The sequence below is a fragment of the Scardinius erythrophthalmus genome (assembly GCF_964197995.2).
Source record: "Scardinius erythrophthalmus genome assembly, chromosome: 11".
Taxonomy (NCBI): domain Eukaryota; kingdom Metazoa; phylum Chordata; class Actinopteri; order Cypriniformes; family Leuciscidae; genus Scardinius; species Scardinius erythrophthalmus.
This window is the reverse complement of record NC_138231.1, coordinates 29,124,326-29,196,414: the sequence shown is the minus strand read 5'-3', so window position 1 is coordinate 29,196,414 and position 72,089 is coordinate 29,124,326. Positions and strand designations below refer to the sequence as shown.

At 37.4% G+C, this 72,089-nt stretch overlaps 5 protein-coding genes across 5 annotated transcripts in view; 1 reads left to right on the top strand and 4 right to left on the bottom strand.

Moving 5' to 3' along the window:
• Positions 1-13,935: 13,935 nt before the first annotated feature.
• On the bottom strand, positions 13,936-22,596 carry brms1lb (BRMS1 like transcriptional repressor b). Its single transcript, XM_081378522.1, has 10 exons — positions 22,290-22,596; positions 22,119-22,209; positions 21,908-22,035; positions 20,262-20,341; positions 18,922-19,018; positions 18,741-18,830; positions 18,568-18,632; positions 18,439-18,478; positions 18,161-18,287; positions 13,936-15,546 (listed from the first exon to the last, which is right to left on the bottom strand). The coding sequence occupies exons 1-10, from the start codon at positions 22,423-22,425 to the stop codon at positions 15,429-15,431; spliced, it is 972 nt and encodes a 323-aa protein (XP_081234648.1). The 5' UTR covers positions 22,426-22,596; the 3' UTR covers positions 13,936-15,428.
• Positions 22,597-32,224: 9,628 nt separating this feature from the next.
• Positions 32,225-34,676, top strand: nfkbiaa (nuclear factor of kappa light polypeptide gene enhancer in B-cells inhibitor, alpha a). The gene is made up of 6 exons (XM_081378323.1): positions 32,225-32,597; positions 33,197-33,302; positions 33,396-33,603; positions 33,687-33,775; positions 33,891-34,148; positions 34,262-34,676. Exons 1-6 carry the CDS (start codon positions 32,356-32,358, stop codon positions 34,292-34,294), a joined length of 936 nt encoding a protein of 311 aa, XP_081234449.1. The 5' UTR covers positions 32,225-32,355; the 3' UTR covers positions 34,295-34,676.
• A 1,484-nt stretch (positions 34,677-36,160) lies between these two features.
• On the bottom strand, positions 36,161-43,092 carry psma6b (proteasome 20S subunit alpha 6b). The gene is made up of 7 exons (XM_081378586.1): positions 42,899-43,092; positions 41,948-42,042; positions 41,649-41,730; positions 41,415-41,570; positions 38,943-39,121; positions 36,537-36,631; positions 36,161-36,332 (listed from the first exon to the last, which is right to left on the bottom strand). Exons 1-7 carry the CDS (start codon positions 42,972-42,974, stop codon positions 36,275-36,277), a joined length of 741 nt encoding a protein of 246 aa, XP_081234712.1. The 5' UTR covers positions 42,975-43,092; the 3' UTR covers positions 36,161-36,274.
• Positions 43,093-60,805: 17,713 nt separating this feature from the next.
• Positions 60,806-64,770, bottom strand: LOC308698403 (protein FAM177A1). The gene is made up of 5 exons (XM_081378439.1): positions 64,654-64,770; positions 63,869-64,051; positions 62,940-63,006; positions 61,753-61,850; positions 60,806-61,666 (listed from the first exon to the last, which is right to left on the bottom strand). Exons 1-5 carry the CDS (start codon positions 64,720-64,722, stop codon positions 61,463-61,465), a joined length of 621 nt encoding a protein of 206 aa, XP_081234565.1. The 5' UTR covers positions 64,723-64,770; the 3' UTR covers positions 60,806-61,462.
• A 3,668-nt stretch (positions 64,771-68,438) lies between these two features.
• LOC308698537 (uncharacterized protein) overlaps positions 68,439-72,089 on the bottom strand; it is a 13,431-nt gene continuing 9,780 nt past the window's right edge. Inside the window, exons 6-11 of the mRNA XM_081378665.1 lie at positions 71,977-72,081; positions 71,698-71,891; positions 71,519-71,609; positions 70,017-70,640; positions 69,324-69,401; positions 68,439-69,072 (exon numbers count right to left, since the gene is read on the bottom strand). Of these exons, the coding sequence (XP_081234791.1) occupies positions 69,068-69,072; positions 69,324-69,401; positions 70,017-70,640; positions 71,519-71,609; positions 71,698-71,891; positions 71,977-72,081 (1,097 nt within the window). The 3' untranslated portion in view covers positions 68,439-69,067. The remainder of the gene's footprint in view (positions 69,073-69,323; positions 69,402-70,016; positions 70,641-71,518; positions 71,610-71,697; positions 71,892-71,976; positions 72,082-72,089) is intronic.

Sequence of the window (72,089 nt, the reverse complement as noted above, 5' to 3'; positions counted from 1 at the left end):
CTGAGCTGGGATCCTCCTGCCAGGGATTTCCTCACTCTGATGTACATCCCCCCCATCCCGCGCTGTAATCTTGGATTTATGCCACCTGAGCCGGGGAATGCTGGGACACAACGCGGTTCTGCATAACTGACTGCAGAATTAGCATTTGGTTATTAGTGGGAGTGACGGCCAGAGCGGTGAATGCTTTGCAGTGGCGATAAAATGCTAATGTTAAGCAGCGCTCACGTGACATTGTGAGTGAAATGGAGCAGCAAGATATTGCTGTTTATGATGTGGGAGACGGCCAGATGCAATTTCCTACATGTATAGTTATAATCCTGCGGTAACGCAATCAAACCCGAGGGGAATGAAGTATATCAATTTATGTTCACGTCCTGCAGTCTAATTAAACTGAGCGGATTGTGTGAGTCTTTCCGAGAGCTTTTTATAGGCTTCACAAGAGATTGGCCCATTTTCCTGCCAGTTCCTCTGCTATTGATGGCGTCTGCAGATCTCTGGAGCACTGAGGCATACGGAGCTGACGCTGCCTTTTGATGGAGAGACGACCTGACGCATTTTCTGCAGTGCGAATGTTCTTGTGTCTTAATGACTAAAGGGGATATTTAGACAATGAGTAAACAATGCTGAATGTTCTAATGTTTACTGTTGAGAGATTAAGTTACTTGTTTAAGCTCAGCGATAACCCTACAATTGTGTCCCATGACTTTTTAAGCATTTGAGGTTTAAATCCCAATTTTGTTGTAGGAACTATTGGATGTGTCAGATAAATTATTACCGAGTTAACCTAGCATGAAAAGTAACTTTTACCATTTTGAATTCATTGTAGAATTGAATTAACTGTAGTAAACTCATTTTAATGATTAACCCTGTGCACTTGTAGTGTACATGCAAGACTTCAGATGCAAAAGCCTCTAAATGCTATCTGAAATTTTCAAGCTCATATATTTAAGTTCAGTAATTTCACTTTAATGACTTTTAATACTTTTAATGACTTTAATTTCACTTTTAATAGGTAATTTTCATTGCGATTAAAGTGAAATAAGTGAACATAAACATACAAGCTTGATAAAAATGATCATTCTAGAAGGAAATTTCAGATGGCACTTAGAGGCTTTTGCATCTGAAGTCTTCACATCAAAAAAACATTTGAAACATTTGTTGTGTTGAGATATTCCAATTACTTTTGTTTGATTTGTTCATTGCAAACAGCTGAAAGTCTGTACATTTTGCCAATAAATCTGATTTGCAATGGGGGTTGAATATTTTTGACTGCACCTGTAAATAACATTGCACACATGTCTCGAGTTTGTGTGTGACGATGGGAGTTGTCTCACGCCGGAAAGTTATCTCGACAGACGTGTCCAACGGAGGTTGGGGAGCGCTTTTCGAGGGCAGGCCGGTCTATGGCCGCTGGTCAGACCAGGAGTGTCGCCTTCATATAAACTGTCTAGAGATGCTGGCGGTCGAGAATGCGCTCAAGCACTTCCTCCCATACCTGCAAGGCCACCATGTACTGGTCCGCACAGACAACATGTCAGTGGTAGCCTATGTGAACCGCCAGGGCGGTCTCAGATCCAAAATGCTCTGCACCCTGGCGGAACGCCTCCTAGTGTGGGCTCAGCACTCACTGCGCTCACTGAGAGCCGCGCACGTGCCGGGTCGCCTGAACGATGGTCCAGACAGACTGTCCAGGGACAATGTTCCCCCGGGAGAGTGGTCCTTGCATCCCCAAACAGTCCAGTTACTGTGGCGCCGTTTCGGCAGAGCAAAAGTCGACCTCTTTGCGTCACAAGACAACGCGCAATGCCCAAAGTTCTTTTCAAAGAACGAGGACGCGCTGGCCCAGAACTGGCCCAGCGGCCCGCTTTACGCTTTTCCCCCGGTCTCCCTGCTGCCGCAGGTTATCGAGAGATTCAGGGAAGCGCGCCACACGGTGCTCCTCATAGCCCCGTATTGGGAGAATCAAACATGGTTCCCGGATCTAATACGGCTGGCGGACACAGCCCCCTGGCCGTTACTGGTGAGGAGAGACCTTCTCTCTCAAGCCCACGGCTTGATTTTGCACCCCCATCCAGAGCGCTGGTCTCTGCATGCGTGGGTCATCAACGGTTACCCGTTGACTTGCCCCTCTACGAGGCGGCTCTATGCTTCAAAATGGTCTGTGTTTAGTAAATGGTGCACCGCCAAAGGGCTGGATCCACTAACATGTTGGGTATCGCAGGTGCTGTGCTTCCTCCAAGAGCTGTTGGACGCGGACAGGTCCCCCTCCACGCTCAAAGTTTATGTTGCGGCCATCTCAGCTTTTGCCGACTCGGCGCTGGGTCGGCCGAGTTCATCATCCGCTTCCTCAGGGGAGCGAGGAGATTGAACCCGCCGCGACCCCCGTCGGTTCCTATTTGGGATCTTTCCCTGGTCTTAGAGGCCATGAAAGCGCATCCCTTTGAACCCATGGAAACAGTGGATATGAAATATCTCACGCTAAAAACCGTTTTTCTGATAGCACTGTCGTCAGTTAAACGCGTGGGTGACCTTCACGCGCTGTCAGTTAACGCTGCATGCCTCGAGTTTGGACCTAATGACTCTAAAGTCATCCTCAAACCGAGACACGGTTATGTCCCCAAAAGTCTGGGCACACCGTTCAGAGCGCAGGTCATTTCTCTCTCCGCTTTGCTGTCATCCGGCAGCGAGATCGATGGTAAACTCCTTTGCCCTGTCAGAGCGCTTAGGAATTATACTACACGCTCCGCCGCTGTCAGGCGCTCGGAGCAGCTTTTCGTTTCGTTTGGTGGGCGCACCAAAGGTCTCGCCGCCTCGAAACACAGCCTGTCCAGGTGGATAGTGGACGCGATTGCAGCCGCTTATGCGTCTAAAAATCTGCAGTGCCCACTGGGTATCAGAGCCCACTCCACCAGAGGCATGGCCTCTTCATGGGCTTGGTCTAGCGGAATTTCCATTCATGACATTTGTACAGCGGCAGGCTGGGCCTCCCCCTCTACATTTGTGAGATTTTACAATCTGGAAGTTCCTGCCCTGCAGGCTAAACTCTTATCTGTCTGAGTCCCGCGTAGCCAGCCCACTCTGTGTGCAGACTACTGCTGTGTGATTTAGCTCTCCTGGTTGAGCTCAATTCTGGGGTTGTTAGTCAGACCGGCCACGCCGCTCTGAGCCCCTTATGTGTGTGCTTATGTACTGCGCTAGCCATTCTTGGCCGCCCGGTTCCCTGTTATAGTGTTCCCCGGGTTTCTCCCTGGGACTCATTCAGTGGATGCGGGGCGCGCACGGCGTTGACAAGGGAAGTTCCCGTAGCGTAAGCTTCTTACGCAATACGAGAGAACCTCTCGTAAGAGAACGTACTCGGTTACCTAACGTAACCTCTGTTCTCTCTAGAGAGGGAACGAGTATTGCGTAACCCGCCATGCTCGCGCCACAAGCTCACTCGCTTCAGCGACAAAAACCAGAGAATAGCAGCCTCTGAACCTTCTTTTATAAGCTAAGCCACGCCTCCTCACACGGGCTGTGACGCGTGAGCGCGCCCAGCGCGCTCATTGGGCGTGACGTCACGCTAAGGTTTCAGCGATAGGCTGCTGCAGTTGCCGCAGAGCAGCCAATGAGCACGCGACTTCGCTTGCTCTAGGTCTGCTTGCTGCCGCACTGCGTTGACAAGATATTAAATTAAGGATAATTTTTTGGCTTCATATCTCGAGAAAAGATGAATTTACCCGTAGCGTAAGCTTCTTACGCAATACTCGTTCCCTCTCTAGAGAGAACAGAGGTTACGTTAGGTAACCGAGTACGTTTTCCTGGGCTGCGTTCAGCCCCGACAAAACGTTGCACAACGTTTTTTAAACAGAAACGGTGATGCGTTGAACACACTGTTCTGATGACGCAAGCGTTGCAACTATGGCAGCTGAGAAGGCCATTCTTTGTGTTCTTTGTGAAGAATTTTCGGAGCCTGATGAAGTCGGTATAAATATGTGTTTAATACTACAAAATATGCCCGATGTTACAGTTACTGCACTTGCCGCCCAGAACAAAAGAGAACATCCCAATCGAGTGAAGGGATTGCTGAAACTGAAATGGAAGCACACATCTTACCTAATTCAGACTAAAACACTTCTATTTAGCCTCACATACTGACTTTATTTGTAGTTCATACTGTTTTAATACCCTGTATTTTCTTTCTTATTTTTAGGAAAAGCACTTAGTTTATTTTTATACCAAATGTCATAGCCTACACTTGCAATGAAGCTAAAAATATAAACAACTACATTATTATGTTGATATCCTATATTTTTACAATAAAACTTACGACAAACATGTCTTAATATCCTCAGTTGTTGCGTATACCGAGCTGCATCGAACACATTTGAACCCATTGTGCGAGTTCACTTTAATACCTCGTGCTTTATATACATGTTGCTGCTGATTGGACTGCAGTTCTGACACACCCACCAAACAAGAGAAAACGTATCCCAAACCCCGTTGCACACCGTTTCCAGAAAACATGACGTTCAACCCGGAAACCGTAGCAAAACGCTGCGCACCGTTTTGAACTTGAACGGCACCCTGGTCTGTTCTATTTGGTCTTGCCTCTAGTTTGTTAATTGGTTCCATTCTCTCAGTTTCCCTTCCTGTTTGTCTCCATGGTTATATATTAATTAAAGTCCTCAGTTCAGTTGTGTCTAGTTAGTTTCTCCCTTTTTTTGCTCTGTGTATTTAAGCACTCTATCTCAGGCCCCGTCCACACTACTGCGTTTTCGTTTAAAAACGGAGACCTTTTGCTACGTTTGCACCTCCCGTCCACACTAAAACGGCAAAAACAGAGACCCAAAACGGAGAAGTTTAGAAACGCTGCCTACCCGTTTTTCGTTTTGAATCTCCGGAGGGCGTTTTAGTGTGGAGGGGCCAAAACGGAGGACTTTAGAAACGATGACGCAGAGGCTCACGCTCAGCTCTATGATTGGGTGTCATCAGTCATGGAGTACACAGGTAATATTCAGTAAACTTCACCCGCTGGAACAGTTTCTTACAGTAATAAACTGCCGCGTCTCAGGCGCGGCTCGCGCGGTAAACTAGAAATAGAACCGACGCCTATTTTTCATGCGACACGTGTTAGAAGCGTTTCCAGGCAAAATAGAATAGGAAAAGATGTTTATATGTAATTTTGACACAAATACATATTAATAAATGACATTTTGATGTTTGAAAGCATCATCTAGTTCCCTGTCCTGCATTGTTTATCGTCTATGTGTTAAGCTATGTGCTATTTAGCCTCACCCCAAATTTTGGCAACAGGGTTGCAATGCAAGCTCAATAATAATAATAAAGACTAGACAATTCTCCTGTGGCTAACAATTTTCTTTTTTCTGAAGGTTAAGCAGCTCCATGACCAATTGTAAAGCAAAAAGTATTAATTTTCTAAATCTTTTCAGAGTTTCAGGCCCTATTTTGTGACCTATTCATGGAAAATACCTTTGACATTATATTCCATTGTGGAAACAATGAGGACACACACACTTTGAAAGGCAAATTCTTCTGCATGGCTAAGGCAAATGGAATGACTTAATTTCCACATGAAAAAGTGGAAACTAAAGCTAAGTTGGACGATTATATTGCAGAAAACCTTCACCTTAAGTGTGCTGAAACTGGCAAGTTACTTAAGCCCTATTCGGACGGGACTAGTTTTCTAACCTACGTTTGAGTTACAGTTTTTATCACTCGACGTCTGTGACAGATTCGGATGGGACTAACATCTCAGTGTTTATTACATAGGTCGAGTGTGTGTTTTCTAGACGCGGACGTTACGGAAGGTCATGTGCTGTGCTTGCGTGCATGATGTATATGTCTCAAGTTTATATTTATTGATACAATTTTTATATATTAACCCTGTTTAAGTAAACTTCACTTGTTTATAGTGAATTAACTGTGGTAAACTTATTTTAATTTCTCTTTCTGGGAATTTGACTTTCCATTACTACATTCTACAGCATTTATATTCTCTAACATCACAGTGCGATTCAGAGCTGAAGTGTTGCAACTAAATCTCTCCTGCATCCTGATAACTTGCAAAGGAGTAGCAAAGATATTTGACTTTCAGACAAAGTGGAATGGAAATGTAAAGCCACCCTTTTTGTTCTAGACCTTTGTTTTCGTGCTCAGCTCCTCATTTCAGTAGCTTTGAAACCCCTCTGTTCTCGAAAGCACCTGAACATGCTCTCCGGCTTATAAATAAAAGAAGCCGATGTAGCGGTGGGGCAAGCAACCGAGGGAAAACCCGAGCTAGCAGACTGTAACACACACCACAGTCTAATATTTCTGCTATAGTGCGCTAGTCAGATTTCCTTCAGCCATTCGTCTTTCAAAGTTTACGAGCTAAAATAGATAAGTGACACTGTTCTGTGCTAGCCTGGTATTGGGGCTAATAACCGAATGGCCTCATCAACTAATGAGTCATTGGATCCCATAAGATAAGTTTATAGGTTGCCGGTTGATGCAATCTACTCAATAATGCAGAATTCAGACCTTTAAGCTACAGACGTGTACATTTGAAGAGCTATATTTACAGTGAGTGTACGCTGTATCCCACCTGAGACCACTGAGATAGAAATGAGTGACTCATCTGCTGCTCTTTGACTCTCCGTGTAACATTCACTTGATCTGGAGGCTGCATGTTTAGTATGGAAATGGAGAGGCTAAAATTAATATGTTCAACTGCGTCTAGCAATGTGTCATTTCAGAGCAGTGGTCAAGCTTGTGTTTTCAATGTGAGTGCAGGTGAGAAAGTCTCTGCATTTGCTGCTCAAGAAACTGAATAAAGAATAGCCTATGCTATATATGAAAGTCATATTTCATATCAACACATATTTCTTGATGTGTACCTGAGGGTTTTGAAAAATTTGTATGGCATTTTCAAGAAATGGTTTTGTGCTGTAACCATCAAGAAAAAATTACAAACTGTCCTTACACTTCGAATACATGCAAGGGTGCTTTTTCTCTCAAGGTATTTTATATTATTAATTCATAAATGATGTTTAGGAGGGTTGTACCACTTTTTTTTTGTACCACCATTTTACTGATTTTGAGGATAAGGCTTTTCAAATATAAACATTTTAAAATGTATTTTACTAAAAAATCTTATTAGACTATTTTATTAAAATGTATGCACGATTATGTCCATTTAATAAGGCTTTCTTTTCAAAAAGGGAGTTTGTTTAATGATGCCACCCAAAATTATATCAAAATTAATTTTAATTCAGAAATACTTTAGATGCAACTTCTGTGGCACCTCTGCAGTGCAAAGATGGATTTTGTAAGTGATGTAGTGTCTTATTCTAATTGTAATTGATTAAATATAAGATGTTTCTCAGGTAGTAAATGTTGATGTTTTAGATGAATTTAAGTAATGCTGGTCTGGTGTTGGTCTTTACTCAGTCTCGCCCCACCTTGGTCTTGTCTTGGTCTCAACCCCTCAAAGTCTTGGTCTTGGTCTCAACACACACTGGTCTTGACTTGTCTCGCCCTGCCCAGGTCTTGTCTTAGTCTCAACACTTTCTCCTGGTCTGAACACACACTGGTTTCGGTCTTGACTCAGTCTCGCCCGGCCTTGGTCTTGTCTTGGTCTCAACACCTTAAAGTTTTTATCTTGTTTTGGTCTTAACCCCTCAAAGTCTTGGCTTCAAAACAAACTCATGGTCTCAACACCTCAAAGTCTTGTTCTTGTCTTGGTCTTAACCCCTCAAAGTCTTGGCCTCAAAACAAACTGTAGTCTTGGTCTCAACACCACAAAGTCTTGTCTTGGTCTTCACCCTCAAAGTCTTGTTCTTGTCTTGGTCTTCACCCTCAAAGTCTTGGTCTCAAAACAAACTGTAGGCATGGTCTCAACACCTCAAAGTCTTGGTCTTGTCTTGGTCTCAGCCCTCAAAGTCTTGGTCTCAACACACTAGTCTTGATCTCGTCTTGGTCTCAACACTTCAAAGTCTTGGTCTCAACACTTCAAAGTCTTGGTCTCAACACTTCAAAGTCTTGGTCTCAACACTTCAAAGTCTTGGTCTCAACACACACTGTTCTTGGTCTTGTCTTGGTCTCAACACCTCAAAGTCTTGGTCTCAACAAACACTGGTCTTGGTCTTGACTCGGTCTCACCATGCCTTGGTCTTGGTCTCAACACCTCAAAGTCTTTGTCTTGTCTTGGTCTTAATCACCTCAAAGTCTTGGTCTCAACACACACAGGTCTTGGCCTTGACTTGTCTCGCCATGCCTTGGTCTCGTCTTGGTCTCAACACCGACAAGTCTTGTAATAATCCTAATAGTCATAATCCTAAACTACTTCTATATAAACCAACGCTAAATAAACAACAGAAAAATGCATCCTTAAGTCATATTAAACCCCTAGAGTTGATTTATTTCATTCACAATGTTTACTATATGCTAATACCACCAATTCCATATGATTCCCAGAGGCAAAAGTTACAATAATGTACACCTACATTCACCAGCATATCAAAGCAGCCTCATTTCACCATTTTGTTTGAACTATGAAGACTGTTTTAGACAGCTTTTTTGAATGTATGCTTCATTTCATGAACACATCAATTTGATAAATATAATATAGATTGGTGGGGGAAATTCTGAGCCCATAAATAGCCTTTCCAAACTAAGGCATGCATTAAGTTCCTGGAATATAGAGATATTTCATTCCATTCAATTCAGCGTTATGCTTTTACACGACAATATGTGTCTTCCTGTGAGCCTAACATGGCCTAAAAATGGATTCCGCAAGCATTGCTGCATTCACACCAGTTTCACTCTCTCTAAGCATTTCCCATTCAAAAAAGGGATGTGGAGTTCTTCCTCTATTCAACTGCAGGTTTGAGTAAACACAAAGCTCTGATCCAGCCTGTCTTTGAGCGTGTGCTTCTCGGCGGCAGACTGTGGGCTTCCTCCTGCCCCGGAGGCCAGCCAACACTCAAACAACCAGGTGAAGAAGGAGTTAGCGAGGGATGAGTTTCCTTTATTTCTTGCTTCTTTTCTGTCAGGCTTACGTAAGAGTCTGAGGCACATGCAGGAATGTGCTGATGCTGCCGGAGGCTTCAGTGGGCTGTATGGGATGGGGGTGGGTGCTGGAACAGTATAAACAGTTAAACCCCCGGGGTTTTTTTTTCCATTTCTATAGAGATAAACAGTAATAAGGCAGAGTAAAAATATATTACAAAAATGTTAGACATATACAGTGGGGTCCAAAAGTCATGCTGAATATTTGGGATATATATTATCTAAATTTAACCTAGATATAAACAGAATCTTTTAGGATTAACCAAAAAAAGTTATGACATAAAGTGAATAATAAATAGTCTGCACTAATTCTAGGTCACTAATCAAAAGTATTAAAGTAGAGAAAATCTAAATGAAAGTATTTTACCATATTTTTTGTAAGATTCATTCTGTGAAGCTGTGAAAACTTAATTACACTTTATTTGAAGGTGTAGTTGTTACAGTATAATTATATTTAAGTACTGAGAAATAACATGTACTTACTATAGGGTTAGTTAGTTAGTCTGAGAGCTCCGACTTGTACCATGTGACCGCGGTACCACCTGACCGCTTTAGATCCATTTAGGTGTTGATAGTGTTGAACGAAACACATAATTCCCAGTCTAAGGACGTGAACATCTCCAAGTATAATGTCATGTGTTGCAGCAACAGCCAGATTTTTCTAATGAACGCTCAGCTTGCACAACCTTGAGGGTGTTTTTTGTTTGTTGCTGCACTAATTAGTTTGCCAACAAGGAAGCAACACTTTAAGGGCCAGTTGTTTTTTACAGTCAAAAAGAAACGACTGAACAACAACAACAAACTACCGGAGAAGGCAACACCAATAGATGCCCTGGTCACATTTACCGTGGCAGCCATTTCAATAGGAAACTGAGTGATCAGGAGTTTCGCGTGAAGGCGAAGATGTTTCCCATGCAGATATCGCTGTGCCGACCAACAGAAAGTTGCTTGGTTATGAAAGTGATTTCTATTTGAGCAGTGCTTTATACATCTCTGCTTTATTAGCAATGGAAAAGGAACCTTTTTGCCCGTAAAATTTTGGCTACATTTTGTTAATGTGACCGCACCTTTAGAGATACTAACGTAGAGTTTAGAGAGTGTTAAAGGCCTGTTCACACCGGGACGAATTTCGCGCGCGACATTCGCAGACGTTTAACGCCTCGTAACTAAACAAAGGGCGCCAATGTGAGTGTGCACACCGACGGGAAAAACGCCACGCGTAAAAGCGTCATTTTTTAAAAAACGCCTCGGGTTCGCATAATATGGTAAGTACTTTGGGTAATTCTTTTTGTGTGTGTGTGTGTTTGTTTACTTCCCTGGTTTGCTCTCTGTTCCAAAAGGTTTGTCAGCAGTATATCTTTATCAGCAGACTGGGGGACTGTCCAAGCGGCGTGGGGTGTACTGTGCCTTCCCTCTGGCAAGATACAGTTTCAACATTTTCAACAAGTTTTATATTCACGGGCCATGGCTCAGCTTATCCGGCCTGACTGTTTGACCCTGGGTCGAACTGGAGATTAAATGTTAATTAACTCTCTATTTTGGTATCCCAATGCAGCCTGGCTGAACATTTCAAGCCTTTTGGAACAGACAAGGCCGTTTATGAATATTCAATGTGCTGTGCCAGTAAGGGGCAAAGCAGGAATGTCTGAAATCATCTTGAACTTTTTTTGCCAGAGAAACCAACCCAGCAGGATGGAAAATGCTAACCGTTTGACTGACAGGTCTTTTCAGACATACACAATTTGATACATTCATAACCTTGTGGGAACTCTCAACATGCATTGTTCTTAATATAAGGTAATTATTATTACCATTTCCTAACCTTGGGGTGTTCAATCTCGAGCTGTGTTCGACTGACAGGGTCCCTACCTACGCTCCGAGCACGTGATATATGTTGAAGACAAAATGCGTTCAATTGGAACAATCTGCAACATGTTCGCTCCCTTCAGACTGGAATCTCTGAAATCTCACTTAAGATGGCAGAATTTTTTTCAGGGCACTTACGGTTGAATGTAATGTATCTTTGAGATCTACATTCTTGCCATCGAGTTCCAAAACACTTTCCTGTATCTTATTGTGACTTGAAGACCTTGATTAGCAGGTTCAGGTTAGAGTGGAACTTCAGGAAGGAAGTTTGACCTTACAATAAACCTTTTGATATAGTATAATGTCCATTTTTAAAACATTTAAAAAAAAAGTATACTTTATATATGAATATGTATATACACACACACACACACACACACACTTTTTGTTACATGAACCGCAACATTGCTCTCTCTGCATTTTCTTCATGAGGAAGTGACTCCCGTGTAGATTGTCATCTCTAGTTTAAGTCTGGTTAACATTTCTCATAAAAGATTCTCACCCACATTTCCCTCCTGGATTGCTTGCTTTGCATTTGCCCTTGAAGATGTGATGTGTTTAAATGAAGCTGGAACAGACGCAAATGATCTCACTGAGGTCAGGCTGGCAGTATTAGCAAATAGAATTAATGAACAAATATATACCTGCATTCACTGGACAATAATGCCTGAAAATTTGCAAATAATCAATGACATTTTCAGGGCAAGGTAGCAAAACAGGGCAAAGAAGTCAGCAAAACACATCCAAAATGAAACTGAACATGCAAGTGCTTGATCTCACAAAAAAAGTGTCAGTTTTCAAAGTCAAACCACCTGAGGTCCCATGAGCTGTATGCATATTTTTTCTCTTCCGGTTGGAACACAAATAAAAAATGGTCAGTCTGGGTCAAGTACACTAAAAGATTATATGATCAATAAGTTATGACAACATGTTTTTACAAGCCTTTTTTTTAATGTTATACAAGATTCAACTAATTTCAACTAAAGTCAGTCTAATGTTACTTAATGTTGAAATGACTTAAACATTCAAGTTGATTGTACTTAAAAAAAATGAAGGACTTTTTAAGTCCTTTTTAAGGACAGCAACTTTTTTTTTTTTTTTTTTTACAGTGTGGAGTGAACAAGACAGAAGTCTGAAAAATTAATCTTTTCCTGGAGCATCTGAACAAGTGATTGGAATGTTGGTAATGTGACATCATTTTCTCTTGAAGACACGTTCCTGATAAAACCAAAGTGCAGTCTATACTTTTGAGGAGCTCTACAAAAGGTTGGCCGTTGATGATTTCAATATCATTTCCATATCAATTTCTCTAAACGGCATAACAGCAGCGACACCTCCACGTCCCTGGCCTGCTTTGAGTCTGATGGATATCAGGTACGAGGACAGGTGTCGCTTTACATACCTCAGTCAACTCGCTGAGAAAACGCCTGCCTCATTTGTGTGGGGAAACTTGACAACAAACCTCAAGTGTCTGCCACAATTTGAGTCATATTGGTTAGGAACACTGCCTAATATGATTATATTGTAACCTAATGATATTATATTAGGCAATGTTCAGTGATACTAATAGCCTACATTTCTTCCAAGTGCTGTTCATTTTTAAGAACCCTCAAAACTTGAGTTGAGTGAGTTGATATTTCAGTTACATTATAATTATTATTTGAAAAGTGTGTAGTTTTTTCGAATGTTAAATTATTTGCCTTCTAACTTAATGTACAGAGACTGAAACCACAGGTTTGTGCGACTCTTGGGCTTCACGTCGCTTTCAGAACTTACTTCAGCTCAGTAAGGCAACATTTAGCCTACTCAACCAATGCTGTTCGTTTGGGGGCGTGGCTACCTGTTTTTCCTACCAATAAAATACGGGGGGAGTGTTCTGAGAAACCTGTGCGTTACATTAACAGTTCTATTTGGTTATGCTAGTGGAGCAGAAAGCCAACACTTCAGCTTTAATGTTTTTTGTTGCGTTTGCAGGAAGTCGGTTCTGCTCTTGGCTATGGACACTTTGCTGCTGTAGTGGTTTTTTTTTGTTTTTTTGACCACATCAGTAGGTTGTTGCATCAGTTCAGGCAGATTTTTTTTTAAGCTACCGTTTCATAAGTGTTCTTTGTCTTTTGCTCGAGCTCATTAGTCATCTGGCTCTCTTGAAGGAGTGTCATGTTCTTTTAACTTATAAACAATTCATTATGAGTACTACCATTAGTCACCTGCTGACTGAAGAGAATTTTCTGGCTTTAAAAACTATTAAACATCAGTCGAGAAATATTACAAAGACATTTCACCAGCCACAGTAAAAAAAAAAAAAAAAAAAAAAAAAAAAAAAACATGTTTTCACAGATGAGCGAATGAGATTTTTGAAGAGAGACAGCATCTGTGTTGCAGCAATACAGTAGATGCTCCACATGCAGAGACAGAGAGAGAATAAACAACTGTAAGTCTGTACTGCCTCTGTATGGTCATAGAGAGACACTGCATTTAAAACTGGTAAATAGGCAATCATGTCTTAAAATATTAGGGCTGTTAAAAATGACTAATCATGATTAATCTCGTTCAGTTGCTTTTTTAGGGAAACAATGGACTTAATTCATGAAACTTGAGCTGCAGGATCGAATAAGTTTGTAGATTTCATTCATAAATCTATGTGTGCATAAATGTCCCAAAGTGAACACAAAAGAAGATATTTTAAATAATGTTGGTAACAGACAGTTGATGGTAGCCATATCCATTGACCATTGAGGCCTACATTTTTTTTCCTATAAGTCAATGGCTACCGTCAACTTTTTGATTAGAAAGAAACTCATAGGTTTGGAACAAGGATGAGTAAACACAATTTTAATTTTTGGGTGAACTATCGCTTTAAAAGGAACCCGACTGTGATTTGGTGTCTACAAATAGTCAGCCGTTTTTATGGGAGTAGTAGGCTAGCTACAAAAATAACTAAGAAAGGTTGGCATTTGGGAAACATTACGACTTTTTACGTTCTAAAACAGCACAGGATAAATACAAAAACAACACAATACCATGCAAAAGCAGCTTTATATGAGAACATTACATTTCCACTGTAAACTTCTGAACAAAAACTCAGTGTAGAGTAGCCTACAGCAGTATATTTCTTGTTCATTCACTCAGTCTGTCAGAGCTGCTTCTGAACATCGCAGGAAGATCTTTATCTGCTACAGAAATGATGTTTTTATGGGTCACATAACACTCAGATTTGACTAATATGAGGAGATTTATTTTAAAGCTGTAAATTTCATTAAGGATGTGTTGGACCTCTGTGACTTCAGGAAGACATGGTTATTTTGGCAAGATCGGTGTAGTGTTTGGTACTGCGTCAATTAAAGCATTTTATATCAGTTGTTAATAAAATTAATAAAAGCACTCAGACAATTTCAAATCATGTAACTCGGTACACAATTACAAACCACTCAAGAGCTAAAACACTGTTTCACAAGTTCACATTAACATATAATCAGATAAAGATTATGCCAATATGCTAATTATATGTAAGTGTGAAAGTACATGTAACCCCCCAACAGAGGTACTCTGCTGTATATATACCTCTTATCCTATTAATTGAGCTCTTCCCAAACTTTGCTAATGAAACATCATAAAATGGATGTGAACATGTGATAAATACACAACAAGCAGCATTCAGTACAACTGTATGAACTGTAATAATTTCATAGTCTCTAGCTGATGATTGGGTTCTAAAAATCCAATATGTAACAGAAATAGTTTTTTATATAGCCAGACACGAATCACAAATTTGATCAAAAGCTCAGAATATGCTACATTCAGTTGGCTTCATTGAAAATACTAATGGTTACAAAACAAGAATATGACTCGCACAAGGCCTGTAACATTAATACACCTTTTATAACCTTTACGAGTGACAAGTTATTGTGTATTATGCTTTGAACACGTACAAAAATAACACTAGCCCGGCGGAGCTTAGTGAACCGTTCTGTTGTCTAAAACATTATGCATCTCACAGGCACAGAACAGGATACATGGCACTAACTTGTTTCAGAACAAAGACATGCTCCATAAATCTACAAATAAAAATACTGACTCTGTATTTAATAAAAAGCATGGAAACTGTCATGTGTTCAGTATCAGCAATACCAATAAGTTGAGCTTCATTGCTCTTCTGCTTTGAACAAGGCTTAACTGGTTTATCCTTGTCATCAAGGCACGCACACACGCACGCACACACACACACACACGCACACACACACACACACACACACACACGCACGCACGCACACACACGCACACACGCACACACGCACACACACACACACACACACACACAGTTTCCTTGGCAACCAGGTGTTTGTTTAGCAGCTCTAACTTAGGAAGTGCAAACATGTGGTACATGCATGTAAGACCCGAGTCCCTCCAGCATGAACGAGCAGTCATGGTGACAAACGGAGAACAGAGTTGAACCAGCGAAGGTTTGGTTTCCACACGGTAAACGGGGAGCAGGTGGAAGATAAGAACACTACTTATGAGTGTTTCATGGTGTATTTGCCTTTCTGGAGCTGAGAGATGTAAAGCTTTGATTTGCTGCCATCCAGACGTTTGTACCAAACCTCATCTTGGTTAACATTGATTATTGTGGCACTGGAGGGGGAAAAAAGTCAAGCATTAAAGTCGTGTCAAAAAGACAAGAAAGACTTAAAGGTGGTATCAGTGATTTCAGGCCCAAAAATATTTTATCACATTCATCTAATCTTTCCTAACGATCCGCTAGCTGCCCGCCCCATAAGCATGCCGTCAAAAAAACGCGTCTCTGTAGGCAGCCTAGGCTCTGAGATCTGCACACAAAAACAAATGGTTTAGCCAAACACTCAAACCCAAAACAAATAGTGTTCCAACCAATCACAGACAGGGGGAGGGTGTTGTGAGGTTTTGAGCCAGCTTTTTCTTCAGCTCTGACTTCGTGTGCAGCCGTGCACGAGCACAAAACCTCACAACACCCTCCCCCTGTCGGTGATTGGTTGAATGCTTATGGCATGCTTATGGGGCGGGCAGCTAGCGGATCGTTAGGAAAGATTAGATGAATGTGATAAAAATATTTTTGGGCCTGAAATCACTGATACCACCTTTAAGTAAAGTAAGTTAGTGTAATGGTGCAGATCTTAAAATGATTGACCTATTTGATCTTCAAGCTGTCATTGTGCTTCCCTGTGACCAAATATTCACTTCTTCTGATTAACTTGATTAATGTGTTCATTTTCTAACACTTGTTTTTGTTACACATATTACACATTACAATATGAATTATATCAAGAACTGTGTAATTACAAGTAGCTTGAAAAAAGGCAACAGTTTATTAGTGTCCTTCTATAGTAATTACTATAAATTATGCATAATTACATGCAACTAACTAACTCTAAACCAAATCTAATCTTAACCCTATAGTAATAGTAAATCCTAACCCATGTAATTAATTAGAATTACTCTATAATTATTCATGTAATTACTTGCCAACATACCACTGTAAAGTGTGACCAAATGATAAATGAAAAAAAAAAAAAAAAATATATATATATATATATTAGGGCTGTCAATCGATTAAAAAATTTAATCGCGATTAATCGTCATGAGTTAACTCGCGATTAATCGCACATTTTTTATTTGTTTTAAATGTACCTTAAATTAATACTTATCAAGTTTGTAATACTCTACTCAACATGGGCATGGATAAATATGGATGCTTTATGCAAATGGATGTTTATTATTGAAACCATAGTCAACATAGAGCATGAAGACAAGACATGTTTCAAAGGTCAATTTCATTTTCAAAGGTTTTTCAAAGAACTTGTTCATGTCTATTAGACACATGTAGAAAGAACAAAGAAATACCAGGTTCCCATTACTTCTCTTTCTTTGCACTGAGCAATTTATTAACACAAACATGTTTAGATTTTTGCATGACAGGGCAGCTCTTCTGAAAATGCTAAATGTACATTTATTATTTATTATTACATTAGTTTGTCTCTCTCTGTGCCCATTTTGATGAAGCTAAATTCTCAATAAAACTGTTTTCATTGGTATATTTTACTGTTTCTGTTGTCAAACAACGGAATGAATATGAAATGGTGACTGAAACGCGACCCATTAAGACATAACCAGCTCTCCCTTCCAAGATGTTAATCTGCACAAAAATCGTGATAATCGAGCCGTCGTCTGATGGAATCAAATACACATAAGATAAAGACAATATGTGCTGTGATTTCGGCTATACTTGCATGTAAAATCAGAGAAGCAACATAATATCTGTGTTTAAATGAATTAAGCAGCGCGAGACGCGAGAGAGAGACAGAGGTGCGCGCGCGTGCTGGGAGAGAGCGGTACCGGTAGAATCTCAGAAACTAAATAAGGTTTGGGCGCTTTTTTGAAGGGAAAAAAATCGCTAAAGGGGTCTGCAATGTCGCTAAGTTGGCAACACTGTGTATCTCCATTTCTCCAACTAGGGGTTGGGCCACGGGTCAAACAGAAAATACGCGCTGCGTTAATCGCTCGTTAAAAAAATTAGTGCAGTTTATATGATTTTGCGTTAACGCGTCATTAACGCGCTAACTTTGACAGCACTCATATATATATATATATATATATATATATATATTTTTTTTTTAAATGTGCATAGTGGAAAATCCTAAAAAGACACATTCTTGCTAATTTAGAATTTTAACAAATTTAACAATCTTAAATTTAGTAACATGTAATTAAAGATGCAATGAAAAGTATTAAGTAATATAAAATATAATCGAGCAACTAATATAATAATAGTATAAAATAGAATTAATTATAGTATATAATTAATATAATAATATTATATATAAGATTTTTGAAATGATATAAGATCACAAAGAATATTTGATGTAAAAAACTCATCATTACTCCAGTCTTCAGTGTCACATGATCCTTCAGAAATCATTCTAATGTGATGATTTGTGCTGCTTAAAACTTTTGTAGAAACCATAATACATTTCCCCCCTTTTCTTTGATGAATGGACAGTTATTTATTTATTTTTAATGGAATTTGTAACATTTTAAAAGTCTTTACTGTCACTTTGTGATACATTTTAAGGTGTCCTTGAAAAAAAAAAAAAAAATCGAATTTCTTTCTTTAAAAAAAAAAAGCAATTTTAAAGATAAATCACCCTCAGGGACAGAAATGTTTATGAAATCACTCATATGAGTAAACACACAAACACACACACACACACACCTGATAGGATATTCGTCCTTCCTGTTGATGCATATGGCCTGACCCCGGCTGTACCATTTGTTGTCATAGAACAGACGTCCATCTTCTGATCGGGCAACATGATGGTGTCTTTCTGGCTTCAGAGGGACTGATAAACACATACCGTTAATTCACCTCAGACCTGAAATGCTTTTCCACAAATCACTTAAGGAGTCTTTACAGTTGATACACGCCGACATAGAGAGAGTGAACTTTCGGTGCGATGCTACATGCAAAAACATGCCCAAAATCCTTCTTACCATCTACTTTTACCCTATGAGGACCCATTGAAGCCATAGCCTACAGAAAACAATGTAGTTGATCAATGCTAGAGATCTTCCAATAGCTCACTTGCAAAAAATAAAACTGATTAAGGTGAAAAATAAAACCTTTCTTATTGCAGTCCAGTCTTCAAGTATATCCAGGTCTTGCAACATGTAAACAATGTATGGTCGTGGGACGGATCAGGAAACTAATGTCTTCTTTTGCATTACAGAATAAGGCTGCTGCCATAAACATATACTATAAAAAGACGCACAAACGACTACTTTACAAAGGATATCTGACACAGCGACTGGTTTTTTCTTCTTTCCAGGACTGAGGGGATCCTTCTTTTTATTCTTCTTAGACTGCAGACCATCATTCCACAGTTCTGGAGCAAGAACACATCAATGCAGTGAAAAGGTAAAACGTCACATTTAAATTCACAGATTACACAGTACGAGTTGCAATCTGTACTTTACCTGAAGTTATATCTATACTGTGTCTGTCCTCCTCCAATCGTCTGATCTTCTCTTCCAGTTCGCTCTGAACCGTGTCAAAAAGCAGGAGCTTCTCACTCTGAGGAAAAGCATCATGAACGTGGTAAATTATCTAAGTAACAAATTGAACATAAAGGCCCCAATATACTCATGGCGAAGTTCTTTTAAATTCTTTTGAGGTAAAAAGAATTTCAAAATTCATGAGCAGCGATTTACTGTTAGCGAACATCCCAATGCCTTCCACGCTGCTGAGAGCGAAGTTTAGATGAATATGTAAATATGTGTGCTTGCTTTCCTTTCATTAATAAAAAAAATGACAGCAGTGAGAAGCTGGTGTGTTTTTTCAATTGTTTTTAATGGGAGCGCTGCGTTTTTAAAACGCCATGAGCGTAACGAGGCACTGAGCGGTTTTTTTACAGGTTGCCGAGAGTTGAAGAATGTTCAACTTTGGGTAAAACGCAGCGCTCATCACTGTCACTTTTTACCCAACCATCCAATCACAGTGGAGGAGGGGCGGGACTAATACCACACTGACCAACCGCCACATTCTGCTTGTACAATGTCAACAGATGACAGCAACAAGCATAATAACAGAACAAGAGCCAGAGAAAATATGTTACATTGTATCAACATTTATAGAATCAACACAGAAACAAAATATGTGTGAAATGAGATACTAGTAACACTTTCACGGATATTCCATATCATAACAAGCAAAGTGTCTCAACCGAAAAAAATGCTGCGCTGCCAAAACGCTCTCAAGCGCCCATAGCTAGGTGTTTTCGGCAGAGCGCCTAGCATTTTCAGCTGGCTAAAAACGCTTTGTTGGACACACGGGCTTTGTTTGATACCACTTTATACTATAGATTTTTTTAAATCAAGCAGCTTTACATTATTAAACATGAAAAACAGTGTTAGTGTCTCTAATTAGAATTCTAACTTCACTTTCTACTTTAAAAAAGCTCTCCAGGGTGTTCATGTTTTTACTCGTGGACGTCCGACCTCGACAGACTCAACAGAAGAAATAAACTGGAGATGATTTCCATGTCAAAGAAAGGCGGAGCCTCAGAGCCACACCTACGTACCATCATCGCCACAGACCAATGGTAGTTCGAAGGAGTTTACTAGCAGGAGCGAATCTTTCCAGAACTCCCGAAACGAACAGAAAACGAACTTAATTTTTGCCTTGAAGGATATGGGGGCCTTTAGGCTGTGAGTATATTAGTAGCAGGGCTGTCTTCAAAGGGAAAATAACTGGGGATGTTGTAGTGGTGTAGCCTACTCTTTGTGAATTTAAGCCCATTCCCATGCCTGCATGTTACCTCCCAGTGCTGGCTGGCTGCTTGCATCTCACAGTCATATTTGTTTCTGACAGATTCCAAGCAGAGCTCACGATAGATACCTGCAAAAATATATAAGAGCAAAAGGTGACTAAGGCCATTATAACATAAGCATCAGTAAATCAGACCACAAACTGACAATTGTAGGAAGAGAAAGTAATCAAATTCATAATATATACTTGCTTTTTTAAGCATTTGCACTACTGTGTTTTGAACCTGAAACAAAGCTCTGTATTGTAGGCTATTAACATCAGGGTTTTCCTTTATAGCAGAGGTCTTCTATAAATTTTATTATAATATCTAATTTGTAGACATTTATTTATTAGGGCCCAAGCCCCAAAGGATTTTTCATATATTGAATGGTTTGTCCATGGTGACGCAACAAATTTATCAGCTGTATGTTCGTTGTAAGAGGCCGATCACATGGATGTGACTATTGTGAGTCAAAGTTATGGTGCCACCAACTGGCAACCGTAAGTGTGTCGCTTTCAAAATGCTTTGAAATTACCATCTTATTTTTAGCCAATTTGCGAGGCCTTGTCTTTTTCTAAGTTTGAATGACAAAATAAAGGCAAGAACTAGTTTATTTGTAGTGCACTGACAACAATATATACAAATATATGTATAAATATAAAAAAACTTAGGCTAAATACTTCTGGACTTTTGGGAATTTTGAGATGCAAATGATAACTTCTCACTCATTTAAAAAGTGACCTATAACATCCTGACATTATATTCATCTAAATTTAAATGATCTCATGGATATGGCTAAAGCCACCAGGGTGGCGGCTGCGCCACGGCTTGGGCCCATCATCGCTGCTTGCAGCTATATTTTATTTTTGAATTTGTCAAAAAATAAATAAATATACAGTAGGTTCAAAGGTTTAGGAACAGGAAGACTTTAAAAAAATAATTAAGATACTTTTATTCAGCAAGGACGCATTAAGTGGATCAAAAATGAGAGTAAAATACATTTATAAAGATATTTATAATGTAGCAATGCTGTTCTTTTTACATTCTGTTCATCAGAGAATCCAGAAAAAAAGTTATCACCGTTTCCACAAAAATTTCTTATGATACCCAACTGTTTTCAACATTGATAATGATCTGAAATGTTTCTTGAGCATCAAATCATCATATTAGATTAATTTCTAAAGGATCATGTGACAATGAAGACTGGAGTAATGATGCTGAAAATTCAGCTTTGGCATCAGGACAAAATTACATTTTACAATATATTCAAATAGAAAACTGTTATTTTAAATTGTAATAATGTTTCACAATATTACCGTTTTTACAATCAAATAAATGCTTGGTGAGCATAAGAGACTTCTTAATTATTACTATTATTTTTTAAATCCTATCAACCCCAGACTTTTGTTTTGAATGATGAAGAAGCAGATGGAAAATGTAGATGGAAAATGCGTAATACTTTATTTTTAAATGATTTTAAAATTAAAATGGTAATAATAGGCCAGGCTTTAAATGCAGTAGGCTACTCCTGGCCTGAAATAGGTTAGACCTTTGCTTTACAGTATAATTTATCAAACACTGGCGTGATGACTGTAACCCCTTTAAACTACATCAGCTGTATCATGTGTGTAAATATAATCCTAGCATTAACTGACCAGCGACTTTGGTTCGGATCTGCATGTTCTCCTGCAGGGTGGCCAGGGGTTCGAGGTATTCTGCAGCACTGCCAGCCATCACTTCTTGCAATTTAAGATCCATCTGACCGAGCCTCTCCTTATACAACCTACATAGAGTTCAGAACACACCGACTGGAGTCTTCACCTGGACATATTTTTAGGCTTAAATGATGTGCTGCTCATCACTTACTGATCCTTCAGGTCTGTGAACTGCTTCTCGAGAGTTGTCATCTCATCTAAACACTCCATTCGCCTTCTTTCACAGTCTTCATCATCCATGTCTGCAAGAAATTGACCATTCTCTTTATCGTCGCACGAAATGACTCTGGTGTTTCTCATAAGCCTCTGTCTATAACGTTACCTGAAGTGTCTCCATCCTCAGAGACGGACGAGCTCACGGACTCCTCTTCGTCGGAGGTGCTGGCCTCTTGTTCTGGATAGTCCACGTCCATTTCTTCGTGGTTATTCTCTTTTCTATCACGCGGATGCACTGGCATCCTAAATTAAATATTTAATACAGTAAGTAAACAACCTACTAAGATGAAGACAACAACACCGGCCAGCGAAGAAAATCCACGTTTCAAACATGGATTCGTGGACGACCAATCAGCAAGCTGCTAGACACGTGATCTCACAGAAGCTGCGAATTCATTGGACAGATTTTGTTTACGCATGACCCGGTGGATGGTGGGATCTGTAGTACTCCATTCTATTTTCATTTTATGTACTTTATTGGAATGATTGTTTTGCATACCAAATTGCCACCACCAGTAATCACATACACACATATATAATTTAATAGAGATATGTGTGGCAGCCAGATTTCCATTTTCCGTCAGGTGACAATGATTTAAACATGTTTCAAACAATAACACAGCAAGCATACTGATGTGAATGTGGCTTAAAGTCGGCATGAAATGAAGTTGCAATAATGTTTTCTTAACTATTGGGACCCATGTGTGTATGGCGCCGCCAGCCATTTTGGGCCCTATGAAAGAATACGAGGTTGTGCTCCCTACCGCACCCATTCCATTAATAAAATTGATCTCTGGGGGCTTTAAAAGTGCATGGGCTCTTAGAATCGTTCTAACTTTCACCCCCTTAGCGACGTCAAGTGAAGCGGCTTCTCGAAAAAGAAAAAATGTAGGGCAAGTTATCTTGATTTGTTCAGGGAATTGATTAGATGATTGTGGTTTGCTATAGCCTACTTGATCTGAGCTTCATTATTTCCGGTTAAGTAGCCTAAAATGAGTGTCCACAAGAAGATTAAAAAATGTGGACATTATCATAGACAGGAGAAGGGATATTCTGATTGTGTACATAATTTTACAAAATTCATCGGAACATAAAGTTTTAATCCAACCCAAGCCGATCTGAGAAAGCAGCGGCTGTTAAACATACGCCATTGGTTGATCTCACATGAGTGACAGGTTGTCCCGCCCTCACGCCAGTCAACACATCATCAGAGAAGAGATGTCGTTGCAAGCGGAAGGGGAAGTTGATTTAGGATTATGAGGGCACATGAATAAAAAACAATAATAATAATGATGTGCACGAATAAATTATTTATAGCCTACTAGTGCAAAATTCGAAAAAAGAAGATGTAGCCTAGTCTCAATTTTAATTTCATGGTGGTTTTCAGCGCACCCTGGAGGAAGAAACGTTTGTTTGGAAGAAACTTGACTCTCAACCAGCAGAGGGCACTGTCTGCAAACATATTAAATTCACGTTTCTTCATTGACATTCCTTACATTGAAACAAATGATCCTGAGGCACTGATCTGTATAATGTCATTATATAGATCGGTGGTCTGAGGATATAGGCCTATCAGTCACCATTAATCGTGCACTGCAGAGTAGACATAAACGGCCATTTTAAAGATTCAACGAAATCCAAAATCACTCACTCATTCAGAATATAGCATATGGACCCCTCTTTCTTTTCTATTACTTGTTTTCATTATAGCTTAAATATGAGGGGTTTTTTTGTTTTGTTTTTTTTTGTCTCAGAGAAGCCCAACATCATTAAATATTCATTTTGAATCTAAAAGTTCAAGAAGATTCTACAATTATTTGGCCTCCACAATCCCTGAAACATGTTGAGCAATCAAGTTTTATTTGTTAGATCAGTAGCCTATATTTTACAACTGATGAAATGAATCCTGAAAGTGCATCTTTTAAAAGCTATCAGATGCATTTTTGCATCATTAAAAAGACTGTTAGTTTGAAGACTTCAACATCCATCCAACTATGCTTTTTGGGAAAACATGTCTTCCCAAAGTGCTTCATCTTCAGGTAAGAAAAAATCAATTAAAGATAGAAGCCTGAAGTTGATAACACACAAATGTATTATAAATATATGTTTAATTTTATAATAGCCTACTTGATTTGAATACATGTAAAGAGACATTTTGACTCCAAGGCCTACCAGTATCCAACACAATTATTCAGAGGCAGTCGGCTATGAAATTTCTTCTATTTCTGCTGTCATTTGCTGAAAACACTGGATGTTTAATATGTATATATATATTCTTAAACGTTACTATTTTTAATGTTTTTGAAAGAAGTCTCTTATGCTCATCAAGCCTGCAGTAAAAAAAAAAAAAGAAAGAAAAACAGTAATATGATGAAATATTATTACAATTTAAAATAATGGTTCTCTTTTTTAAAATACTTTAAAATGTAATTTATTTTTGTGATGCAAAGCTGAATTTTCATCAGCAAGTACTCCAGTCTTTGGTGTCGTATGATCCTTCAGAAATCATTCTAATATGATGATTTATGATCAATGTTGGAAACAGTTGTGCTGCTTAATATTTTTTTTATAACCTGAGATACTTTTTTCAGGATTATTTGATGAATAAAAAGTTAAAAAGAACTGTATTTATTTAGAATAGAAATCTTTTGTAACAATATACACTACCGTTCAAAAGTTTGGGAACAATAACTATTTTTTTTTAAAGAAATTAGTACTTTAATTCAACAAGGATGCGTTAAATTGATAAAAGGTGATGGTAACGATTTATATTGTTAGAAATGTTTTTATTTTGAATAAATGCTGTTTTTATGAATAAATGCTGTTAACGTTTTACTCATCAATGAATCCTGAAAAAAGTATTCCAAAAAAATATATTAAACAGCACAACTGTTTCCATCATTGATAATAACGGAGTATCAAATCATCATATTAGAATGATTTCTGAAGGATCATAAGACACCAAAGACTAGAGTACTTGCTGATGAAAATTCAGCTTTGCGTCACAAAAATAAATTACATTTTAAAATATATTAAAAAAGAGAACCATTATTTTAAATTGTAATAATATTTAATAATATTACTGTTTTTTTTTAAACTGCAGGCTTGATGAGCATAAGAGACTTCTTTTAAAAACATTAAAAATAGTAATGTTTCCAAACTTTTGACTGGTACTGTATATATATATATACACATGGTTGAGAAGCATTGATCTAATGTTAAAGATTTATTGGCAATTCTGGTTGTTCCCAGTAGTTGTCACTGGCGTCCCGCTTCAAACTGCAGTAAACTCAAATATCACCTGTTCAGCCATCAGACTGATTCGAGGGCTTCATGCTCACCTGTCATGTTTATGATGAATAACTCAAGCTTTTATGTGTATGTCATCTCAGGTAAGACCTAAGAACTGTGCATCATTCAGTTACTGTCCTTCAGTCCCTTTATTACATCATGCTATATGCATGATTGTTTATATATTGTTGTTTTCCTCAGGCAGATGCTGCTCTCTTCAGCCTAAGGATCAACCTGTGCCCGAACTGGTTTTCTCATTAGAGAGTGAGAGCGAGTCGATGTGATTACAAATGCATCAAGCATCCTATAATGTGTATAATGTCATTTTGTGTGTTGAACTTGGCTTATGAACTTGGCTTATCTGTACATGATATTAAAAGTCGAAGCTGAACACATTTTACCTTGCCGATTGCAGATGTTTTTGCAGCAACTGAGTGATAACGCAGATTAAATAATATTTATGTTAGGCACCTGCATAGGTGTCATGGAGGGAAATATAAAATATAGTTAAAATATATCTAAAATAATATTTAAAAAAATAAATGTTAACTGAAATCAAATAAAATATAATTTGCAACACTGTAAACCCAAATAAGTTAGCAGAACTCAAAAAATTTAAGGCAATCGATTGCCTCAATTTTTTAAGTTTTGAAATTCAAAGATTAAGTAAGCAGAACTGGCAGATTTTAAGTTTGTGCTTAAACATTTCAAGTTAAGAACAATTAAACATTTCAAGTTAAGAACAATTAGGGAACAAACTCCATCGCACACCTGCAGGTGATAGGTGCGTAGGATAACAAGACCAATTAGGTAGGTCGTTTCAGCAGATAAGGAACTGATGAAGGTCGTGTAACCGAAACGTGTTAATAAATATTCATTTTAATTGCAAGTTAAGAACATGTTTTAAACATGTTTAATTCTTGTTTTAGTTAACAAGAATTAAAATCAGAGTACACTATTTCATTTATTTAACTTAAAAACTTCATGTAATCTCAATGTGAACACTTTCATTAGTATTAACTTACAGTTTTAACAAGCTAGTTTGCTAACATACTATTATGTTATCATGCTAGCAAAAGTATGTTATACAGCACTTGCTGCATGAGTGCAACAATATAAAGATTATATTTGCTCTCAAATCAAGCCGCATGCACCACTTGTCACCATGATGGAAACTATCCTTAAACCAACATTAACAGAAATTCTTCTAAATTAGCATAACAAAACATTAATCAATACTCAATCTCCCACTAAACATTAATCTTGCACAAAAAAACACATTATATTACGCTTAATTTTAGCATTTACTCTCCCATTCAAGTGCCATTGGCAAAGCATACTGGGAAATAGACATCCCAGCCGTTTCAGTTAAACTTAAGTTTGTTTAAATTAAAATGAATTATTTCATAAAACTTAAAACAATGAAACAGTTCAGTTTACTTAAAATATATCAGTTCTGTGAACTTAAGTGCTAAGTGCTATCAGTTAACTTAAGTGCTAAGTACTCATAAAAGTTAATTTGACTGAACTAATTAGTTTAATTTAAGTTAGTCCTACTCAAACTAATTAAGTGTTTTGAGCGTTAGGGTTTACAGTGAAGGCAACAAAAGTGAACTTGACTTACTTTAACTTGATGAACTTGAAATAACAAACAAAAACTGAAACAAAAATGAATAAAAGTTATATAGACATATTTAAAAAAAAAATATTTAAAGCCTCCCTGTGTTGAAAATCAAGCTTTTAATGTTGTTTATATGTCTATGTGGTGTTTTTAATATGCTTTAAGACAAGTCATGTGCAAATTCAAAAGTCAACACCATTGCTGAGTATTTTCTCTTTAAAACTGCAGTGAACCAAAGACAGTCTCAAAAACAATTTGAATTCGATTTTCAATTTGAAATCGCTGGAGTTTCCTACGTCACAAACTACCTTGTAACCAACCAAGACAACTTGTGCTCGTCAACGAGTGGATCTCTGAGCTGGAGTGAGTGAGTGGAGGCGGGGGCTAATTCGCATATTCATAGTACCGCGTATATTAAATGAGGCAAGGGTGTAGAGTTACATTCAAGCTATTTTAATGCATGATAAATTCAAAACATTTAAATATGTAATTTCTGTAATCAAAGATGAGTTTTAAGGGATGAAATCATTGACTAAGGGGGACTTCATGTATATTATGACATTGTAAGTATAACCTTGCAAAAATTAGAGCATTTGTAATATACTATAATTCATATATATATTACAGTTTACTTATTTTATTACACACTAAAACCAATTTCATTACCCAAACAGGCTATAACACAAATTTATTTTTATTGTATTTGTACTCTATATGGTTTTATGTAAATTGTAGAATTACTATAGTAGGCCTATACATCCATTTTTTATGTGTTCCAACTCAACAAATGTCAAAGGGACTTCTAGAGAAATTCTCAGAAATTCTGAAGGGTGCAGTGAGACCCTGTGAATGGAAACCATCTTCATGATCTTTCCACAATACATCATTTACTGTATAATCAAAATAACAGTTGACATGTGAAGCCTTTTGTATCGTATGGTACGTCAATCATAAGATCTGGTCTTGCTGACTCAAATGTAGACGTATGGCAGGCGTAAAGTGTGGAAAAGGCCACTGGGTTTTGTTGTGTTATGTAACACTGTACAGAGAATACAAAAAAAAAAAAAAACAGAGAGTAGATCAGAACTTGTGACGTCATGAATGGCAGTTTAGTCAATTTTGCATCATCAGACTATTTACAGGAAACTACTGTCCATTATGAAAGAATGACGAATTGCCTTGAACTGTAAACTGCATAGAATAGAAAAAGAATTCACAGTGTCCAAAAATATAAATTGAACAAATAAACAGAAAGCTTTAGGATTTTTAAACATTTTAAACAAAGTCAACATAAAAGTTGAATGAAAAATAAATTAAATTGATTTACATTTTCAAATTCAAATTTTAACCCAGTGTATAATAATAATAGCCTAATAGTTACATTTTATTTGTTTATGTTTATAATAAATAATATTAGTTAACTATGTACTCAACTCGTACTAGGTACAAGGGTTAGGATTAGGGTTTGGGGTTGCACTTTATTTTACAGTATGTGTACTTACCTAAGAAAGTATTGGGTAATATATAAGGTAACTACATGGGTTAGAGGCAAGGTAAGCGATCGGTTCCAAAAACATTTTTTGTTATGCTGGTTGAAAGTCTCTTCACATCCTGATAGCAATCACTAACTTAAGTGGTCTAAATGTATTTATATGTATATATACACACATCATTTGTGGAAGGCGAAGGACCATAAACATGTTCGTCCAGTCATTGCATTAGGTCCGAATGCAATGATACAATGTCCTACCTGCCTGTCAACGTATGTACGTCCAAACCCCCGCACACCTGCTCACGCAGACTTCACATGTCATCCGCGCGTTTAATGCTGTACAGAACTAGACAGACGTCAGTCGCTGAGCACCGCAAACAAAACAGCAGCCGCCTTTTACAGTCCCTCCTGAACCAAAACAACCAGCTGCGTTCACAATCTACTGTCATTTAAGAGATGTAAACCTGTGACGTTACACTCGGAGCGGTTCGTGACTCGAGTTTATGTGTTTCAATGACAACACTATCAACGCCGAAATGAAACTGCAGCAGTCAGGTGGTACATGTTAGAGATCTTTAAGTTATGTTCATTGTTATTGTAATTTTATGTGCTTTGAGACAAGAGGTAGTTTAACGGCGTCTCTCGTGACACTTTTCTTTGGTCCCCTGCTGTGTGCGTTTATGTGTTTTGAAGGTGCATGGCTTTGAAGACGCTCTGAAGGGAGGGTGGGATCTTATGCTTTCAAAGCTAACTTGCTATTGCTAGCCTCTCCGGAAATTACCTACCCTACCTTAAAGGTTAGGTTTAGGGTTAAGTTCAGGGTTAGTACCTAGTTATTGCAATTACTATAATAAGTAGCCTACATAGTATGTACATGGGGAACAGGACTGTAAAATAGTTGCATGTAATTATGCATAATTTACTGTTAATCCTACAGTAAGTACATGCAAGATATGTAACAAGGACACTAAAATTAAAATGTTACCATCCTTTTTTCACCAACAAACATAAAGTCTCCCTTCCCCTTGTGGGAAGAAATATGGGTGGTTTCCTCTTAACCCACACTGAAATTTATATTTCAAAAACTTGCTAAAAATGCTAAAAAAGCAACAGGGGAAGGAGTCAGCTGACAGTGTGAAAGAGCAACATTCTACATTCCTCAAAAAGTAATAATGTGACATGCGTAGTTACTATTAGTAACACAACATTGTTGGTTGTTAGGATAAGGCAAACTTGAAATGTGGGAGGATCTTGCAAATCAGGTTCTGGAACAAGTGGTGTAGGGTTTTCCTGGTATGCGTATTCTTAAACATTTGAAGGAGTCTCGCTCTTTGTTTATTCGTGGCCTTGCGTAATTTGGAGAGTCTCGGAGACACCCCGAATACCACCGTGAACAGAAGCTGGATCATGACTCACTGTTCAGGCTAAGAACAGGTCTACCCCAGATTAACACATGCAGCCCACGCTCTGCTCTTTAAAGTCTTGTCAGAGTAAGAATATAGTGGGTCAAACTGTCGTCCCACACAGGGTTACAAATTAAAACCCGGACCTCCCAAAACTCCCTCCATTCAGAACGGAACTAATCCTCTGCAGCATGAAAAGACAACCAGGTTGAAGCAGTAAATAATTCTACATAGTACCGTACATTTAGTATAGAAGCTACTGGCGGATATAAAAGGGAATGTAGCCAAATTTTCCTCTTGGAACATTATGTGCATTCAAGTTCAAACCTGCATGCGCAACAATTCAGGGAATGTTCTAGTACTTTTTGTGAATGTCCTTTCCCTGAACTCAAACTGAACTTCATAAGCATCATTTCAATGATGCATTTCAATTGCTTTGTGAAAAAGCAGGCGAGACACGACAAGGCGTGATCCTGACATCCATCTTGACGCATGTCACGGTATCGCCATGGTGACATAAGAGCTGTTGGTAGAAACGGTTGCTATTGTTATGGCTCCTCCTTTATGCAAACAGAGCTTCAGTGGTTTCCAGTGCAAACGTCAGGTGAAGAAAGGTGCTGTAGACAGGACCACACTAAGCTTTATTTACCTGGAGTTTCCTTTTTTTTTTGGGCCTGTCCACCTGTCTTGCTCTGTTTGAAGGGGTGGATATGAAACCAGACAGATACTACAGTTCATACAGAAGACAAATGCTTGTTTTTAATCATGCAATTGAGGATAAATTAGTTACATTATATTTCACCATAAAAAAAGTTGCTGCCTTCATTTTTAAGTACAATCATGGATGTTCGAGTCATTTCAATTTAAATTAAGCCTATTAAACAGACTTAAAAAATGAGTTGAATCTTATAAAAGTTGAAATAATAAAAAAAATAATAAAAGCTCATTTTGATGAGTTAAATCAATGGAAAAACACATGTTATCATAACTTATTGATCTTTTTTTTTGTGTTCTTTTAGGGACACTACATTAATGTTGTCATGGAAAATACTAAAAAGACATGAAATAAGATGGTTGCCTCTAGAAAATTTGAAGGGGGAGCCCCGGAAAAAAAAAGTGCTGGGGAATATCGTGGACCCCCCAAACCTGAATCATGTGGAACATTGAGGGGCCTTCCATGTGGGATGTTTCACTTCAGTTACCTTAAACTGACTCAGCCCTTCTTAACCTCTTCACATTATTAATTCTGAAAAGGTTTCAGCATTTAGTGGAACATGTTGCACTATTAAGAACTTTACATTCTGCAAGCAAAAAACTGATGTCAAAGATTTTCACGGAATTTAAATACACATTTTTGCAAGTACATTTGAGGAACCAAGCCTGCCTTGATCTGAAGACACCTTACATCTGAAAAAAATTCCAACGTTTCTAAGATAAAGAATTTGTGTCGAGGTGATTTTTAGTGGATATAATAAAGTCAGTTCCCCTTGTAAGTTCCCACTTGTGTGCGTGTGTGTGTACACACACACACACACACACACACACACACACACACACATATATATATATATATATATATATATATATATATATATATGAAGAGTTCAGATGCAAAAGCCTCTAAGTGCCATCTGAAATTCTCTTCTAGAATGTTCATTTTTATCAAGCTTGTATATTTAAGTTCAGTAATTTCACTTAAATGGCAATGAAAATGACCTATTAATTGCCATTTAAGTGAAATTACTGAACTTAAATATACGAGCTTGATAAAAATGAACATTCTAGAAGAAAATTTCAGATGGCACTTAGAGGTTTTTGCATCTGAACTCTTCATATATATATATATATATATATATATATATATAAGCTTTGCTTAACAAGTTATATATTTAAATTATGTAACAAATTATAAAACCATATCATTTGTTACATAATCATTTTTGGGGTCACTATAGCCTTCGTATAGCCTATACAAAAAATAAACAAACAAAAATATTGTAGATATCAAGTGCTATTTCCAGCTGCATATATATTTCCTGCATTATTAATAGACCCCTTCCACATGCCTTTCATTCATGTTCTCTTGTCATTCATTTTACCCGTGCGTTTGGCTTATACTGCAAACCAGGTACATTTGAATGTGTAATAGGAAAATACAGATTTTCATTCTTACTTCGCGGAGTCATCTTGAGGGAAATTCTCTAAATAAAAGCCCGCCACGAGTTCCCCTTTTCAGAGTAAAGTAAAGATAAGTTGCGGATGGAAATCCCCCGATGAGCATGGAAGCGGAGGCGCGGCTATAAATGCGAGTCGCACCGCCCTTTCACCACACTTCACTGCTGACTGAGAGCGAGAGAGCGTCGCAATGGATGTACACAGAGCTGCCAGAATCAACTATATGGATTGTGATCTTAACGAAATGGATACGAAAAACAGGAAAATGCAACACTGCGAGGATCGCGTCGATAGCGGCGTGGATTCGCTAAAGGATGACGAGTATAGGAAAATTGTGGAGGAAATGGAGAATTTGTCTTTGCCGAACGCAAGTGCAAATTCAAAGGGGATGTGTGAACCTTGGACAGAAGAAGTCACAGAGGACGGAGACACGTAAGTTTAACTTAAAATATTAATAATGCAGTGCGAGCTTTTCTAGCGATAAAAGAACGTGCATGAATTAACCCATTATGCAACGACAATTCACCAACATTTACTTCAGTTTGGAGGGTCAAAAATGTATTTCATTAAATAAAACAAAGTTCAATTAAAAACAAAATGCATTTATTATTAAATTCTCTTTGCTTTATGAAAAAAAAAAAATCTGCAATTTTGATTCTGCAGATATAATTGTAAGCAGGCGACAACAAATTCTAAGTAACTTTTTTTAAGTGTATTTAAAGAAGTTATGCAAATAGTTTAACTCACGAGATATCGCTAAAGTGCGGAAGTAAACAAATATCGCTTTTTGGAGCAGCGCCCAAAGTGGGCGGAGCTTGAGAAACAAAGTGCGCAGGCAGGAAAGTCCCTGGCGCGCGGCCAAGCGCATAGAATGCATCAGATGTGTGGAGCCACACTGGTTGGAAATAACCTTAAAAACTCCATTATTGCGAAACGGCCGCCTGCTTTTACTGTGTGTCTTTCTAAACCACATCCTCTCAGAGTGTTCTTAAAATATTTTCTAAAAAAAACCCTCCCACATTATTTTCCAGGTATCTTCACCTTGCCATCATTCATGAGGCGGAAGATTATGCCATCCAGATCATCAAACAGTGTCAGAATGACCCGTTCCTGAACAGACAGAACAACCAAAGACAGGTAATTGAACCTCCCTGAAGAAAGACTCACTTGAACAATTCACCAAAAAAAAAAAAAAAAAAAAACTAATTAACTTCCAATTACCATCCGCAGACTGCACTGCATCTCGCCGTCATCACAGAACAGCCACACATGGTGGACCGACTGCTAAAGGCCGGTTGTGATCCACGACTGGTCGATCAAAGTGGAAACACGGCCCTCCACATCGCCTGCAAAAGAGGGTCGCTGACTTGCTTCTCAGTACTCACTCAGATTCAGACTCAGCATCTGCGCTCCATTCTCACCTTCCCAAACTATAGCGGTAAGTCAAAGACCCCCCTGACCATTTGAGCTTGTGACTTTTTGAAGTACAGTTTTTAAAGTATCATCCTTTTTTTATCACAGGACATACATGTATCCACATAGCAGCCGTTCACAATTACCTCTCAATGGTGGAAAGCCTGGTCCAGCTTGGGGCGGATGTAAACGCTAAGGTACGTTACTTGCCATTTCTACACCAATTTTTCTTTTTATAATACGTTCCAGCTACATAAATGACTCGCTTGAATGCTTGTAAAGAGAACTGACCGTGGTTTTTCTCACGTTCAGGAGCAGTGCAGTGGCCGGACGTCGCTTCATTTGGCCGTGGACATGCAGAACCTGGAACTGGTGCACACGCTCATTGCTTTGGGAGCTGATGTCAACAGTCTCACCTATGGCGGATACACGCCGTACCACCTGACCTTCGGCCGACACAACAGCGAGATCCAGAGGCAGCTTTACAGCCGGACGGCCCAAGAGCTCAGGCCGATGCCGGAGAGCGAGTCGGAGGAGAGCGAAGAGGAGCTTTCGTCTGATGATGACTGTGTAAGTTTTCTTCCAAAACGGCATTCCATCTTATTGTTGTTATCCATGTGGCATATTGCGTGAAAGTCATTTGAAAAACTCGTATTTATATTTATATATGTATCTTTTTATAGATGTATGACGACATCCAGTTCTGCGGGAGATAGTCTGGCTATCAGGACAACATTTCCCATAATGCAAAGCAGCTAATGCTGTAGGTGCTGTCTCAAGGTCTGTGTCGGGGTGTGCACTATCCCAGGACGCCAATCCTTTGGTGGGACTCCACAACGTGGAAAAGAGCTGCTCCCCCTGCCCTTGGGGACGTGATTGCGGTGGTCGAAAGAACCCCAGATACAGCTGGACCACAACATTTACTAATGTTTTTGAAGCCAAAGAGTTGGGAAAACATGTATATTTTGTGAATATATAGAGAGATATATTTTTATATTTGTAAATAAGTCAAATGAAACACTTGTCAATAATGTTTATAGTCTATGTATTACACTGTGAAAATATTTTTTACATTAAAAAGGAAAGAAACTAATTCCGACTTTGGGTGTTTTTTGTATTGAATGTCCAGAAGGCCTGGAAATTTTCTTGAGTTGCGAAACTTGTGAAAGAACATCACATTCCAGCACATAGTGGTAATTCAGAAAAAAAAAGCCCTCGATGTTGTACTGTAACTGCTATTGTTTCCTTTCTGGAACACATGAGTCACGTTAGATGCGTCACTGTAGTTTGAATAAAATTCCTTGGGTCTGCTGAAATGGAGTCATGTCTAACTGACTCACGCATAGTGTGAAGTTCCCCACGAGAAAGAGAAATGAACACCTGACCGCTAAAGGTGCGATGCTCAGAATCATTACGTATTCCACACCAGGATTTCATTATGTGACTAAATGAACAGATCATCCATAAAACTGTGTAATTTATGGATTACTCAGACAGCCACCTAATTCAGAGTCATAGCTTTCTATTTATTTAGGCATTAATCATGTTTCTGGAGACGGATACGCCAGGGATTTAGATTTTAAGGGAGATTCCGTTGCTTTGTTCTCCTGATGAGTGAATGAGTATCACAGGAGCTATTAAAATCATTTGGAAAGATTTCAATATGACATCATAATCATCCACAACACTGTCACATAGTAAATTCCTATTCATTTTTGAATTATGTCTCTTAAGCTCTAAGGCTGCAATTGGTTAATTAAAAATACAGTAAAAACAGTAATATTTAGAAATATTACAACTTAAAACTATAATTTTAAAATGTCGTTTATTCACTTGATTGCAACACAGGATCTGGATTTTCAGCAGTCTTCAGTGTCACATGACCCTAATATATATATATATATATATATATATATATATATATATATATATATATAAAAGGTCATGTGACACTTATATATATATAGTTTCATGAACTAACAATGCACAACAATTCATAGGTTAATGCTAATTTATATATATATATATATATATATATATTAATATTAATTAATATAAATATATTGTTCATTCCTGTTTGTTAATAATACATTAAATATTGTTAATTTTTATTTATAATTTATGATTTCAAATGTTCAAAATATATTAGTACATGTAGAATTTAACATTAACCAGGATTAATGAATGCTTTAAAAGCTTCATGATACCTTTAACACATTTTCTAATCTTCCTTTTTTCAAGCATGTATTTGTGGACCAGATTTACTGTGGGAATTCTACGGGAAATTACCAAAAAACCTCAAATTTGTTCAAACTTCCAGTCACATTGCAAAGTTGAAGCGAATCAGATGATCAGGAGTGTGAATAAACTCTAAAGCACGTGTTTGACTTTCCTTGCGTCATCTTCTTCAGTCAGCCCTAAGCGACTTATAGCACACTTAAGACGCTCAAAGTTCACAAATAATTCCACGAAGCGAGAAAATCAGCCTGGGAAAACACTGGATGCAGCGAAAATGAAAGATGTGCATGTCGGGGATTCCCCTAGCTAAACACTCAGATACACCAGAAGAAAAAGAGAAAGGAAGCTTACAAATATTTTTCTCAAAATGTGTTTAATGGAACGGGGAATTTACATAAGAACAAAAGATCTGAATGGGATCCTACGTATCTTGAACAGCAAGCAGCAGCCTGGAGATCTCAGTCCCTCTCAGACAGACAGACCAAATGAGTGTCCAATTCTGACTCTGACAGAATCCTGAAAGAGAGCAAGTCCTTTTAGGTGCCACAACCACCAAAAATATTCTTCATCAAGAGAAAAATATGCATCAGACATATACGAGGCATGTTGCATCACTTGACGAATATCAGTACTGAAGCGAACAACTGCCTTTCTAGAATTGATTTCCTGTAGAACAGAGACTCTCTCAGTGTAAAAGAACACGGTTCTTCCTGCACCCACCTGAATTTCGGATCCTCTGCTGTGACGACGCCTACCTCCAACTCAGAAGGCTTGAAATCGATTGCCAGCACAGTTGATAAACATGTGACCGCCGTCTGTGGATGGAAACGTTTGATTTAAAATAACTGTTTTCTATTTTAATATATTTAAAAATATAACTTAAACTTTCAGCATTACTCCAGTCTTCAGTGTCACATGATCCTTCAGAAATCATTCTAATTTGATGCTCAAAAAACATTCATTATTATTATCAATGTTGAAAACAGTTGTGTACCATTTTTTTCAGGATTCTTTGATGAATAGAAAGTTCTAAAGAACAGCATTTATTTGAAATAGAATCTTTTGTAACATTATAAATGTCTTTACTGTCACTTTTGATCAAATTCATCCTTGATTGAAGGATCTTCCCCCAAAAAAGTAAAATAAAAATTCGTACGGACCCCAAACTTTTGAAGGGTAGTATCCTGAAATAAAAATGTAAATAACTGTTTTCAACATTGATAATAATGAGAAATGTTTCTTGAGCATCAAATCATCATGTTAGAATGATTTCTGAAGAATCATGTGACACTGAAGACTGGAGTAATGATGCTGAAAATTCAGCTTTGCATCACAGGAATAACAGTGCAGTACAGTTTACTACCATATTTTCATAGAAAACCACTTTTTTAAATTGTAATAATATTTCACAATATTAAGTTTTATTGTGTATTTTTAATCAAGTAAATGCAGCCTGGGTGAGCAGAAGAGACTTATTTTAATAAAAATCTTACTAATCCAAAACTTTTGACTGGTAGTGTACTACAAAACGTTTTTTTGCTTTAGGATGTATATAAGATGCATAACAGTACAGCATACTTTATTTAAATATACATTTTAATTGTATTTCATTTTTTAAAGAGCAGATTGTTGATATAACCTTTCCTTTTTTTCATAAATTTCAAAGTACAAAAAATTACCATTATTCCCCTATTTACAAATAAATTGTGTAATAAATCAGGAAGCAAGCATATATAACCAAACCATTCGGTAATATCTTTAACTACATTATTGAGCAAAGCAAGTTTAGAGGAAGTTGATATTTCCATTCCAAAGAAATTGTGCTATAGAGACAAGAGACTAAAAACCACTGTGGGACCAGATGGTTAAATGTACAGTGCTATGCATAAGTTTAGACACCCATGCTAAAGTTGACTAAAAAGAGGAATAAAAAATCATCTTTTGGAAATTGAACTTAATGCCTTAATTTAAAAAATGAGGAAAAATCCAACCTTTAAGGACACCAATTTTCTTTGTGAATGAATAATGTACCGTAAATAAATAAATGTTCTTCCTTAAAATACAGGGTGCATAAGTTTGGACACCCCTATGTTAAATTCCCATAGAGGCAGGCAGATTTTTATTTTTAAAGGCCAGTTACTTCATGGATCCAGGATACTATGCATCCTGATAAAGTTTCCTTGGCCTTTGGAATTAAAATAGCCCCACATCATCACATAGCCTTCACCATACCTAGAGATTGGCATGGAGTACTTTCCATAAGATCATCTCTCAATGCAAATCAAACTAGCTATTAGGCTAACTGAAATAAAACCATGCCAATCTCTAGATATGGTGAAGGCTAACAATCTGGGAATTTAACATGGGGTGTCCAAACTTATGCACCCTGTATTTTAAGGAAGAATATTTATTTATTTACGATACATTATTCATTCATAAAGAAAATTGGTGTCCTTAAAGGTTGAATTTTTCCTAATTTTTTAAATTAAGGCATTAAGTTCAGTTTCCAAAAGATGATTTTTTATTCCTCTTTTTAGTCAACTTTAGTATGGGTGTCTAAACTTATGCATAGCACTGTAATTACAAAAAAAGTGAAAAAGTTCACTTTTAGCCCCATTGGCTTTCCAATACTACTTGGTTTGTCATCTAATGCACTGACATTAATAGATAAAATAAAAAAATCAACTTGATTGTGTCGAGGCTTCCGGTCTCATCCACTTCGTTATTTTAGCTGAAAATAAGTTATGGTGCTTGATATTGCAAAACTTGTGCAATATTGACTTGTTATATTATTTTAATTTAGTATCATAATAATTATAAACAATGGTTTTCAGCGCGAATTATTTGGCCATTTACTGCATTTAGTTAATCTTCCCGTTATTTCACTATAGCGGCAAATGGATCGGAAGTCTCGGCACATTCACAGAAAATAGCTTACTTCCGCAATGAAAAATAAGGTTCAAATTTGTTGTAACCTGATGTTAAAAGCACAAAAATAACATTTTTACCTGCAGCATACTGCTAAAATTAAATGATAAGCTGGTGTGGGCAATGTTAGCAGCTAGAATCAATTCTGCTAAAGCTGTATAGAAAAGTCTTCTTGAATTGTAGCCTGTTCTGATGTACCTCAACTGTCTGCGCAAAGGTCCAATCGAGTTTCTTCTTGACTTTTTTCTCCAGGAAGCTCGTAGCCTCTGTCTGCTTGACTCCTGCTGCTGTGGCCTTGAACCCACAGTAATAACCTGCAGGGTCACACTTGTACACCTGCGGCCCCAGCTCTTCATCCAGACCAATCACAATCATGCCTGGAACAAAAAAACAATACACAAAACTTAAAGGGGTCATATAATGGTACATGCACTTTTACAAGTTGATTGTACTGAAATGTGTGTTGGCAGTGCCTGTACACAACCATCATAAAATGCTAAAAATCCATCCAGTGTTTTTTGTTTATCTTCTTTTATGTTTCCTCCCATCTCAAATCAAGCTGTTCGATATTGTGACGTCACAAAATCGACGCCCCTCCCACGATTGTTGATTGACAGTAGCGTTTCAACACAGCCATGAGCGAGCTGTCAGTCATAGCCTGCGCGGACCGGCGCATCATTGTTGATAGCTGGAGCACTGAGCAGAATGGCGTCTAAGCGATTGTGGTGTTCTGTTCTTGGGTGTATTAACGAACACAGCAGTCATATTGATGTTCTTAAATCCGAACCGCTGAAGACGCAGTGGCTGAGTTTGTTTTCGAAGGGAACATTCCCCACGATCAACGTCAATGCTTTCATGTTTGCGCGAATCATTTCACCAGACTGCTTTACAAACAAAGTCAGTATAAAGCTGGTTTTGCTAAAAGCTGCTCCTGAAAAAAGGATCGGTACCAACTTCGTGTTCCTGCTGCACCTCCAGAAGAAGTGAGTGTAACGTTTTATTAAGCTTTATATTAATCTTTATATTAATCTTTGCAAATCGCTTGCACGCTTCATGATGAATGCAGCTATTTTTACACTCATTCTCAATATAATTCATAATCCCACGTTTATAATGAACAACGCGTAATGGTTATTGTGTTACAAAAGGTGTACGCACAGAACAGAGGGGCGGGGTGAGCAAAGCTCATTATCATTTAAAGACACATGCACTTAAACGGCGTGCTGAAAACAGAGCTGTTTTTGACCAGGTAAAATCAGTGTTTTCTTACAATACTAATGAGAATTTTTAATTAAAGTATATTACAAACTTTTAATTTAGACCCTAAAGAATCATATTAGCTTGTACAAAAATGGCATTATATGACCCCTTTAAAGGAACTTTGCAGCGTACAAATATGAGCATAAACAGCCAACATGCAATGTTAAAGTCACCATGAAATCAAAAAGGACCATTCTTGTTTTCTATGGAAAATTACAGTATTTGTTAAGAGTGGGAATCTTTTGGTAGCTCACAATTCGATTTGAATTGATTCTTGAGGTCACGATTCGATTTCAAATCGATTCTCAATTTTGATTGGATATGTGCATTTTGATTGTAGTTTACTGTTTTGTGGAACTTTTCTTATTTGACTGCGGTAGACAGTTTAATGGGTCTAGAAGAAAAAAAAATCCTTCTGAATTAAATGTGAACCTTGAAATTTATTTTGTTTTTCTAATTTTAGTCAACCCAGCATTATAAAACAAATGCCTTTAAAGCTGACTACAATCATAACAGTCTTCTGTAATAAAGCAAGGCAGTTAAGTTTTTCAAGTACAGTAGCATAGGTTTATTAAACGTAGTAAGAAATACTACCGAAATTGAATAATCAAGTGTAAAAATAAAATACTGTATAGTCTTCACTGTATGAATTAAATATACTGTATAGTCTTCACTGTATGAATTAAATATAAACTGATTCATAACAAGGATTAAAAAAAGTGTTTCGGTCAAAAGCAGTGAGTTTTTTTATTAACATTAATTAAACGGATGGCAACAGTTTATGATGCGGCTGGCTGTCCCTTTAAGAATGAATGCACGGATATTGTTTTCGTTTGCATAAGACACAACAGACTCTGTTTGAATTGAATAGTCCACAGTCCACACGATGTGCATTTTGACATAATTGTGTGTGTGTAGCTGTGAAAGAGAACTGAATTCGCAATCGCGTGCATGTGAGAGGCGGCATCTGTGCGCGTACTTTGGCTGTGCGTCCGTCAGCGCAAGCAAATCGATAGAAGATAGAATCGCGATTTATATATGAATCGATTTAAAAAAAAAATATTGGTAGACCAATCACAACAGATTGTGCCATCTGACCAATCAGAGCAGAGTAGACCAATCACAACAGACTGGGCCATCTGACCAATCAGAGCAGAGTAGGCTCTCAGAAAGGAGGGGTTTAGAGAGACTGAATCCTTTATCAACCGTTTCAGACACTGTGGGAAAAGAGTTGATGCTGCAAATGTATATTATGAGAAAATTAAAGTGTTTTATTGTCCTTGGATGAATGTAAATCTATAGTAGGAGACCTCCAAAACAACATTAGGAACCTTTAAAACAGCATAATAGAGGCAATTTAAACTACATTATAAGTGTGTGTAAATAACTGAGGAAAAGGTGTTTACTTACAGCAGCCGAGCGGCCTCATCTCTGCGTTTTGTGTATAAACCTGAGAGATATCAGCGATCCTTTTACAAAGCATGTCTACTGGAATCTCATAGCCATACTTGTACTTCCAGTTCGCCGCCTCATAGCGAGCTCGCTGCACCTGAGACCTGCTGTCAGCTGAACACAAACACAAGGCAATGATGAGCGCATCACTTCCAGCAGACATCGTGAAAAGTACCATGATGAGATCTGTACCTGTCATTCCTGACATCACGCAGCCAATGCTCTCTGTGATTCTGAATAAATGAGTGACAGTGGAAGAGTCCAGCAGCTTGTCCTGGAAAATAGAGAAAAGCACCACAAGAACATTAATTAAAAGTCCCCTTTCCCACCAAACGTCCTGCACGTTTCCACCACAGAAAAGGCATTCCGGGTCAAAACAAACTGAATTAAAAGCAATTCAAATTGATGTTTGAATGTGTTTCTTTGTGGGGTGGTTATAACACCCCGCCAAGCCATTTTGGTGGACAAACGGTACATGAAAGCAGACTTACTGGGACTTTTTTCTGTGTGACGACTACAGCACAGTCTTTCCCCCGAACAGCAACTGATGTCAGACCGCCCTGGTTTATGGCCTTGAATGCATATTCTGTAAGAATGAAATTAAGTTATTAATTAAGTTGTATATGTGATGCACGTGATTTACTAGCAAAGTGAATGAGTAATTTGGTGCATTACAACAAATAAATAAAAAAAACCACATAAATATACAATTTTTCCATCACGCTTTAACAGTTAAAACAATAACTGTAGTAACTACAGTATTTTGACGTTTAGGGTATTTCACAATGAGCCTCTTATTTATACAAAAGCCCTTAACGTGTTGAAAAATACAAATGCAATACAACTTTTGGTATTAATAGAAGAATATGATTTACAAGAAAAGACCTAGAGATTTAAATGCATTTATTTTATTTGTTATTTAATTTATTATTTTTCTTTTTAATGCACCTGATCCTACTGTTCTAATACAAATATATAAGTTGTTGGTACGAATTGTTCAATAAAATGTACACAACACACAATATTTATAGAATTAGCCATAACCTACACCTTAACCAACAGATATGTCAAGGCACATCACTGTTGCATTAGAGCAGTTAACACACATTTATAAAACACTGTTAAATTGATATCTGTAAATGTGTTAAATTAAATTATTACATTCAAAAACATCATCGAGCCGATTCTCCATCATTAACTCACTCGCTCGAGCTAACGGTCTAGCTAGTAACTTAGACTAATATGATTTAATATAAAAAGAAAAGAAAAAACACACAAACACACATTCAGCTAAAAGAAGTTTTATATGACAGAATAATAATAATAGCATTTCATAATAAGCCGCTGCTGTAAGAGTGAGTGAGTGAATGAGCTGAACTGTAGCGACATGACTGTGCACTTACTAGCTGTTTTTCAAGTCAAATAAAGTCTTTCGTACTCACCTACTTGGTAAAGTCTTCCTTCCGGAGAAAAGATAGTGATGTGACGGTCAAACCCCGCGCTAGAACCCCGGGACATGTTTATAAGAAGTTTATCTAACGTAAAATTGCAAAAGTGTTGCAGGCTACACAGAATAGCAACATGCAGAACGAATGACCCGGAAGCAGTGTGCACAGATTGTTTTTCCGGGTCAACATCGAACGCAAAGGTGCACAGTCATTTTATTATTATTATTATTATAATGATTATTATTGATAATTTTACAGTTTTTAACACAAATTAATGTTGTATAATGTATTAGTTTTCTCTGTTTTATATTAAACTTTACACTGACCCAAATACAATTTAAAAAAAGAAAAGAAAAAAGAAAAGAAATAAAACAATATTTTTTAAAAACATTAATTAATGTATACTGACATTAGATTCCAGTCATACCGGTTTTTTTTTTTTTTTTTTTTTTTTTTTTTTTAGAAAAATCTGTATTGTTTTCTATAGTGGGTCCTCTCCTGTCAAAAGTGAACAAGCACGATGATTCACCCCAAAATGAAAATTCTCTCATTACGTACTCCCCTCATGTCGTTCCAAACCCGTACGACTTTTAGTCATTTTAGGAACACAAATTAAGATATTTTTGATGACATCTGAGAGCTTTCAATCTCTCCTCTGACAGCCTACTGACGCTTGACGCTTCAAAAAGTTCGAGATCGTAAAACTAATCCATATGAATTAGCCTAAGCGGTTTAGTCCACATTTTCTGGAGAGACTAGATCTCGTTTATGAAAAAAATATTGAATTTAGGCTTTTATTCACATATAAGCATTGATCAGCGAACAAACAGAAGCTCAACCGACCATAAAGCGATCGTGTCTCTCCAGAAATGTTGGACTATATTTGTATTCCGAAGATGAACGAAAATCGTGGGTTTGGAACAACATGAGAGTAATTAATGACAGAATTAAACATTTTGGGTGAACTATCCCTTTATGTTCAACTAACTGCATTTTTTATAAATTTAACCTATAATACATTTTCATTAAACGGCAATTAACATGCAATTTAGGGTTAAAAAAAAAAACACTACAATTGACCCAAGAATTAAAAAAAGAAGATATTTTGAAGAATGTCAAACCAAACAGTTGACGGCCATTAATTTCCAGTATTTTTTTCCCCAATACTAGTCAATGGGGTCCATCAACTGTTTGTTTTGATATTCATCAACATATCTTCTTTTGTGTTCAGCAGAAGAAAGAAATTCATAAATTTTTGGAACAACTTTAGGGAGAGTAAATGATGACAGAAGTTTCATTTTTTGGGGGTGAACTAATCCTTTCAGTATATTCCTTAAAAGTATACTCTTTTTAAAAGTTTGCTAAATTGTTCACCTGACCATGCTGTGTCTTGCAATTCACCTTATTAATTATAACCACAAAATACGGTTTTCCAGCACTCTAAAGGCTTTACAAAAACATAAAATGCCCCTCTATAAAACTTTTAACCTCTAAAACCCTAACCTTAACTAACTTCATAGACACTGGTTGCTATATATAATTTGTGGCTGTTTTTCACATACACTTTCTCAGAAGTAGCCAAACATTTTAAAAGGAAACCTTTGGATCCTTGATAATCTCATCAAATATCTATACCTCAAAGTTAATGAAAACAAACTTTTATATCTTAAATGCATGTTTAAAATCTAGGTTTCTCAGCCCATCCTTTCAAAGGATAAAATGTATGAATTTTAGGGCGAAATGTTCTTGACCCCAAAACTCTGAGTTACATGTTTGGCTGTTCTGACTTGGCGTTTCAGATGTTACTGACCACACGGTTGTGAATTTATCTCATCTCTTAGCATGTTCTGTTTCAGAGAAAATGGTTCAAACCTATCTCATCTCACTTCCTTTATGCTTTGGTATTTGATTCTTAGAAGCATAGATTAGTCCATGCAGTTAAATCACATGCTTTAAGGTAAGGAGAAGAGGCAAAAAGATGTGCACAATACATTTTACTGTATGTCTTTTCATATATTTATTTATTTCAGTCCAGTTGTAGTGTGGTGTTGTTAAACCTCACAGAGAGGTAAAATGAGGAAAGAAAACAAACCATTTGAAATAACAAAAGTACCTGAAGTGCAAAAAGTGGTGAGAAACGGCCATTTCTATAACACCCACCACACTGAAATCCCTTTGTGATCCAATTCATCTTCGTTAAACGTTAAACTGTGGGAGTGTGTCAGAGCTGTTTCCTGCTCTCTCACAGGTACCACTGCAGATAGAGTTGTGTAATGTGTGAATCTGGAGGCTGGTAAAAACCAGAACACTCATAACGGTCACTGGCCAAAATAAAGCAACTAATGGAAAATTACTATAAATATATATTGAGCGTGAAAATGTATTCATTGAAGGTCAGTGACATTTTTAACAATCAAACTTGACATCTTCTAAAAGAAAAGTCCCTGTGACCACTTCCCATTTGAATACTCTGTAATGAAAGAGTGAATGAAGTCACTTCTGTTGCAGCATTTTTTAATTTTTTTTTGCAACAATATTGCCTGCAACCTATGCAAAATAATCCTAATGGTGGATGAATCGTGTGTGTGTGTGTGTGTGTGTGTGTTTGTGTAAACAAACAGTTGCATCCCCATTGACTTCCATATAAGGAAAAAAAAAAAAATTACTATGGAAGTCAGTGGTGACCAGAAACTGTCTGGTTACCAAACATTCTTCAAAATATCTTCTTTTGTGTTCAACAGAAGAAAGAAACCCATACAGGTTTGGAACAACTTGAGAAGAATTATGTCAGAATATTAGTTTTGGGGTGAACTATCCCTTTAAAAAATAATGGTGGTCTGCCAGCTTTCTTCAAACACAAAATAATATGTTCTGTGAATTAATGTTTGTTTTTCTTGTAAATTCAAATTGAATCAGTTTGTATTTTAGGCTAATACCAACACTGATATTACATAGGCTAATATGTTTTCTTAGCTTGCATAACTTAATTGTATCAAACTGAAAATGTTATATAGAATTACTTCTATACATCAAATTAAGTGGTGTACAGCACATGGCCAAATGATGTCTGGATGGGATGCTTGTTTTTAATGACACTACTATTAAGTCTAATTCAACCATCAAAATATATATATATATATATATATATATATATATATATATATATATATATAAAAAAAAAAAAAAATTATATATATATATATATATATATATATATATATATATATATATATATATATATATATATATATATATATATATATATATATATATATATATATATATTTATTTATATATTTATATATAATGTATAGAGAGGCGGCCGTTATAGCGAATAACAAGCCCGACAGGCTGAACGACAGTTCTTGACAGCCCGAAGGGCTTGCTATTCGCTATAACGACCGCCTCTCTCTATACATTATCCCGCTCATTACATGGCTACCTAAAATATAAATAATTAATTTGACACAAATTATTGATTTAAAAAGGCGTTTATTGTTTTAAAAACGATTGTATTACTTCCGCCAAAGAAAATAGTCCGTTCCGCGTCCATAGCAACGCGCTGTTTTGCATGGCAACGGTCTGTTATAGTTCGCGGCGGTCTGTTATCAAAATCAAGAAATAACAGACCGCATTCTACATTGGAATTCAGCCAAGCCATGTAATATATATATTATATATATATATTACATGGCTTGGCTGAATATATATATATATATATATATATATATATATATATATATATATATATATATATATATATATATATATATAGGCTATATTATAAAAAAGCAAAATACAGGTTTTCTTTTACTATACAAAAAATGCATTTAAAAACAAAATCTCACAGAAAAAAGCATGCATTGACTACAACATAATCAGTTATCAATATTTCATTTTGTCTTGAAAAGACTGAACCAATGAACTCACCAGTGAACCAATGAACTCACTTTCATTGGTTTCATCATTTTTGTATGTGTTCATAATTTCATTGTATGACAGCCCGGCCAAAAATTTCATTGCGTTATCACAAATAAAACAATTGACTCCAAGCACATACGCAATATGTCTACAATTATTTTTTTTTATAATATCTGATTAAATGTTAAAGATGTAAATTTTCCTAAGCCGGACATCAATTTTGGCTGTGCTGGGATGGAAGAAATCATAATCATAATCATCAATTTTACATTGATGATTACAATTTTACATACATTTGCTTTAGATTTAGAGCTTTACATTCAGTAGTTCAATCAACCTTTAAAATAGAGTTTGTCAGACAAAACCAAAGTTTTTTTTTTTTTTTTTACAATATAGGCTTGAAATCTGAACCTCCTCTTTGATTCTCTTTGTTTCTGCCAGGCCACCGAAACACTGTTACTGTCTTTGCTCTATTACGTGATCTTGAATTTCACCTATGAAATATGACAAATGATGTCATGCTTTGGTGGAGTCAAGAAAAAAAAAAAAAAACATTACCGAGTGGACATGCGTCTTGACATGTAGCCTACTGGATGTGGATGAAGCCACTGCCAGTGAATCATGGATATCTCAAAATTCCCCTCACACAGTCAACATGAAGTCATTATTTTGTGCATGGATTGAGCCAAAAATACATGTGAGGTCAAGAACCACTCCACACTTCTCAATATAACACTGCAATATCTACTGCTCATCCTGCAAATAACAAAACAAAATCATATGTTGAAAATATGGCGTACAAACCCTTATCAGCGAGGTGTATTTAGTAAGTCTGTGAATGTGAGGAACACACCGAATCTCGAATAACATTCACTCTTTTTAAATTTTCACCAGCTTCCCTTAAATAGTTACAGTTCCTCTTCTCTAAAATCCCCTGAACTTTCCCTGTCACGTCTGGCACAGGTGTGTGATAATGCGTATCCCAGAAAAGCATACAAGGCTGCTGAGGCGCTTCACCAAAACAATAACATTGCAGAAACAGGACTTTTGATTTGATCAAGAGTTTAACTGTCATTGGTGAAAGTGCAAAGCTGCCAGCTGCTTCCCAGAGCAGTGTGAGGATATATTGTGCGGAGGACATGGAGTGGGGATTTACACATCTGTAATTGATCAGGCTCTCGGGGAATTCCCTCGTGCATGTATCTATTTGCTTTTTTATAACCGAGGCGTATCTTATAACATGAACCAAACCTCAGCGGGCAAACGCTTTTCTTATGGTGTCAACATCTGCTACTACTGTTACACCTTCACACTGACAGCAAGGTTTTTTGTTGTTGTAGAGGGCCAACTTCAAAACCCGCACGCCTTCAAATAAAAAAAGCCAAAGCTTACAACATGCTGTGCTACGTGTGAAAATGGGTATTTGAGTTATGGGAACGGGGCTTTTAGTTGATGCAGTGCACAATGTAGCAAGAGTATTTACCACAAATCTTTTGATGTGGGTATGTATATTTTCCCCCAAGACATGAAACAAGACTCTCATCTCTTTATGTTCTACATGTGACACTATGTAAAAGGAACCATGCCTCTCTAGGGGCTCTTTTTAAGGGTATTCATCCAGTGGCGTCAGCAGTTGCATATGTAAGGGGAGTTCCTTTCTTTCCTTTTTTTTAATGATAGCTGATTCTGTTCAATAACTTTCCCATGAAAAAAAAGAACAGTAAATTCTCTGAATTAAATCTCTCTCTCTCTCTCTCTCTCTCTCTCTCTCTCTCTCTCGTTTAGTGAGTGTATACTATGCTTAAACTTTGCCACACAACACTGACTGAGCAAATAAATATAGTAAACAATAGGATAAAAATGACTTTTTTTTTGCCACAAAATTACGTTTTATTGTGTATTTTACAATTATTACTATGGAAAAGCACATCCCAGACAGCAACAGTGTTGGCCCAGATCCGTCCCACATCTGGGTCGTGTGGAATCCACGTGTAGGCCTACCAGATGTGAGCCGGATCTGGGGCGACACTATGTTACTATATCTCTTCCTCGTTGTCTCTCCCACTCAAGCGCGCACACATAATACAGTAGGCTACAGACACACACTCGCACAGAAACGTGTTGTCAGCAGCGCTGCTCTGACGACTTTATCAGTAAAACAGTTTAGCAACTTAAAAGCTACATGACGTTTCTCACTAGCGAGGTGCAATGCAGATAAAAGTAGTTTCGCTATTATAGACGCTGGTGCAGAACACTGTTGAGAGACTGACGCAATTCACACACTTAATCTCTCTCTCTCTCTCTCTCTCTCTCTCTCTCTCTCTCTCTCTAATAACTGCATTAAAGGAGAACTTGGTAGCTTTTTTAACTTAATAAAACTGTCTAGAAATCATTTGGATGGTTAAACAACCTGTTCTGGTGATATTGGTGACTTTCCCCGCTCCCCCCAGCGTTCCCAGGCGGAAAACCAACCTTGCAACTTGTTCACTACCGTCCCGGCAAGATAGAAATTGGAAGTCTCGTGAGAAGCGAAAGCGAGAACGAGAACGAGCGCGAAACACAAATTGCTTTACGGCAATTCGACATAAACACACACGCATTTATGATGTATTACCAGATTACCCACCTCAGTAGACATAGCTCCACGCGATACAGTTGGCTTGCTCCGATCAAAACAAACGCACATGAGCAGCGGTAGAGAGGGGGAGGAGGCTGCCGCAAGTGAGTTTTTTACGACTGTGTTGTGAAATATACGCCCCACCACAGCTGTAGGGGGAGCTCGTGGGGAAAACATGCGACAACAAAAGGGAAAATCAGCGAAGAAGTGACTAGAGTTCGCTAGAGTTGCCGAGTTCTCCTTTAATAACCGCATTAATTGACATATGAACAAACGACCGCCAATTAATGTTTAAAAGAAAAAAAGTTGGTTTTATAGGGATAATCAACATAAATAATAAGGCCTGTATAAGGCCTAATATAAAATAATACTACAGCCTAAGGCCTAATATAAAATAATTATTTCATAGGAATTATTCGAGTTTGCGCATGCGCACATGATCGGAACTCCACGCAGCTCATGGTCATCGTGTTTTATTGTTGGTCGGAAACATTGAAATGGAGACATGTAGGATGTGTTTTTTTTGACTAAATTAATGAAGTCTGAAAACATGGAAGTGATGAACATTTTATTACAGGCCAGATTAATTGAACTGATAATTTTGGGTTTTGGGTTGGGGTATAAACGAAAATGGATGTAGGCTATTACAACCTCCTTTCTTAGCGAATAGGCTAATCTGTAAATTAATAATGTAAGTTTGCCAAGTCTCAGTAATTCCTCACTCTAATTATAGCAATAATCAGACTACTGGTGTGCATGTTATATAGCTAAAACAGGCAGAACCTGATTTCAGAAAGTACAACATGTCCCTGGATCATCATCTCAGTGATCCTGAACAACATTCCAATCAACAAAACAGATTTGTGGGACAAGTTTAGAGTTTATGTCAAGTTTAGGCTTACAACCAGGGTTAGGTGCTTCCCTCTCATTTCCCTCTGATAATAAGGATAACTTAATAATGGATAAGGACTTTATTTTTTTGACAGGAATGTTGTTCCAGGATCAACAAAATATGTTGACCCAGGAACGTGTCTAACTCTGCAAAATCAGGACGTGCCTAAAACAGAAGACTTGATCCAATTAGCTGCAATTAAAGTGTTTAATTTCTGCATGAGTAGCAAAAATGAACAGTTTTGTAAAAATAATGACTCAAACCAACCCCCTGTTTGCCATTGGCCATACAAACACTTAACCCCCAAACCCCCCAAACTCACACCAGTGGTTGAGTAAATGTAGCTGTCTTGGGCTGGTCAGGATGTTCAAACAAACACAATACAAATTCTTCCTGTTCTCATAATGCTTGCATGCTGTGCTGGCCTGTTGAAAGCAAAGGCTTATACAGGAAGAGGAAATGCTTGAACTATGCTTAGTACTGGACAAAATGTCCCTAAATTTCCCCAACTTACAGTCCTCTATGAGTGAGCTCATTTATGTCTGGAGTGACCGCACCAGCCTGTATTCCTAACCACAACTTGGTAAATAGAGAGTTACGTATTAATTCCTCATGAAGAACAAGCATACACCCAAGATAAAACTGATTACACCCTCATTTATTTATTTTTGTATCAAAATCCATAGAAGTGTATGGTGAAGATTATGACCCATTTACACATGCAATGATAGGAATCCCTGTGTAATAAGACTTATATGTTAAACTATCTGTTGTGTGCTGACATGCACATATGCACATGATGTCTAAACCACAAACAAAAATACAAGATTGAACTATGGTTAGCCAAACTGAAAAATACCAAAAAATCTCCCCAATATGTGTTCACTATCAAAGGGACAACTGGTTCCATTTTTTTTTTTTTTGGCATGCCTACTCACTCAGACTTTGTGGTTTACACCCTTACAGTGAGGGTAGATCTGACCTCTTGCCTTTGCAAAAGTTTTCGGTCTGCGCTCGTGGAGCAGGCTGGTGGGGACTTTCCACAGCTGAGGGAGTAACAGCGTTTTATCTTCAGTACGTCTTCTCACAGCACGATGTAACAAGTAGCCTATCACTCATATGCTTTGTTGGTTTTGATACCCTTTCATGCGAAACTGTAGATAGATAGCCTTGATTCTGCATGTTGTCCTGCAAGTTGGATGTAAAAATCGCTGTGCATGTTTCTCAATGTAGAAATGTGAAACAGTCTAGCAATGCAGAAAAGTCTAGTAATGATGAAATGGTAGAATTTTACTTGTTCAGGTTCTAACAACATTGCAGTTTGCAGCCAAAATGGTTGGGAAAATTCTGCGGCTCTAGTGTGCTGAAAGAAGAGATCCGGGTTTTTGGGTATAGCAACAGGAAAGAGGATGGGTGTTGGAATTCCCCGTCACAGCGTATCTGTGCGGGCCAGTCGTGCTACATTTGGAATCCAGCTGCATTTTTGGACAAGTGAAGTCGTCTTTTTTTTTTTTTTTTTTACCAGTTTTTGTGGTTTCTCCTGAATTTGGCAGATTCATTTTCAGTTGCTTACAAAATGTCATCATTTGCCCACACTGCATTATATGTCCTTATGTTTCATGTGCAACAAAGTAAATCCCATTTTAGGTAAAACGGCACTTAACATTTTATCATATTTGGTTAACATTTAATACATTATGTAACCTGAACTACCAATAGCTAAGTTAACATTCAACTAAATAATCCTTTAGCAATCAAATTGAAGGCCTTCATGTAAACATGCATGATCTGAATGAAATTTAGTCAGATTGTAGACTTGAAATAATCCATTCAATAGAATGCATGTAAATACTTTAATCTGACTATTTTCTCAATTAGTCAAAAGTATCTTTGCGCACACACGCAATGTTATGGTACACATTTTATGACTTATGTATGTCCGTATGTTTATTTAAAGGGATACTTCAGGATTTAGCATTAAGCTTTGTATTAGTAGAAAACCTGTAGTATTTTCGAATTACCATACTTTCCACCCTCATATCCCCCTGAGACAAGAGATTTGTGTATTTTTTGTCTGGAAAAAATCCTCCGATGACGCAAAAATCGTAATTTTGCGTCATCGGAGGATTTTCTGGCCAGAGGCTAAAGACTACAGCCAGTAGATGGAACTGGTCAGTGGAGGAGACTAAATAGCCTACTCACTAATAATTTGTAAAAACAAAAAAAAACAAAAAAAAAAGACATCTGACATACATGTCCACCAGCTTTCTCTGTATACAGTGCTATGCATAAGTTTAGACACCCATGCTAAAGTTGACTAAAAAGAGGAATAAAAAAATCATCTTTTGGAAATTGAACTTAATGCCTTAATTTAAAAAATTAGGAAAAATCCAACCTTTAAGGACACCAATTTTCTTTGTGAATGAATAATGTATCATAAATAAATAAATGTTCTTCCTTAAAATACAGGGTGCATAAGTTTGGACACCCCTATGTTAAATTCCCATAGAGGCAGGCAGATTTTTATTTTTAAAAGCCAGTTACTTCATGGATCCAGGATACTATGCATCCTGATAAAGTTCCCTTGGCCTTTGGAATTAAAATAGCCCCACATCATCACATAACCTTCACCATAACTAGAGACTGACATGGAGTACTTTCCATAAGATCATCTCTCAATGCAAATCAAACTAGCTATTAGGCTAACTGAAATAAAACCATGCCAATCTCTAGGTATGGTGAAGGCTATGTGATGATGTGGGGCTATTTTAATTCCAGAGGCCAAGGGAACTTTATCAGGATGCATAGTATCCTGGATCCATGAAGTAACTGGCCTTTAAAAATAAAAATCTGCCTGCTTCTATGGGAATTTAACATAGGGGTGTCCAAATTTATGCACCCTGTATTTTAAGGAAGAACATTTATTTATTTACGATACATTATACATTCACAAAGAAAATTGGTGTCCTTAAAGGTTGAATTTTTCCTAATTTTTAAATTAAGGCATTAAGTTCAGTTTCCAAAAGATGATTTTTTATTCCTCTTTTTAGTCAACTTTAGTATGGGTGTCTAAACTTATGCATAGCACTGTATATGTCAAAACCTTCAATTATGGTGGCTGCACATTTCAAATACATGTAAATGTACACAAATATGTGATTTGGATGGCAAAGTTTAGGGTTCATATAAACATTACTTAAGAATCTGAGGGAATTTTTGCATAACCAGCAATTTACTTGGTACAGATGGTAGCCTCTGTATCATAGAATAATGCTTAGTCATCTTGGATCATGTGTTCCTCACAAGACAATCAACTCATAACCCTGATATTATTGAACTGCATTTAGAGTTTTACAACACAGTCATTCTTTGCCGAAATGAGTAGTGCCACACAAATGCATCATACTTTCATCAAAATTATCTGTGACGCACGCCTCTTATAAAATAGCTTTCTATTTTGTGGTTGCTTGCAGGTTCCAAATATAGGTCACTCCAAAACGAATATGCCAATGCTTTTATCGCAGTCAGTTTATTATGTGACAAGCATAGACTATGAAAAAAACACATTCGAAAAAAAGATTAGATATTTTATCTGTTTTCTTTGAATGTCATGTGACAATGACATGCATTGTGGTTAATATCTTTAACATCTCAGGGGGTACTAAATACTTCTAAAGGGTACGGCTGACAAAAATGTTTAGTAACCCCTGCCCAGGTCTCGGATCCATTTGTGCGGGGCCCGCTTGTTCCCGACTCCAGCCGTACATTTTGCAGTTTATTCAACTAACTTTAGAGGCTCCCCCTGCGGGTAGAGCTCTGGTATTACAGCACTGGGTTTTTGAAAGCTAAACCATTTTGTTATCTGATCACTCAACCGAATCACATGCATGTAGAATCAGATATTCAGTACAACAGCAGCTTTGCTTTTGTCATACTACGGCCCTGTCCTACATGGCACACTTCATATGCATTTCATATGGTCTTGTGGACTTACAATGGCTGCCGCGTGCGCGTGTCCATTAAGTCCATGAGACCGTAGGGTGTCCCATTTGTCATTTTAGGTCTCAGAAGGGTTCTCACGAGCGGTCGATTTGTGCCCACGATGCGCACTTTTGCCGAGCCTGCACTGATGCTTCCCGACAGTCAAAGCGTCGTCATGTCACGAAAGTGCGGACTCAGAGGAAGACCGCGAGTGCTTAGGGTGCCATTTGGGACACGGCCTACTTTGTGACATGAAGGCCAAGTACCCATACTTGTGCCCACTCGACCTGCTCTGAGTGGGACTCAAACCGGGGTCTCCGGCTTAGACATCAGCCGCTAGCGCGCCTCTTGAGTTCAGAGGAGTGAGGTTTACACGCACAGCTCTTAATGGCCAACGTCTGTTACATTCACCCCTCATGACCATCCGGGTCACGGCACCAGATATAATCAGTCCTACTTGACCCTCTCTGAACGGGATTAGAACAGGGGTCTCTGGAATGGGAGGTGGGCACGTTAACAAGGACTCTAAACACCGCGCGACTCTTGAGGCTAACATGCACAGCTTTTACTGGCCTGTAAGAGCCACACAATGCAAACCCTGGACACACACACCTAGCAGTGGGCAGCCATTCGCTGCGGCGCCCGGAGAGCGATTGGGGGATAGGTGCATTGCTCAAAGCATTGAGGGTGGAAGAGAGAGTGTTAATTCATTCCCCTACCTACATTTACCTATTGAGAATCGAACCTGCTACCTCTGGGTTACAGTCTGACTCTCTAACCATTAGGCCACAACTGCTGAAAGTCGACATGAACCGGAAGTTGTGATAGTCTGTTCTAGTTACTTATATCTTGAGTAAAAACAGCTACAAGAAAAAATGTAGGGCGGGACTTGATTTTGTCCATCAGGAATTAATTGGATGGTTTTGGTTTGCTATTGGTCGATCCGATATGATTGAAAGGTTTTCCCGCCCTCACACTAGTGAACACATCACCAGCGAAGAGAGTGATTTTGAATAAGGTTATGTGAAGGACACATGAATTAAAAATAATAATAACAATGATGTGCACGGATAAATCATTTTTAATAAATATTGCAATGTTTCATAAAAAAAATTAAATGGTCCATTTTGATTTCATAGTGACTTTAAATATTTAGTGGGAGCATTCAGGACCATGACAACATCCAGACAGTTGTTCGATATCATTGTGGGATCAGGACAATGATTTGAATTAAGGGAAGTTGTTCCGAATCATGCAGTGAAGCGAGTGATCTATTTTCAGCCCGGGAGTCTCTGCAGAGCTACATTCATGTCTATTTTTTTCCCTGGTAAAAAAAAAAAAAAAAAAAACCCAGACTCACCCACTTTTTCTGCAGCTGTCTGACGCAAAGCCACGGCGGAAAGGGTGAACAATCTCTGAAGTGTGCAGAGTCTAGACGGATATACCATATAACACAGAATCCCCCTGCTAGTTTAGAAACAAATCTTTGTGAAGGGTACAATCACAGAGGACCAGAGATGTGGTGTGTGACCTATTTTTGGAAGTCACTGGCTGTGGTGTGATGCATTCAGGGGATTCAATACATGTATGTATAATGAAGCAAACCACAAACTGAAACTCTGAGCTCTATTTAAATATTAAGTGATGGATGAGTGTGGTAGAAAGCAGTATTACAATTACTACACAATAGCTGTTAGCCCAGCATTGCCATCAAGTGTTGCTAAACACTATCATTAAAAGATTTGTGTAATCTGGGGTTTCCCACTGATTATAAAACATCGCCAATAACATGGCAAAATGAATGTTATCTACAATGAATATCGCTCTTAATTTGTGTTTTTCAGGAAGAACTCATGCTTTATTTGTCAGTTACATCTGTGTCCCAATCACATTTCTAAATAAATCAACCCCAAATAAAAATGATCATCGTTTATTCAATGTCATGCCATTCCAAAACCTTATGACTTTTGTTCTTCATTTGAAGCACAAGAGAAAGTACTGGCTTATCTGTTTCATTAAATAAAAGTGAATGGGGATCTAGCTCCAAAATGTTTATAAAAAGAACCATAAAAGTATGTATCCCATAAAACATCTGTACTATATGTCATCTTCTGAAGCCATAATCTGTTTGTATGAGAAGCAGAGAGAGACATCATGCTGCTTGAATGTTCAGCAGATGTTTAAATCTGCATATATCTCCATTCATGCATGATGATAAGAGCCAGTGTCTTGCAGTCTTTGTTTTGCATAACAGAATTGCCTAAAACTTTATATTACATCACCTGTGAAGCTGCTTTAAACATTAAAACAGAATGATCTGTAAGTGATGTCTGATCTTGTCTCTTTTTGAAACCAAACGGTTAACATCGCCATCTACTGGCTCTTTTGAGGAACACATTTAGACTAAAATGTAACTACAGTATATCCCAGTTTCAGCTGTTTAGACTCACTAACTTTTTTCAGTTGAATTAAATATATGATTTGCAGAAAAAGAAAGCTGTTTCTTTGCCATTTCAAGTTGATTTCCTAAGGCTACTCTCGTTGTTGAATGTCTTTCAGCCAGCAACAAAGAATCTGGTTGTCTTGACAACAGATTGGCGCCTGCTGCCGCCATGATGTCACAGAACTAAGCTAAAGGCTAAAGCGTAGAGAAAAAACATGCAGGAACAAACTAAAACTCCTTCTACAACATGTAATAAGCTAGGATTCATAGTCAGACTATTGATGTTTGTTTATCGTGAATAAAGCGGTTAGGGATTTCTTTCAAGTAATTCAGACTAATTTAGATTTCTAGTAATATTTAACCCTTTATAGGGCACTCATTGAAATATTTGTAAATTCTAAATTTTAACCTCCGAAAGCTAACGGGGGATGTTACAGGACATTTAAAAAAAAAAAAAAAATTCTAAATTTTTTTCATCTTTGCATTGCAAATCAAGGTCAATGAAGTTACCATATATGAGCACTTGCCTGTCTAGGGTAAAAGAAATTACCGTATAAATTGCCCCATAAAGGATTATATAGTGTTATTTAAATAAACTCCTGATGTACTCACAAACTTCCCAATGCCTCGTTTTATGAGTACAGAACCTATTTGTACTACTGTAGAAGTTTGGTACCATCACAGGCATTATTAGTGGGGTAATTTACGAGATACAACCTTGGATCCATTAGCGCCTGCACTAAGCCATTCGGCTGATATCTCGAAATAAGTTCTAACTGTAATAATGTTCGACCAAGGGGAAACCTTGGCTCGAGGTCATGGTGCAAAGGACCCTAAATTGAAATTACTCCGAACCATCCCTTTCAGATTTTGCAAAGTGATGCCTGGGAAAAGCTGTTAAGATATATTAAAAAAAATCAAGCGGTGGTAAATCTGTGCCTTTTTCTGCCAATAAAATGTGCAGTTGACACAAATAAGCTGTGGCAGCTGCTCCAAGGGCTTTTTAATTGAATGATTATTGTATACATAGTTGTTTTACATACATTTTTAAATTTCCATACACCCAGAACCACAGTAAGTGTGAGTGTGTGACTGTGCACACATGGGGGGGAGCACAGCTGTCCCCCTGAGCCAAAACACTTGGATGCCTAAGAGTGTACCTGTTTTTATTTGTGTGTGCGTGCCATTTAACTATAATAAAAAAACATATATTTATAAGGCATATGTCTAAAAATGGACACTTGCTAGTCTTAAGTGAACGGGGCATATGATCAAATATGGTCCATTTAGTTTTCAGCCAAACATTAAGCTAATTTTTACAAATGCTATGCAAATAACAACAATCTTAATCTTTAACAACTATTCAACCAAATAATTTGTGAGTTACATCAACTTACCATGTTTAGTTATGATGTTATTACTATAGCTGTGGGAGAAGCCAGGTTCAAAAAAGCAATATTTATGATTTATGCAAGATGGCTGTGTTTGAGGTGCTCCAGGCCACTGCTGATTGGTCAGATGCCTTGATGTCAATATCTGTCAGATAGCTTAATCTCCCCTGATTGGCTGAGAGAAAACCACATGACTCTACAACTCCAAATGGAGGCAGGGGGAGGGCATTTTGAATGTGTGCAGAAGTGACTAAATATGGTTACTTGCCCCCTAATGGCAATCAGATGATTTTCATTTTCAGGTAAGAAAAAAAAAACTATTTCTGGGTTGTTAAGAAAACTTATAATTAACACTATTTATTTAATTTTTTTTTTTTTTTTTTTTTTTATTGAAACAACAAACTGCAACATTTGAATGAAGGTGGAAAGAGGCCTGAATCTTTCTTGGGCTGATTTTCATTTTCAGGTAAGAAAAAGTAGGCTATGTCTAGGATGTTAACAGAATTCATAATTAACACTATTTTAGGGTTGAATCTTTCTTCAATTTCAGGCACAAATATAAGATACAGTAAATACAAATGATGTGAGGAATTGTGCAAATGCACTTTAATTATCATGTGATAAAATAACCAGTGTCGTTTTAAACTTCATAAGACCATGAATGAGGATGATTTTAAATTTCAGGTAAGAAGAAAAAAAAAAAAATCGCCAATTTTTTTGGTTATGCACTTAATTGGACTCATAACTAAGTTTTTTTGTTTTGTCTTTGCTATATTATATTAAAACAAACTTCAACTTGATGAACCTGAAAGGTGGAAAGAGCCCTGAATCTTTCTTGAAAAGATTTTCAATCCTCTTAACAGGATTACCCCCCCCATCTAGCAGGCTTGCGAGAAGAGAGTGTTTGGAACCGAAGGATCGTCTCAGAAGAGCAAACCGTTAGTTAGCATGGGGCCGCCTAAGTGTGGAAATATAGCATGGGTTGTCATGTGCGGACTGTACCGACCATCCCACCCGTGCCAGTATCTCCATCTGTGATCTACGATGTCCACTGAAGTATAAATATAGATTTTTTAATATCTGATCTAATTCAAAGTCATCCCTTCATTATTAGCCATTTTATTGCCATGTTATATGCATCATGTGCTTGCATATTGAAAATTAGTTTTGTAAATATACTGTAAATAAACCTGATGGGGTATTTAAGGCTAATTTGGATCGTATCATAATGAATGTGTCTCTGTCTGAGCCTTACTCATATGAGCAGGGTTACACTGAGGACATGCTCAACTGGCCTTCAGTACCACACAGACAATGAGTCTTTTGTTGCCTAAGACAAAACAGTATCTATCAGCGGGGAGGACAGTAGAGCATAATCTACCCACACGACACATTCAGATCCATCCAACTTACAGGGTTCATGCTATGTTTAAGAGTAAAGCACTTTACAATCATTGTTGCTTTTGCTTGCTATCTAACTCTAGTCAGGTTATTAGACATTGTAATTATGTTTTTATAATGAAATGTAATTATTGGCGAGGCTAAAACTTGCTTGTAAATAACACCCAGTCATCTAACTATTAGCTTAACTGTTCTTTCATACACAAAAAATGCTATATATGCATGATAAACACAATATTTGCAAAATAGCTCATCACTCATCTTCCCGCATATAGTCTCTATTTCGTTAAAAGTAATTTAAAGGTGCAGTAAGCGATTTATGAGAAACACTGTTGATATTTGAAATCAACCTAAACAAACACACCCCTACCTTCATTGCTCTGCCCCCAAAACGCAATGCAAGAGTTGATGTCTCTTTATCATAGCAGAAGCGAAACAAAATAATGCTTCATGAAAAATAAAGTGAGACGCCACATGAATGACAAGAACAAAAAATTAACATATAGTACACAAGAGTAAATACAAGCAAGTGTTTGTTGTTAGTCGCCAGCAGCTCACCAGCTCCAGACCAACAATGACACTCAAAACTGTCCTGTTATTAGAGCTATCATTACAAAAACAGCATATCTTCTTGGTCCTGTGAAAGAGCAAAACCAATGTTACTCACATATGGAGCAGAAACAACGTCTGTTTTCAGGCCTTCCCGCTTCGGTCTCTCCAGCACTGGAAAGATTTTCTAATATTAACACGGGTCCTAAAGCTATTTCCTGATCATAACCCTTCTTTGTCCAATGATATTCCTCTGACCTTTTCTCTTTTGTAATGTCTCTCAGCCATCCCACTTTCTACAGTCTTTCTTCAAATCTCCCTCTTGCTCACTCTCTCTCCTCCACCATCATGAGTGGACACGCCCCCTGCTGCTGATTGGCTCACTCTATCCTCCTCCATTATGAGTGGACACGCCCCCTACTGCTGATTGGCTACAAGTGTGTTGTGCTGCTCGGTCCGATCCACTTTCAACAGTTTCTCAGAAATTGCTTACTGCACCTTTAATGCAAAGAGCCTTGTCTAGCACTAAACGCATCGCCAAGAGTACAATACTACACACTTGTCTTTAAAAATAAAATTAAAACTTAACATGTGACTCCATATTGATTTTAAAATAACTATGTCCGTAGAAAACCCCTCAGTAGAAATCTTGGACCCTTTCGCCCCCGCTAGCGTGACATCAAAACATGAGACTCACGCAAGGGATCCACGACTTGATCTTTAATAAAGGTTCATTTTCGTAAATAGCTTTTTTCTCTTTTAATCACACTGGATGTTTTTAAGGACGACATTCAAAATTCACACACTTTGAAATGTAAAACGATTAAAAGTATTTTTCAAACTCTGTTTGAACCCCGAACTAAACACTCGTATGAAATAATACTGTAGTATTTTATTCATGTTAAACACAAAATGGTAAAAAAAATGACATTTTCTCTTTAAAAAACAAACAGTGACATCACAAATATCAAGCATTAACATTAAGTACATTAAGTACTGAATATTCAGTGTGAGGTATGTGTCTCTGGATTGATGGAGGATAAGTCCATCAAATGCTTCATAACACTAATAATAATAAAACATACATACTGTACAGAGTCAATTAAAAAACACTTCAGTGTAATCACGTTAGCGGAGAGGCATTTCAGAACAAATTCATTTTTGGTCAGAGGCTGAAGAATTGGCTCATCTCCTCATTAGCACCATGATCAGTATCATATTGTTTCACTGGCCCAGGATCAGTGCATTAAGGCAGTTAAAGTCACAAGTTAACATGGACATCTATTACAGGGCCTGTTTATGTCCCTGTGGTAAGTGCTTTAAAGAATAGAGACTAGTGTTTATATGACTGTACTTGTGTTGGTTAAGTGCTAGTAACAAGAGCAGGGATGTGAACTGTGTTGGGCACTAAAGAAGTCTGACAGTCCAGCTCATTGGTCACCTGTACTTGAGTACTGTTGCTCTCGGGCTGGTTGGTCTTTGGGTCCTCATCTTCATCATTTAGCTGCTCTTCAAACAGGTGCTCTTCCTCTTCAGACAGCTGTGTATCTTCAGCTCTCTCCTCCTTCTGTTAAAAACAACAACAAAAACATTACCATATGCCAATTCTGATACTAGCCTTTTACATTAAGTGAATATAAATGACTGCAGTACCTCCCGCTTTGACCTGCTGTATTCATCTATGGCATACTGGTATTTAGCTGAGGTGATGCCAAAAAGAGATGCCATTCGCTCACCCAGGTAGTCACAAGCTGTAAGATGGGAGATGGTTATAGAATATGAATATTTACAAATGTTTGACACTAACTAAATGTGCCATAACAAACGTGTGAGATAAGCGCTTGAACATTCATACAGTGTCTCAATGTTCTGCCTTTACAAGATGCTACATTTTTAAAAGCTTAGTGCATCTCTTGAACAGTTAAAGAAAATCTTTAAGAAAAGCTTTACTAAACGTAAACTAGAAAGCAGCATACAAAAATAATCATGTTGAAGCTCGAACGTTTTTTGGTGTTTTGCATATTTGATAATGTCATAATCATTTAACATCATCCACAATGGCCCGAGGAAGATTTCATTGCTATTCCCACAGACACAAACATTAGGCCAGAAAACCCTTTTTAATCCCCAGACATGATTACTTATGCACATTTCAGTCATTATGCCTGCACATAGAATATGAATATGATTTTTTTACAATTTTGGTAATTTTGTAGAAGCTGATGTGATGTTAAAAAGGCCCTATTATGCCCTTTTACAAAGTCTTGATTTTGTTTTTGGGCTCTCCTAGAATTAGCCTGGCTCCGCCCTCCAACGTACTTCCGCTCAATTTTAATTTTCCTTCAGTACTCCATCTGGATTTGAGGTATATTCTTGGGTTTTCTCCGGCTAATTTTTTGGCGGTCCAATCGGCGAACAGAGGGAGTGGCTGAGAACGACGACGTTGAGGTCGTGCGCTAGTTTGAGTTGTAGGGTTACGTCACGACCAAACGTTAGCGATTGGTTACTAGTAAACTTCAACAGAGTACCCGCCTTCAAGGAAGTTAACGCTTGTCAATGGAGAGTGGCCAGACTCTCTGTACAAATGAAATGTACGAGAGTCTGGTAGGACCAGGCTATATACTAGAATAGGCTTTCATGCTTGAATGTTTAAAAACATTATTTTCCCACATATTTTACATTGTTGAGGCTGCTCTATTCCCAGTCTTTCAGTTTAACGCTCTGTTTAGTTCCTGTCTCAATGAAGCCCCTCCTTCCGAAAAGCGTAATGTGCTCTGATTGGTTGGCTGGACAGTGTGTTTTGATTGGTCAACCAATGAGCGTGTTTCAGTCAGACTTACCAGATATAGTGGATGTAGCTGCTCTCCACATTTGAAACCAGACATACGGACCCCAAGTCAGCTTAGACTTTAAAAAAAAAGAGATAAAAATACAGTTATATTTATGTACTGTCATACTCTTATTTTTCACCTCTGGATAGTGCACCCAAAAATGTGCTCATGTTGTCTCAAACCAACTTTCTACTGTGGAACACAACATATTTTCTGAAGAATGTTTTCTTTTGCATTTCACAGAAGTCATACAAGCTTGGAAGGAAATGAGGGTGAGTAAATGATGAACTATCCCTTTAAAGGAGAACTCCAGTCAATTTTAACATTGAGCTCATTTTTTCGTAAATTTGGAGTGCTGTCAGTACAGAGAACAACGACAAAAATCGGTGTTGCCTACACCGTGTTATCCTCTTTTTAAAATTTGCACCCTGTTGACTTCAATGGGGCAAGTTTTAAACCTGCTTTTAGCCTCTTAACATCCTTGATGTGTCATTACAAGTGCACAGCCATTGTGAGTGATTCCTTCAGAGTGATCACGGGTGAATCTGACTGCAGTAGATGTGAAAGATATGAATAAAAATGATGTTATTTCAGCCAGCGCACATACCTGTATTTTCTTCCTGTTTTCGGTCGAAGTCCAAAGTAATCGATTGTCGAGTTCACGCGCGTGATCATAGGTAACTAAACCTATGTGTGTGAACTCGACAATCGATTACTATGGACTTCGACCGAAAACAGGAAGAAAATACAGGTATGTGACCAGTCAACAGGGTGTAAATTTTAAAAATAGGATAACACGGTGTAGGCAACACCGATTTTTGTCGTTGTTCTCTGAATTGACAGCACTCCAAATTGACAAAAAAATGAGCTCAATGTTAAAATTGACCGGAGTTCTCCTTTAAGGGCAATTCAGAGGATTTGTTCAAACACACACATACTGTGTCTATGGAAGACAGAAGTTCTTTCTTTGCGTTCTGTCTTTTGTCCTCCTCCTCCTCATCTGTGCTGTATTCTTCCATGGTTTCCCCACTGGAGAAATGAATAATGCGGCGCGGGGTCTTCTCTTTTCTGTCTAGATCACCAAGCTCCACGCACTCGTATTCTTTCTCTTTTCCAGAGCTCTGTCCACAGTCACACACACATCACAGATCATCAATATTAGGAATAAGTTGATTATGTACAATATGATGGGGTTTTAAACTGAAATGAGGGAAAAAAATTACCCTAATGCCATTACAAAAAGAAATGAACAATAGTAGTTTAAAAAACACCACAGTATTGTTGTGTTTGTTGTATTTATTCTAATATCAAATTAAATGCACATGGGTCTGATTAAAAAAAGAGAGAGAAACAAATATGGTTCAGCTTCAAAACTTTCAGACATTCTCATTTCTTTATTAGACGACAGTTAATAGCTATAATACCATATCACTTTTTCTTCTTCTATATTTATATTTGTATTAATGTAGTAACTTTTGGTGGAAAAGACATACTGTATCATCTGACAGGTTTTAGTTTCTATGTAAATAAGCATAAGCACTAATCAGTTTAATATGCTTGTTTTATAGCTTTATAGTGATAGAAATGACCAGGACCGTGATTTAATTCCAGGCGCAATGGGAATGCTTCAATTAAAAAAATAAGTGATAACACTAACCTACAATAAAACTGATACATGCAGTCATGTAACGTTAGGCATGATTTAAATTGGTCAATAATTTACCTTGTCATTGTCCATATCATGTGTCACAGTTATACTGACGCTGGAGAGATAAAGGGATATTTCTGCCATCGCTATTGTGTTGAAAGTCAGCTTCCCAGTGCAGTAACACAACCTGTCCTGTCCTGAGCGGGCGGGTCCACCACTACATCACTCCTGACGTCACAGCGGTCCCAGGCCAGCTGGTCCCCGTGCGGAGACAATAATACATCATAATAACTGCGCCACCCACAGTTTTGGAGCGTAATTTATTTTAGCCTATATTTGTTTGTTTTATTAACATGAACATGTCGATTGTTACATGTACTATAGTAATAACTATAACGTATGCTTAATTACAAGCAACTAACACTATAACAAACCTAATCCTAACCCTATAGCAGCGGTTCCCAAACTTTTTTTCCTGCGCACCCCCTTCTATGTCCTAACCGGGTTGGCGCACCCCCAATCCCCACTTAAAAAAAATAACGCAACAAAACTTTGTTTTATCGCCATATAAAGACTCATGTTTATTCATGCGCAAATAACCAGAACACGCATGACAATAGCAACATCAACATCAACAAAGTTTCAATATAATGCAACAAAGCTACGCACAAGCTTCCACTTTTAAGAGGACGAGTGACAGACACAGGCTCAGTAGAAAGCACGGTTATTTTCAGCCGCGTAAAAGAAACATTGCAGCAATATTAAATGACCGTGGAGCTAGCATCTTCATCATAACACAACGGTTATGGAAATTAGAATGACAGTACATTGAATTAAATTGCAATGAAGTTACAAACGATCCACAACATTAAAGAGAATAGGCTCCGACATAGATAAAATAAATAAAAACGAGGATCAATCTGATACTTTTCAAGTGCGACAATAAAATTAGCCTTCACACGATCCACAACATAAGTAACAAAGAGCATAGGCTCAAACATAAAATAAACATCAATATTTTGAAAAATATTTTATATATATATATATATATATATATATATATATATATATATATACAGGGGCGATTCTAGGATTTTCATTTTAGGGGGGCTCAGCCCCCAATGAGGGTATGATTTAGAAAAAAAAAAGTTAGTTTATGGTCTAATGCGCATTATTAACTAGTTGCATTCATTCATCCAGTAACATGCATATGGCAGGGTTTTATAATCACTGAGGTACCGAATGTGAGGTATTTAGGGGGGTTCGGGGGCATGCTCCCCCGAGAAAATTTTGATTTCTCTGATCTACATATGTGCATTTTAAGATGTTTTGAAGGCCAAAAAAATTGGATAACAAGCTTTAAAACCATGTGCGGGCAGCTGTTTTTTCCCCCACCTCATCAGCATCACACTCTTTTTCTCTTTGTTTTTCTCTTGCTCTGTCTTTTCCCCTCCTAAAGCTGAGCTTTGACTGATATATGCTTTTCATTTTTGTCTGTCAGTGAAGAAAGTAAACATTGGGTCAACTGATAGGTTGATTTATGAATCATTTTCTCAGACAAAGCTACCTGGAAAGCTAGGTAACTAAGTTTATTAAATTTATTCACAATATGTACACATTCATTATTGATCTAGGCCAAATACATGGCCGTAGACAGGGCTTTATAATCAAAGAGGTCATAAATTTGAGGTTGTTATGGGGTTAAACATTTTTATTTCTCTGATATGTGCATTTCAAGATGTTTGAAGGCCAAAAAAGGATCATAAATAGATTTAAAACCTGCTCTCTCCTCATCTCCATCACTGTCTTTTTCTCTCAGTCTCCTGATCTTGCCCTGTCTCTTCCCCTCCTAAAGCTGAACTTTTTTAATTTACTGAAGGCTACAAATTGTATTATATTAATTCTCAACATGTACACATGCATTATTAATCTTGTGCCTATGAAAACGGCTTTGTTAATGTTTCTTGTCCCCTCACAATGACATAATTACACGTTATATAGGCCTATTTTCAGCTCAAAATGGCGAAATTAGACAAAAGTTTATTAGTTTTCTAATTATTTTTGTCATTCGTTTAACATTTATGACCTAAAAAACTGTCAAATATAAAATGTTTAGTTTAGCTACTTACATCTTCTTAACTCGCACTTGACCGTAAACTGAAGCGTCAGTCGTGCTGCTAAAATTCCATGTAAAATTCGCGCTCAGCAGCTTCTGTGAACATAAAGCCCGCCTACTTTGATTTGATTAGTCATCTCAAATATTCTGACATTGACGAGAAGTGAAAGACCAATGAGGATCAGATGAACAAACACACACACGCGCGCGCCTCTGTTTCTGACCTGCGCTCTGCTTGGCGCTGCTGCGGACTGAAGATGAAGAACATTATTTAACCTTGTCAAAGACAAAAAAATATATATATAATTTTTAGAATAACAACATTTCTTATTCCAAGTTTTAGGGGTGCTGAGCTCCTTTTTAGGGGTGCTTCAGCACCCCTAAAAAGGGGCTAGCCTCGCCCATGTATATATATATATATAAAGAGCTCACCAAAGCTGAATTTGTTTGATCAAAAATACTGTAAAACTTGTAATATTGTGAAATAGTATTACAATTTTAAATCTTATTTGAATATGTTTCAAAATGTATTTTATTCATGTGATGTCAAAGATGCATTTTCAAAATCATTACTTCAGTGTCACATGACCCTTCAGAAATATGAAAACAGCTTAATATTTTGGAAACTATAATTTTTTTCATGATTCTTTGATGTATAAAATTTTCAAAAGAACTTCATTTACCAGTCGAAGACGGAGCCACTTTCTGCTCTTATGTTTACTCCGTGCACTGTCAAGGGCTTCATCATATTTGTCGTGGCAAATAATTCGTATTCGTCGTGGTCTTTGCAGCAATTATTTTACCGCAAATACTGCATCGCGCGCTGTTGGCATCGAGCCTGGAGAAATGTAGCCATACTTTTGATCGACTTTTCCACATCTTTATGATATTGTGTGTGTGTGTGTGTGTGTGCTCGCGTCTCATATGAGTAAGTGCGCGGAGAGTTTGTGTGTGTGTGCTCGGGACACATTGAGTATGTGTATGTGCGCGAGTTTGTGTGTTGTGCTCGCGTTTTATAAGTATGTGCGTGGAGAGTTTGTGTGTGCGCGCGCTCGTCTCATATGAGTATGTGCGCGGGGAGTTTCGCGGGTCTCGTGTGTGTAGAGTTTGCTTGTAGGCCTATGTGCGTGAGCGACTTTAGGTGTGTCGTTGTGCATTTCATATGTATTTGTTTTATCAAAAACTAATAAATTATAGTTTTTTTATTTAAAATAAAAGGAAAAGGAATTTACAAAGGAAATGTTTACTGTTCATGTTTTTTATTGTATGGAAAAAAAAAAACAGACCGCCATTACATTTTTCCTCTCGCGCACCCCCTGGTGGTAGCTCGCGTACCCCTGGGGGTGCGCGTACCACACTTTGGGAATCCCTGCCCTATAGTATAGTACATGTAGTTAATTAATATTACTCAGAACTTAAATGTATAATTACAGTGTAACATAGACACTTTAAAATAAATAATTAAATAATAAATGTTAAAATATATAAAAGAAAATGATAGTAAATTAGATTAAATTTAAGGGGGTTATCAAATATACTATATTCGTAAGGTATAGTATATAAATATACTAAATATAGTTAAGGCATTGTTTTTTCAGCTTCTTTGAGGGTTAAAATAAAGTTTTCTAATCATTTTTAAATGCCACAAAATTTGGAGCAACTTAAACTAATCTACATTTGTGTAAATAAAATCAAAATGTTATTACCCCAAAAACGTACGTATAACCAAAATATTACACACAAAAAAAATCAACTTCTATACTTTATTAAATTTGATATGTGCCGAGTTTACATCTAAAATATTGAATTGAGATAATACAATTCCTTTCTTGTTCGTAATTTTGCAAACAGTACTTAAAGACACAAAGTGTAAGCATTTGTAGTCATGATTGTTTAATCATATATAACACAAAATAAACATTCAATAACAAATCCAGATATGACATCCACATTGATATTGCTTTAAGTAAAACTAAAATAAATTAAACATCACAACTGAAATGCTCAAATAATATATTTCAACTATATTAACAGTCCTGCAGAATTGTACAAATAGTTTAGAATTTAAAATAATAATTGATTAGCGAAAAAAATGCTACATTATAATAATAATGAAAAAAAAAAAACATAAATAACTTCCAGTATCCAGAAATCACAACGCAGTCTTTGAATGCAATTGTTAGCCTAGAGGTAAATTCAAAATTTTATGATTTTTATTTTTATAATAATCATAATAAAGGTTTCCCAGTCATCCCAGACAACTAACTCAGTCGTTAACATTCAATTCAAACTCATCTGCTTATTGAGAAGGTCGAGAAAAAGGATTTTACAATTGTTTCCAACTCCAATGGGTTGTTTGTGCTGAAGGCCCAGTCAAGCTTTAAGACAGAAAAGAACAATACAAACACATGAATATGATTATTCTTTAGATTCATAGATTCATACACGTGCTTTTAAGACATTTACAAAAAGAACTCAAATCAAAACCACTCTGTGTACCACTGCTGACAATCCAAAAAAAAACACTCTACTGACAGGTGTTTAATGTCACACAACATTAGGATAATCATTCAAATATCCCATATAGCCTGTAAAAGGCCTTTGCGATATTGACAATAAAAACACATACCGCTGCTCAGGTCCATCAGAGATGGCAGGATTGAGTCCTCAATCACATTATCCGTGCTTCTGGATCCTCCTGGATTTTCTATTACAACACAAACAAATCTAAAGTTACAAGTATGTATTAATTTATCACTGTCTTTCCACTACATTTCTGATGTTGTTTAAAGGTGGTATCAGTGATTTCAGGCCCAAAAATATTTTTATCACATTCATCTAATCTTTCCTAACGATCCGCCCCATAAGCATGCTGTCAAAAAAACGCGTCTCTGTAGGCAGCCTAGGCTCTGAGATCTGCACACAAAAACAAATGGTTTAGCCAAACACTCAAAACCAAAACAAATAGTGTTCCAACCAATCACCGACAGGGGGAGGGTGTTGTGAGGTTTTGTGCTCGTGCACGGCTGCACGCGAAGTCAGAGCTGAAGAAAAAGCTGGCTCAAATCCTCACAACACCCTCCCCCTGTCGGTGATTGGTTGGAACACTATTTGTTTTGGGTTTGAGTGTTTGGCTAAACCATTTGTTTTTGTGTGCAGATCTCAGAGCCTAGGCTGCCTACAGAGACGCGTTTTTTTGACGGCATGCTTATGGGGCGGGCAGCTAGCGGATCGTTAGGAAAGATTAGATGAATGTGATAAAAATATTTTTGGGCCTGAAATCACTGATACCACCTTTAATATCATATACATCCAAATTTACCCAACACAGCTTGTCCATACGCATCAGTCAGCAAGTTGGATCCAGAACTCTTTCTTAATCTGGTGCTCGCTTTGTTGGCCTTGTTTTCATTATAGTGGTGAACAATGTTCCTCATTAGAAACAGATGCACTGATGACAAAGACATGAAGTAGTTATTTTTCTTCATTTTGGCAAATAGTCGCTCTGCAACTTCACTATTCACTTTGCCGGCCAGCTGAGGCACGAGCGTGAGTTTCCTCAGAACATCTGTGCCGTCTTCTGAGTTGCGTTCATGAAGCACGTAATGATCAGATGAACCGGTCGCCGGGTGTCCGTGAGGATCTGTCATTTCCATTTTTTCACCCAGCCAAGGCAGGGTCACTCTCAGCTGTCCACGTTTGGCAAGTTCTATGTGTGCTTGAGTTGGCTCCACCAAGAGTCCTTCAAATGGAGAGATGGGAAGCTTTTCCGGGGCCCTTAGATTGGTGTGCGTAGCAAGACTCTGCGCAAAGTCATAAATCATGACATTCGGCATATGTTGCCATGATAACAGCAAATCGGCAAAGTCTCGAGGGCTCGCAGCTCGCAGATTGCATTTTAGACTGTAGACAATTCCACAGGGGCACATGATGACTCCCCAGGATCCTAAAAAATGGACAGAAAAAAAAGAGAAAAATATGACTTTAGAAAGTAACATTTAATAGTAAAGAGGGTTAGTGACAAATTGAAAAAAGAAAAGGAAAAATCTTTTAAATATTTAAATCTATATCCTTTATTCATAATAATAATAATATATATATATATATATATATATATTTTTACTTGTAAAATACACTACTTTTTTTTTAAAAGAAACTTGCATTACATTGATCAAAAGTGACAGTGTAGACTATAGACTTTTATAATGTTAAAAAGTATGTTTCTTTCAGTTCATCAAATAATTCTGGAATGCATCGTGATCTCCACAAAAATATTAAGCAGCAACTGATTTCAACATTGATGATGATTAAAATGTTTCTTGAGCATCAAATCATCATATTAGAACGATATCTAAAGGATCATGTGACACTGAAGACTGGAGTAATGGTGCTGAAAATTCAGCTTTGATCACAGGAATAAATTACATTTTAAAATGTATTAAAATAGAAAACAGTTCTTAGAAATTGCAATATTTCACAATATTATCGTTTTTATTGCATTTATAATCTTTAAACAGTAGTGTATACTTTTCAAGGTAAAAGGTATTTTTACAAATGTAATTAATTATTAATTCATAAATATTTTATGGGTAAGTATTTTTATCACCAACTTTGCCTTGTCTTTAAAATATATTAAATTATTTTAGTTACAATTATTGAACTTGTTGACTTTGACAAAACTAGGGTCTGCAGGGATCCTCTCAATGATATTATTTCCTGTTGATTTTTTTTTAAATATTAGAAGCAGTTTTTTGTCATTTTCATATATTGGCAATAATTCCACAATAACATACAGGAATGCAGTAGAGTAAACAGTAATCTCACCAGAGCAACATGTTTGCCTGGATTTCATTTCACTGCGAGATCCGGTGGAGTCCACACCACATTCGTTGCATAAACCTCTAACCACATCATCCTATCAAAGAATATTATTTAAAAAATGTTCATTTGAATTTATTCAATAAAAAAAGCATTAAAAGGGTTGATCCACTCATAAAGCAAACCTTCTGTTTGAAAAGTTCTTCACAGAGACTATCCTCTGTAACTGTCATTTCTAAAACCTCTGACTTAGACTTTGAAGCACGAACTTTCTCAAACTCTGTGTTTAGCACAGTGTCTGACTGCCGTGTGTTCTTGCCTATCCAAGGAGCCCAAAAGTGATAATTTGGTGGAACTGCAAATGGATTGTGTCCACCATCTAAAACAATAGGGCGAAAAAAAATCATAAGATGCATTCTTTTCAATATTTCACAATATAGTGTAATAAGCACTCCTGTATGTACTTTCAACAAGTCCTCGACAGATCATCTCTTTGGATAGTGCCTCCCAGAACTTTTCCAGATTGACCTCCCCTTTAAAATTCTCTGGTGGTTCTTTAATGTCATTTTCTGAAAAC

Bases quoted from the DNA above. Each gene is read 5' to 3' on its own strand.
- brms1lb (XM_081378522.1), bottom strand. From the start codon at position 22,425: ATGCCAGTGCATCCGCGTGATAGAAAAGAGAATAACCACGAAGAAATG. The intron at 18,288-18,438 runs GTAAGAAGGATT...TGTGTTTATCAG, and splicing joins TCATAGGGTAAAAGTAGATG to TCCCTCTGAAGCCAGAAAGA. The intron at 15,547-18,160 runs GTGTGTGTGTGT...TTCCCCCTCCAG, and splicing joins AAGGACGAATATCCTATCAG to TGCCACAATAATCAATGTTA.
- nfkbiaa (XM_081378323.1), top strand. From the start codon at position 32,356: ATGGATGTACACAGAGCTGCCAGAATCAACTATATGGATTGTGATCTT. The intron at 33,303-33,395 runs GTAATTGAACCT...TACCATCCGCAG, and splicing joins GACAGAACAACCAAAGACAG to ACTGCACTGCATCTCGCCGT. The intron at 34,149-34,261 runs GTAAGTTTTCTT...ATCTTTTTATAG, and splicing joins TTTCGTCTGATGATGACTGT to ATGTATGACGACATCCAGTT.
- psma6b (XM_081378586.1), bottom strand. From the start codon at position 42,974: ATGTCCCGGGGTTCTAGCGCGGGGTTTGACCGTCACATCACTATCTTT. The intron at 41,571-41,648 runs GTACAGATCTCA...GTTTGTGTTCAG, and splicing joins CGTGATGTCAGGAATGACAG to CTGACAGCAGGTCTCAGGTG. The intron at 36,632-38,942 runs GTACATCAGAAC...TTCCATCCACAG, and splicing joins CCTTTGCGCAGACAGTTGAG to ACGGCGGTCACATGTTTATC.
- LOC308698403 (XM_081378439.1), bottom strand. From the start codon at position 64,722: ATGGCAGAAATATCCCTTTATCTCTCCAGCGTCAGTATAACTGTGACA. The intron at 64,052-64,653 runs GTAAATTATTGA...GACTGTGGACAG, and splicing joins ATGATATGGACAATGACAAG to AGCTCTGGAAAAGAGAAAGA. The intron at 61,851-62,939 runs GTAAGTCTGACT...CCCATCTTACAG, and splicing joins AGCTACATCCACTATATCTG to CTTGTGACTACCTGGGTGAG.